Source organism: Talpa europaea, assembly GCF_964194135.1.
Source record: "Talpa europaea genome assembly, chromosome: 9".
Classification (NCBI taxonomy): Eukaryota; Metazoa; Chordata; class Mammalia; order Eulipotyphla; family Talpidae; genus Talpa; species Talpa europaea.
The window spans coordinates 109,940,321-110,012,409 of NC_140076.1; the positions used below are offsets into that span (position 1 = coordinate 109,940,321).

At 42.4% G+C, this 72,089-nt stretch overlaps 3 protein-coding genes across 6 annotated transcripts; all 3 read right to left on the bottom strand.

Annotated features, from left to right (window-relative positions):
• Positions 1-15,835: 15,835 nt before the first annotated feature.
• On the bottom strand, positions 15,836-16,172 carry LOC311178019 (small ribosomal subunit protein eS19-like; the record flags this gene model as incomplete). The annotated part of the gene is made up of 1 exon (XM_084244352.1): positions 15,836-16,172. One exon carries the CDS (start codon positions 16,170-16,172, stop codon positions 15,969-15,971), a length of 204 nt encoding a protein of 67 aa, XP_084100478.1. The 3' UTR covers positions 15,836-15,968.
• A 1,082-nt stretch (positions 16,173-17,254) lies between these two features.
• BCAS2 (BCAS2 pre-mRNA processing factor) lies at positions 17,255-27,050 on the bottom strand (the record flags this gene model as incomplete). Of its 2 annotated transcripts, XM_084243102.1 has the most annotated exons (7): positions 17,255-17,412; positions 18,993-19,073; positions 20,585-20,635; positions 22,070-22,231; positions 23,231-23,301; positions 26,743-26,835; positions 26,958-27,050. In XM_084243102.1, the coding sequence occupies 7 exons, from the start codon at positions 27,048-27,050 to the stop codon at positions 17,286-17,288; spliced, it is 678 nt and encodes a 225-aa protein (XP_084099228.1). In that variant the 3' UTR covers positions 17,255-17,285. The 2 variants fall into 2 exon arrangements, with proteins under 2 accessions (XP_084099228.1, XP_084099229.1); XM_084243103.1 differs by lacking the exon at positions 20,585-20,635.
• Positions 27,051-30,567: 3,517 nt separating this feature from the next.
• DENND2C (DENN domain containing 2C) lies at positions 30,568-58,733 on the bottom strand (the record flags this gene model as incomplete). Of its 3 annotated transcripts, XM_084241956.1 has the most annotated exons (18): positions 30,568-30,816; positions 31,877-31,963; positions 32,499-32,735; positions 33,799-33,904; positions 34,794-34,835; positions 36,045-36,222; positions 36,679-36,827; positions 37,598-37,738; positions 38,536-38,613; positions 39,122-39,191; positions 41,366-41,475; positions 43,859-44,046; positions 46,095-46,139; positions 51,696-51,792; positions 55,251-55,421; positions 56,015-56,127; positions 56,814-56,950; positions 57,797-58,733. In XM_084241956.1, the coding sequence occupies 18 exons, from the start codon at positions 58,609-58,611 to the stop codon at positions 30,785-30,787; spliced, it is 2,796 nt and encodes a 931-aa protein (XP_084098082.1). In that variant the 3' UTR covers positions 30,568-30,784. The 3 variants fall into 3 exon arrangements, with proteins under 3 accessions (XP_084098082.1, XP_084098083.1, XP_084098084.1); XM_084241957.1 differs by lacking the exon at positions 55,251-55,421; XM_084241958.1 differs by lacking the exons at positions 51,696-51,792; positions 55,251-55,421; positions 56,015-56,127; positions 56,814-56,950; positions 57,797-58,733 and having other exon boundaries at positions 46,091-46,115.
• Positions 58,734-72,089: the final 13,356 nt, after the last annotated feature.

A 72,089-nucleotide genomic window follows, 5' to 3' on the forward strand; every position in this document is an offset into this window, starting at 1 on the left:
ACATAAGGTGATCAGAGGACTCTCTGCAGAGTATTCACAAATGTTTTCATCTGATTTTGGTGGAGTTTGGGAGTAGAGGGGGCAGGGACCATTATAATTCTTTGTAAAAGAACTCTCAAATTTCCAGAGAGCATGTCTTACTGGCTGAGTTCAGGGGCCAACTGTTGTAGAGCAACCCCGATACAAAACGGGGTGCCTGACTGTGGGTCCTCACCCGCGCGCTTAAAAGGACTTATCAATGCTCTACTGCAGGCACACGTGAAAGGTTCATAAAAGGTTTATTCACAAGGGAAGGGGAAATGAGGAAATGTACAGCTCTGGGAGAAAAGTGGGAGACAAAGTTTTAAATGAGTCCTACCCGATCCGCCGATCAGGAATCCCAAAATGGCGCTCTCAGAGTTGGCCGCCAGCCAGGAGCGGTGAAGCCAGGAGGCGAGCGATTGCGAGCCAGAGAGAGCCCAAGGCCCACGTGTTTGGTTTTTATATCCAACCTGGCTACCCAACTCCACCCTCAGGTCCCAGCCACCCTCCCTTGGTGGTGATGGGATTTGTCTTTCCCAATGTCTTGATGGCTTTAGTCTGGAGTGGGGGTGGGGTCCACAAAGCCTGTATGGGATTAACTCAGGACATCATTTCCCCCTAACAAAGGGATCAAAATTTCACTTATTCCCTCCACTTTTAGCCCCAGGCAAAGCCGTGAGCTATGATGTGTCTAGTATTCTAGAACAACTTCATGTCATTTATCTGGAGTGATTGTTGCCTGGCAATGCCCAGGTGGAGAAGGGTTCTGATGGGTCTAGCCACTCTATATAAATTTTTAAACATTATTTATTTTCAGCCTATGTCCTTATTCTCACTTTTTAAAGTAACTAGTACCATTCACAAAAATTAACTCCAGAAGGGTTATGGACCTACTATGAAAGACAAAACTCTAGAGCTTTTCAGAGACAATATAGAAGAATATTTTCATGACCTCACGACAGAAAAGTTCTTAATCTAGTTATAAAAAGCATCAATTATAAAGGGGGAAAATATAAATTTGTCTGCATTAAAATATATGAAATGTTGGGCCTCCCTGGTGGCGCAGCGGGTTGAGCACTGCACTGTGAAGCTCTGTCCATAGCCTCTGTGGCGCCAGTTCGTTCCCAGGCCAGGGAGATCCCCATATGGCGCAGCAGACCTCTCCTGTCTCACCCGCTGCGCCCCTCAGCAGTGTATTTCAGTCAGTCTGCCTGTTCTGCTCCCCGCTTTGTCTCTGGTGAATCCTCTTACCCTCCGCAGCTCTGGCCTGTACCCCAGTTTTTGTATGCATAAAATAAATAAATCTTTAAAAATAAATAAATAAAATGAAATTTTGTTTACCCCAAACACCGTGAGATGAAGCACAGTTACAATACATGTAACAAAAGGTTCATAACCTAACTATATAAAGATATCTGAAAAATAATAAGAATAAAAATGCAACTCACTGGAAAAAATGGACAAAAAGCCCCAAAGAGGCAGTTCACAAGTGATGATACTTAATAAGCATATAAAGAACTGCTTAATATTGCTGGTATTTAGTGAGAAGCAAGTGAAAACCCAAATGAAGTACTGGAGAACATCACCCACTGGATACTGTGCAAACATCCATCAGCAGAAGCATGTGTAAGCAAATTGTCACTTCTAGAGAATAGGATGGTCTCCCTCGAAGAACTAAATGAACAAACTAAAGTACATGAAACATAATGGATAAATATGAAACACATTTTTAAATAACAAGCAAGATATATATATATATATCTAGACTATAACATACAATAGAATTATTCTATAAACAAATATAGCATGGTTCCATTTATATAAAGTCCAAAATTAGGCAAAACTAGGTATATAAATATGGATTATAAAACTACATATACATATATATGAAAGCTTCTAATTATGACAAAATCAGGATGATCTATCCTAGTTTTAGGGGAAAGATTGTGATCAGAAAGGAAGGATAGTAATGTTACATTTCCTGATTTGGATAGTGCTTAAGAAGCATGTGGTTTTTAGGGCCTCCTTGGTGGTGCAGGAGGTTAAGACACAAAATATGAAGCTATCTGCATCCACTGCAGCACAAGTTCGATCCCCCGCCAGGGAGCTACCCACATGGCGCAGCAGACCTCTCCTGACTCACCCGCTGCTCCCCTCAGCAGTGTATTTCAGTCAATCTGCCTGTTCTGTTCCCCACTCTGTCTCTGGTGAGTCCTCTCACCCCCTACACCTCTGGCCTGTACCCCAGTTCTTGTATGCATAAATAAATCTTAAAAAAAAAGCAGCATATAGTATATAATGATGAATATGTAATTTTATGTGATATTCTGAATGTATGTTATATTTAGTAATTAAGGTTTTTGGGGGGAGTCTTCTCTGTATTTTGTTGTTATTGCTACTATAGTTCCGTTATTTAAAATGTGCTATTTTTTATCTTTTACAATTATACCTTCATGTAATATCTTTTCCCTCTGTTTTTGCAATATGTATTAATTCCCCACCATGTGCATTATATCCTCTTTCTCCTATCTTACCAGCTTCTCTTCCTCCTTCCAATTTCATTCAGTAACATTATCAGACTCAGGACTTACTTTTTGGTCATTAAATTGCTTATCCTTTTTCTACTTGTTTTGTCACCTTTAAATGGTCCCATTTGATTCTGAGCTATTACAGGTGAGAAGTGTTCTGTCCCTTCTCCCATTTTTGGTAATTGTTCTCTTCTTACATTGTCAGAGCATGTAACATTCTGTCACCGTCTTTCTCACCTTTATTTTTTATCCCTACCTATTTTTTTTTTATTTTTTTAAAGATTTATTTATGCATATAAGAATTGGGGTATAGGCCAGAGGCTGCGGGTGGTGGTGAGAGGATTCACCAGAGAGAATGGGGAGCAGAACAGGCAGATCTACTGAAATATGCTGCTGAGGGGAGTAGCGGGTGAGACAGGAATCTGCTGTGCCCTATGTGGGTCAACTCCCTGGGGGGTATCGAACACAGGCTGTAACAGTGACAGCACTGAGACTTAACCCATAGGCTACCAGGGAGGCCCAGACCATGAGATTTTCACTCTGACTTGAGAACAAGGTTCAGGTAATGAGTTGGTAGATGAGACTTAAAAGATAACTTGTGCTAGATTTAGAAATAATAGCATAACTTGATAAGCAGATATTGTCTATATACTTTACATGTATTCATTCATGTATTTCTTACAACCTTATCAGATAGGTATGATTAGTGTGTACTTTTTTTCACATGTAAAAAAGACACAAAGAATAAATACACTTGCCTGAAGTCACTGTAAGTGAAAATCAAAACTTACTCTTCAACACTTACTGTCTGCTTCTCTCTAAAAAGCTTTGTACGCCATTGTAAGAAGTGTAGCTTTTTTTTTTTTTAAGATTTATTTATTTATTTATTTATTTATTTATTTATTTATTTATTTATACAAGCACTGGGTATAGTCAGAAGCGTGGGAGGGTGAGAGAATTCACCAGAGCCAGAGCGGAGAGCAGAACAGGCAGACTGACTGAAGTGCACTGCTGAGGGGAGCAGCGGGCGGCAGGAGAGGTCTGCTTGCCATGTGGGACCTCTAGGGATAGAGCTGGCGCTACAGAGGCTACGGGCAGCTTCGCAACCCAGTGCTCAACCACTGCGCCACCGGGGAGGCCCCAGAAGTGTAGCTTTTAATTATAGATAGCAAAGAGCCAATGAAGATGTTTTAAAGGAGTGACCTTGTTAGGGGAATTTCACAAGGGTGGCAGGGAGGTGGGGGAAGTTTACTTTGGTAGGTCTTTGACAGTAAACTAGTAGGAAATAGAGGAGTTAGAAGAAGAACAGGGAAGAGGCTAGTCCTATTCTTCAGAGATGAGTAGGACTTGAGTTCATGACAAATGGCAGTGGCTACAGAGGTCAGAATAAATGTGACATTTCCAGAGAAAATAAATAGGATTTGATGGTCAGTTGGATGTGAGGATTCAACTGATGTCAAGGCCAACAAGTAGAATCTGAATGTCTTGTAGAACATGCAAGTGGAGCTAGCTTTCTGGCGAGGGCTGGGTGGAGAACACAGCTCCCGATAGAGATCAGTGAGTCATCCAGGTTATTGGGGGTAACTGAAGCCTCCAGGCGATGGGTAGCCGAGGTCAAAGAAGGCAGCCAAGCATAGGGAACACCAGCATGTAACCAGAAGGCAGAAGAGGAGTCTATATAAATACAGATAAAGACAGTCAAACGGGTAGGAAGATAATGAGCAGAAAATGTAGAGAGCAATAAATACCATAAAGAGATACAAAGTAATGTGGGAATTCAGAGAAGAAGTATAACTTAATCTTTCTTAATCTCTGCTAAGTCATCTGTAAAATTAGGTTTGGACCATGGGGCCCCTGAAGTTTCCCTTGTCTCTAAAGCTCTGAATCGCTTGCATGTCTATTTTGGGTCCTCTAGCAAGGTAGATACAAGGGAAGATAACCAGGCACAGCCTGACTCTGGGGGAGCTTTTAATCTACTGGGAGCCTAGCCTACACACGTGCACACACCCCACTGAGGAAGATACTCATAATTAGGGATGAGTTTTGTGGCATAGCCTGTGGGCGGCAAATTTGGAGAAGTGCAGAGTATGATAATGTATCTAGAAGTTAAATGGAGGGAGGGAGTGTGGAAGGGCCGGGTTTAGATAAAGAAGAGGAAATGTGAGGGCAGAAACAAAGGTGTGTGTCCACTTATTTGGCTGAACCTGAGGCTCTCAGTTGTGAAATCTTGGGAACTGAGGTTTCAGGTAAGTAGGGGAAGGCCAGATCACGGTGGTTCTTATAAATCAGAAAATGGGGCTTAGAAAATGGGCCTTAGAATGGAAGTGTAACAGAGTGGTCCCCAGGGAAAGAGGAGGTTCCAGGTTCCCTGTCCCACCCAAGGAAGGGTAGGGCTGAGCAGAAAGAAGCAAGAGAAAGTAGAGAGGACACAAGGAGAGTGAAGGAAGATGAACAGCAAGAAGGAGCCTGGAGGAGGCACATGGAGGAGAGAGACGTGTTGAGAAGCTGTGCTTGCTTCTCGGCCGTGGGCCTGTACCAGGGGCTTGGAGGACCTGGAAGGAATCGCTTGAAACTTGTAATGAGACCTGTGGGGAGGCTGACAATGGCGGCCTTTATCTTGACCGAAGTTTTGATTTTGCTCTTTTCTTTCCAGACTTGCTGGCTCCTTCTGCTCCTTTCTTAAGGGTCCCCACCAGAAGGTGCCTTGGACTTGTGGCAGGCTTTTGGGCCTCAGCTGCCCTGCTTTGGGCCAACCCTGTTTAGCTGGGCATTTACCCATGAGGGCATGGGTAACTTTGGGTGTTTCGTGTGAAAACAATTATATCTATTGTTTCCTCTCTCTTGTCTTTGTTGCACACTAATTGTATTTAAAGTTCCTATCCAGGGCCTCCCCTGGTGGCACAGCGGTTAAGTGCTGGGTTGTGAGGCTGCCCTCAGCCTCTGCAGCAACAGTTCAATCCCTGGCCACTGGTGAGGGTCCCACAAAAAAAATAAATAAATAAAAAATAAAATAAAGTTCCTGTCCACTAAAGGTCTGATGCACTAGAGTCTGTTTTGCCTTGATGAGGTGGATGGCAGAACCCATTTAGAGCGGGCAGGTTTGGGGGTCACCCTACACTGTAACAGAAGCAGGAGGGTTGTGCTATATTTAAGGAACAGGGTGCAGGCAGTTGACTTGCAAGATAAACTTAAAATTTTTGCTACTTTTACTACACAAAATGTTTTATCATCATTATACTTCTTTCCACGGCCAATTTCACTCTGATGCACGCGCAGTGTGTGCTGCCTGGATCACCCCCGCCCCAGTTTAGAAAAGCTCAAAAGTGTGATCTCTGTTCCAGAGATCCCTGCAGGGGTTGACTGAGACTTTGCTGCAGCTGCATCACAGTTCAGCTTCCCTAGCCCAATTCTTCCTTCACTCCCCTGTGTTGATCCCAAGAATACTCCAGAGAAAACTTCCTGCATGCCCTTTTGGGTCAAACAAGAATGCTCCCAGATCACTGCTCTCCTTTGTACCATGAACAAAGCTCAGAAATGTGCTCTCCTTTGGTTTAAGAGCACCATGAACAAAGCTGGTGGTCTAGGGGTTAAGTCTCAGCACTACCACCACTTTGGCAAGCTATCACCGGCCAATGCCTCCTGAGTTCAATCCCTGGCCAGGGAGCTACCCACATGGCGCAGCAGACCGCTCCTGTCTCTGCGCTGCTCCCCTCAGCAGTGTATTTCAGTCAGTCTGCCTGTTCTGTTCCCCACTCTGTCACTGGTGAATCCTCTCACCCCCACCCCCACCTCTGGCCTACAACCCAGTTCTTCTATGCAAAAAAATCTTTAAGATTTTTTTAAAATCTTAAAAAAAAGAAATGAGAAGCTTGGAATAAAAACAGGCAATAAAATAATGTTACTTTAAAGTTGATGGTAAAGTGGTTAGCACTGTTGGCATTGTTGCATCATAGTGCCTGCAAAATACGTTGCTCTAAGGGAGAAATGGGTGGGAAATGTTGCTCCATTTTTTTTGTCCTTATGAAGTCTTATTTTTCCAAATGTCCTTTCCTCACAAGATTAGTAGTGTAGTTTAGAAACAAATGGCATTTAGTACTCACTGAAATTATCAAGTTTTAAACCCCGATGGGCTTGTGCCGCAGTCTTCATCAAACATATAGATTCTGTAAAGGGAGACATACACTGAAAATGCTGGGTCTGCAACTGGCATCTTGCTAAAGAATAAATTATATCCTGTGCTATAATTATGTATTCAGCAATAATGAATACTAGGAGAAAATAGCAAAGTAGTAATTATACCAATTATAATTGATTAGTTGGTATTAACATAAAATGATGTGCTCATCTTATTATATTCTCTTATGCTATAAGAAAGCTCTGATGTGTTAAGATATCTGATTCTTCCTTAAAATCTACTTTTATAAATGACTGAATTCAGTGAATTTGGAAGGAGACTGGGAATTTATGTTATCACTCATGATGAAATTGTATTCAATATGCTACCATTTCATTGTTTTGTGCTACTGTGAATTCTAATTTTCTGTTTTATTTTTTTCCATGCTATTGGAATGCATCTATGCATTTTAAAAAAATAGAACAAAATACTCCAAAAGAACTGTAATAATTGGAATACATCAATATCCACTATTATTTACTTTACATTAAAAATTAAGACTAAAGGGCCAAGGTAATTGCTATTCTATATAAAGTAGAGCTCTGTGTCTTAGCAGGTTTCCCCAGTGTGAATTTGACAGTTTAGCTGTCAGGCTGATAATTTTTTATTCTGGTTAGTTGGCTGCCTGTAGATTTTTAACATTGAAAGTGAAGGTTAAATTTATACTGGAAAAAAAATAACCAAAGAGGCTTCAATATGTAAAACATCAGAGTAAATGAACTATCTCCATTTTCACAACGCCAGGAAGGACAGTCAGGTATGAACTGCTGCTTGAGTGACAAATTTAACTTTTTAATGACCTCGTGCCCTCTATGGTCAGACAAGAGTACTGCAGGAATGAAGCAGTTCCTCTTTTAAAAGTTGGGGAGCATAGCACTGTTTACAATAGCTAAGCTTTGGAAACAACCCAAATGCCCAAAAATAGATGACTGGATCAAGAAGATGTGGTCCATATACACCATGGAATATTACTCAGCATTCAAAAAAGATACACACATGCCATTTGCAGCAACATGGATGGCGCTGGAAGGGATCATGCTCAGCGAAATGAGCCAGAAAGAAAAAGAAAAATACCGGATGGTCTCACTCATAGCAGGAATCTAGAAAACTTAAATAAGGGACCAGGAAAATGAATAACTATAAGAAAGAAAATATCAAAATCAACAAACAACTATGAACCAGAGACACTCTATGGGGGGTAGGGGGCAGGAGGGGAGGGATTGGGGTCAAAATAAGGGGGTTGCAATTGTATGGGGAATATAAAAATAAAATTTATTATTAAAAAAATAAGCAAAAAAAAAAGTTGGGGAGCATAACAGAATGTAGCTCTGGGCCTCCCCTGGTGGCGCAGCAGTTGAGCACTGGGTTGCGAGGCTGCCCACAGCCTCTGCAGCGCCAGTTTGATCCCTGGCCACTGGCGAGGGTCCCACAAAAAAAAAAAAAAAAAAAGAAGAAGAAAGAAAACAAAAAAAACCTTAGAGAAAAATACAAGACATAAAATAAGGCAAAAGATGTTTGTGGCTATGTAGATTTCCTGAAGGCCAGTTTTAGTGAGTGGCTAAGATTTACTTATAATTATAAAAACAAATACCTAATGTAAATCATCATCAACAGATTTCAACTATGAGAGCTATTTTCTAAGCTGTACATCTTTCTTTTGAAAGGAACTGATTGTGTAGGACAGAGGAGGAAGGCAACACTGAAGATGAAATTGAGCTTTTTGTTGTTCTGAACTATGTAAGCTTAAACACCACACCCAAATTATTTCACCAAAAAATCTTAAAATCTAGAGAAAAAGGGCCTCCCCTGGTGGTGCAGGCGGTTGAGCACCGTGCTGTGAAGCTGTTCGCAGCCTCTGCAGCGCCGGGTTCGATCCCGGTTGGCTGGTGAGAATCCCACATGGCATGGCAGAGCTCTCCTGTCTGGCCCGCTGCTCCCCTCAGCAGTGTATTCATCAGTCTGCCTGTTCTGTTCCCCACTCTGTCTCTGGTGAATCCTCTCACCCTCCCGCGAATCTGGCCTGTACCCTGGTTCTTGTATAAATAAATAAATTAATTTTTAAAAATCTAGAGAAAAAATTTATATTAGGGTATTAACATCTGTCCTTCTCTTGTATTAAAGCGTTTCTTTTTCACTTACTCAAATATAATGGGGAATTTGGAGTACCTTCCATTTCATTTCTAGGTTCTGAAGAGTGAGATTGTATATTCACATGAACAAACATCAATCATAACAAAATGTAGAATCCATTCTAAAGGCATTTCTATCTGTAGCAAATTATACAAAAATTGCTATTACTAGTACACTTTCAATACTGTTCAGTTGGTTTAATATCTTGTAACAAATTTTTTTATGATGGTGCAAAATTAACTTTGAGAAAAAAGTTTAACTGATAAGGACTAAAAACCTTGCAGTGGTTTTTATGATGCAGTAGAATCTCATTTTAATGAACATGAATTGCTATGTTGTATCCAAATCTCATTAAAATGGAAATTTACTGATAAGACTATTCAATCTTTTTTTCCCCCAAAAGGGCAAGTTTATTTTTATTTATTTATTTATTTATTTATTTATTTATTTATTTATTTATTTATTTAAGTTTTTAAGATTTGTTTTTATTTATTTATACAAGCACTGGGTACAGTCAGAAGCACGGGAGGGTGAGAGAATTCACCAGAGCCAGAGAGGGGAGCAGAGCAGGCAGAAGGACTGAAGTACACTGCTGAGGGGAGCAGTGGGCAGCAGGAGAGGTCTGCGCACGATGTGGGACCCTCCTCCAGTGGCTGGGGAGCAGCCGGGGATCGAACCAGCGCTGCAGAGGCTGCAGGCAGCTTCGCAACCCTGCACTCAACTGCTGCGCCACTGGGGAGGCCCTTATTTTTTATTTTAAATATTTATTTTTATTTATTTATGCATCCAAGAACTAGAGGTAGGCCAGAGGATTGGGGGTGTCCAGGGAGGGGAGTGAGAGGATTCACCAGAGACAGAGTGGGGAGCAGAACAGCAGACTGACTGAAATACACTGCTGAGGGGAGCAGCAGGTAAGTCAGGAGAGGTCTGCTGCGCCATGTGTGTCATCTCCCTGGCCAGGGATCGAACTCATGCCATAGTGGCTGGCAATAGCTTGAAAGCACTGAGACTTTAACTCCTTTGCCACCAGGGAGGCCCCAGGGCAGGTTTATTATAAAAAGATAGAGAATAGTAAAGGACACTTGCACAGACAGACGTGGATAGAAGAGCTGCCCCCCAAAGGGACAGGTTTGTTAAAAGAGATGCCTGCAGAGTCCCAGGCAGCAGCCTTGGAAGAGGAGCTGCCTCTGCTGCTTTGCAAAGGGAGAAGACTGGTGACGAGAAGCACCTGCATCGTCACAGGGACAGGAAAGCTGCTGCCACTGTTCAATCATTTAAGTAAGACAATTACCAAGCACATTGCTCACATCCTACCAGCATGGTATCCTTCCCTTGTCTCTATGTCTTCCTTCTAATGTTAGCTTGACAGTAATTTATGGTGTGGTGTTAGGTAAGTCGTCTCTGTCCAGGTGTGAGATCTCTGTGGAAATGAGGGCCTGACTTGCAAGTTGCCTATATCACTTGGGTTCCTATCTCACTGACCACAACCTAGTTCCAAACATAGGTGCATGATTGCATGGGAAACTGGAAACGTGGCTTTCCGTGGAACTCAGCTCAGTCTTCTGTGATCGCTGAAGGGGAGGACATCTCCTAGAGGGACAACCAGTAGTCCTGTTGCAGCAAGTCACCAAGACAGTAATCACTGCGCTCACCCTTCCCCTCTCAAAAGACTTTGGTAAGAATCTAATCAGGGTCTCCACTGGTGGCGCAGCGGTTGAGCGCTGGGCTGTGAGGCTGCCGGCAGCCTCTGCAGCGCTGGTTCGATCCCCGGCCACCTGCCAGCAAGGGTCCCACATGGCATGCAGGCCTCTCCTGCCGCCTGCTGCTCCCCTCAGCAGTGTATTTCGTCGGTCTGCCTGTTCTGTTCCCCTCTCTGGCTCTGGTGAATTCTCTCGCCCTCCCTCGCTTCTGAGTGTGCCCAGTGCTTGTATAAATAAATAAATAATAAATCTTTAAAAAAAAAATCTAACCAACTGAGACTGACATTATAGGGGTAAACTTGAATCTGTATATTTTAAATATGTACACCTAATATAATACATTTTAAAAGTAGTTTAAAACTTCAGATCATGACCTACTGTTAATAGTAAGAAATTACTTATTCCTCATCTCTCAATTTACTATAGAACGATTAGGAGCTATTGACTGCCTTGAGTATTTCTTAGCCCAAACTATAGTAGGAGACCAGTTAAAAAAAAAAAAATCTTAATTTTCCACTACTAAAATGATGTGATGGTCAATTTTTTCTCTAAAAAGAAAACATCCTGGGGAGTAGGCCAGTGAATTGCTTATCACATTGGGGCAGCTAAGTCAGAGGGGTTATCTCGACCTAAGGAAGTTCTAGAGCATAATAGATTATCTGCTCAGCTTCCTTCTCTCCTTCTGCTGGTAGCACCATTGTACTCTGGGCAACTATTGCTCAAGTCCACTCACCTGCCAGCTGCAGCACTTTACCACCATCAAGAGGTGCGTGATCCAGGCCTAGCCAATCAGCACCCCAAACCCTGGCCATACCTCTGAGTCCAAAGACGTACATGGAATCCAGACAGGTCAACTGGATCTCTTTTGTGCAATTCAATACATTGATGTTCTTGCTTTCCTCTGAGGTTGCTGAAGTGGGGTGATGCAAGTCTGGAGCTGCCGGTGGCTTTGGCTTCTATGATGCCAGGGAAGTTACCTGTAGGAGAGAATAAGGCCAAAAGGAGGAGCAGAAAGGAGTGATGAACAACAATTAGGAAGACATAGAATCCCTGGATTGAGTTCCCCCTGCAGTTGCACCTCTGTGCTTACCAGCTAAGTGAACCCAAGACTACCTTTGACTGCTGAAGATGGTTTAATTTTATTTTTTAAGATTTATTTTTATTTATTCATAGAAGAATTTGGGTGTAGGTCACAGTCTACCAGACCTCCTCCACCCCTAGTTCCTACCACACCCACACCACTCCCTCCCTGCCCCCTTAAGCCTTAGTTTTGCAGTCAGAATCCAAGGATCTGGGTTTTTTAAGATTTATTTATGCATATAAGAGCTGGGGTACAGGCCAGAGGTGCAGGGGGGTGAGAGGATTCACCAGAGAAAAAGTGGGGAGCAGAACAGGCAGAATCTCTGAAATACACTGCTGAGGGGAGCAGCGGGCGAGACAGGAGAGGTCTGCTGCGCCATGTGGGTAGCTCCCTGGCCGGCCCAGGGAAGGGAACTTGTGCTGCAGTGGCTGGTCATAGCTTGACAGCACTCTCTTTAACCACTGTGCCTCCAGGGAAGCCCCCATGGATCTTTTTTGTTGTAGTTTTGTCTGTTACTTTACAAAACCGGCTGTTTAGCGTCCTCTCTCCTCTCCGCCCCCCTCCACACCCCTGAGGACTTCTGTGATGACATCAAGCCACCCAGCGAATCCAGGCTAATGTCTCTCTCAAGCACCTGAATTTAACCCCATCTGCAAAGTTCCTTTTGCCAAGGAAAGTAATACATTCCCAGGGTCTGGAGATTAGGACCTGCTTGACGGGGAACATTCCACAGCTGCCCCCACCACCTACCTATGAGCGAATGTGATTAACATGAAGTTAACATAAAAGCGGAGAAGCAGCCTTACACTCTTGGTCTGTTTGGGCTGCTGTCGCGGCAGGAAGGGCTCCGAGCAGGTTCTCTGTGATTCTTTGCAAACGGGTGAAGGCGAAGTGAGTCCTGGAGCCCTCGGTGGCTTTTTGCAGAATTTGATTGGGATTTACCAGGTACACGGCAGGCAGGGGTGCCAGGGAAGGGGGGGGGCGGGGCGGGACCAGGAGGCTGGCAGGCCGCCCAGCCCCCGGCGAGTCCTCCCTTTCTGGGCTCCCCGGCCTGCCCTCCTGGCCTTAGATTCTCTGCTGGTTCTTTCGCTCTCCCGCCCCTTTCGCTCTGCTGTTCCTCTCTCGCGCTTCCTGTTCCGCTGGTGCCCCATGACGGCCTTATAAGCCCCCTCTCAGCCCAGGTGTACCCACCTTCGTATGCCCACAGCCCACTCCAGGTGCCCGCCACCGAGCCTGCATTCAGGACCGCAGGGATCCATCATCCATCCTGATGGCGGGAGAGCAGAGAGCCTGATACTTTTTTACCTTACCCTACAGCTCCTATAGTAAAACACCACCAGAGTGGGTGAATTAAACACAAACATTGATTTGTCACAGGCCTGGAGACGAGGACACTCAGAACCGAGGTGTCAGCAGATTAGCTGTGTGGAGAGAGCCCACTTCCAGGTTCACAGACAGCAAGTCTTCATGGTGTCCTCCCTGGGGCAGTGGGGAGGGCCTGTCTTTTATGGGACACTAGTCCTATTCGTCCTCATGACCTAATCACCTCCCCAAGGCCCCACCAAATATCACATTGGAGATTAGGTTTCAACATATGAATTTGCGGGAGAGAGGACCGCAAATATTCAGTCTATAGCCAAGGCAGTATTTTAATGCTTGAAAGCCCCTGGGAAAAAGTAATTTCTGGGTCATGGTTACAGCTTCCCTGACAGCTACAGGAGCCTATCCCAGAAGTCAGGGGACAAAGCTTAAGTGATTCCTGGGAGGTCAGGGATTAGCGTTGTGTTTCTGGTGAGACTGGGAGGCAGGGTCAGTGCTGCACGGTTGGCAGAAAGAAGTTCAGGGGAGGGCCTCCCTGGTGACACAACCTATGAAGCTGTCCGCAGCCTCTGCAGCAAGAGTTCAATCCCTGGCTGGCTAGGGAGCAACCCACATGGCGCAATAGACCTCTCCTGTCTCGCCCACTGCTTCCCTCAGCAGTGTGTTTCAGTCAGTCTGCCTGTTCTGCTCCCCACTCTGTCTCTGGTGAATCCTCTCACACCCCACCCCACACCTCTGGCTTGTACCCCAGTTCTTGTATGCATACATAAATAAATCTTTAAAAAAAATTACTTAGAAAATAATGTGTTTGAAGTTTCACATGCCTGAAAATGTCATTATTCTATCCTTCTACTTAACTGGTAATTTGACTTTGTATGCAATCCTAGGTTGGGAATTTTTGGTAAGAATTCTTATGCACTTCTCTGTTGTCTTTATTGTAGCTTCCAATGTTGATGTTGAGAAGCCTAAAGATATTTTAATTCTTGATTCTTTGTGTGTAACTGATCTCCTAGATCTTGCAGAATCTTCTTCTGTCCTTGGTGTTCTAAAGTTTCCCAAATAATATGCTTTGGAATATATCTATTTTCAGCCATTTTTGGGAACTTTGCATCTGGACATTCATATCCTTCAGTTCTAGAAAATTCTGAATTTTTATTTCTTTTCCTCTTTCTGTCTGTGGTTTTAGACCTCAAATCATTTGAACATTTACTTTCTAAATTAGTCATATTTTTTTCTCTATTTTTCCATTTTTGCCTTTAGCTCCATTTTCTGAGTTTATCAACTTTAATTCCTAACTCTTTTATTGAATTTTAATTTCTGTTACCATGCTTCTTAACTTCTAAGAGCTGTTTTTGTTCTCGAGATGCTTAATAAAATAGCATCCTGTTTTTTATTTTATGGTGACATCTAACTTCTCCAAGGATATAGTTCTTAAAAAACAATAATGGTTTTCTTCTTGTACCAGATGGTGTTTTCTCCACAGCTTTTTTCCCATTTGTTTTGTTCCTTGATTTTCATGATAAAGGCATCCCTCAGCTACCTATCTACAATCCTCAACTGTCTGCCTGCATTTAAGAAAGGGAAACTGGAGCATGGATTAGAAACTTCCTGTCAGTGGGGTGGGGGTGGCTGTGCCTCACTGAGTGATCTGACAGGATCATTTGCTGGGAAACAATTTCAGCTTTGGTCAGAACTGGTTTTACCATTCCTGGGCTCCCAGTGCTTCATGGCATCCAAAATATTTATATCCTCTCTCACCTTGCAAAAGACCACATGCTTTGCATCCAACCAGTCTTGGCAGCGTTGGTGAAAATCTGGGAAGAAAAGGTTATTTCAACAAAGATACGAAGCTGAGTCTAAATCTGGTTGGGGAGAAGGAACAGAGGATGATGGAAACTGTCACAATAGTTCTATCTACCAGACCCTTGAGGGTCCCACATGGGGCGGCAGACCTCTCCTGTCTCTCCTGCTGCTCCCCTCAGCAGTGTGTTTTGTCAATCTGTCTGTTCTGTTCCCTGCTCTGTCTCTGGTGAATCCTCTCACCCTCCCACAAACCTGGCCTGTACCCCGGTTCTTGTATAAATAAATTAAAAAACAAATCATCTGTGGAGAAAATATAATTCTCCTCTCCAGCCCCCATCATAAATATGTAGTAAGCATTATTCTCAAGTTCTAATGTACTGAGATTTTCTCCAGGATTTAGACTACTGTAATGCATTTTGGATGCAGATTCTAAATCTTTTTAATCTTTAGCACTATGAATTTTTTTTACAATGTGCCATGAGTATTTAATAGTTCTTTAATCTATTTCCTCTGTAATGTAGCAGTCAATAGCTAAAAACCAGTAAGCTTCCAATTGAGGCTTAAAATTTGCCAGTTTCAGAATCTCACATTCCATTTCCCATTTTTACTTAAAAAGAGACAGTAATTCTCTAATTCATATAAAAACACAATCCTGGCACCAGAATATTTGGTTCAAAACCTGAATTACATTTTCTAGCTATAAAACTTTGAGGTTACTTAATTAGCATTGTAACAGGGTGGTCCCCAGGAAAGGGGGAGGTTCCCTGCCCCACCCAAGGGAGGGTGGAGCTGAGCAGGGAGAGGAGAAGCTGCAGAGGAGACTGAGGGAGGAAGGAGCAGGATGGAGCCAGGAGATCTGGAGGAGGCGCGTGGAGCCTAGAGACACGTGAAGAAACTGCGCTTGTCTTTTGGTCGTGGACTGGGTGACACAGATGTGGGTGAGACCCGTGGGGAGGTGACAATGGCAGCTTTTTTTTTTTTTAAAGATTTATTTATTTATGCACACAAGAACTGGGGTACAGGCCAGAAGTGTGGGAGGTGAGAGGATTCACCAGAGACAGAATGGGGAACAGAACAGGCAGATTGACTGAAATACACTGTTGAGGGGAGCAGAAGGCGAGTCAGGAGAGGTCTGCTGCGCCATGTGAGTAGCTCCCTGCCCGGGGATCGAACTCATGCTGCAGTGGCTGCGGATAGCTTCAAAGGTTGTCTCAACCCCTGCGCCACCAGGGAGGCCCTCTGCCAGCTCTCGTGTAGAACCAGTTCTCATCGTAGGGTGCGAGCTCTTTATGCTTGGCCAGCTTGACAGTGTCCACCCATTCAGGGACTTTCAGCTTCCCAGACTTTTTGAGGAAGGCTGCCAGAGCTCTGACGAACTCCTGCTGGTTCACGTCTTTTACAGTAACTCCAGGCATCATGCGGCCTCCGCGCTGCCAGCCAGGGGAAAAAAAGACAATGGCAGCTTTTATCTTGATGTTGATTTTGCTCTTTTGCTTCCGGGCTTGTCTGGTTGTTTCTGACCCTTTTCTGTGGGTCCCCACTGGAAGATGCTTTAGACTTGTGGCAGGCTTTGGGGCCTTGCTCTGGGCCAATCCCATATGGATGGACTTTTACCTACGAGGGGACGGGTCACTTTGGGTGCTTCATTTAGAAACTAGACTCTTTGCCTTACCTGTATTGTTTCCTAGTTTTATTAAAGTTCCTTCCCATTAAAGTCTCCTATGTTTTGTGTTGATGCGGCGGATGGCAGAACCCATTTAGAATAGGCAGGTTTGGGGGGTTTGGGCTGCCCCTCTCCCTGTCCTAGAACAGCATCAGTTATAAGCCTGGGAATAGCAGTACCTGAAGTGCTTAAAACAGTGCTCAGCACAGGCTTTATGTAACTGTTACCTATGATGATATGAACCTATATTGAGCCACCATATTCTTTAAAATTTATTTATGCATACAAGAATTGGGGTATAAGCCAGAGGTGCCAGGGGCGAGGATTCACCAGAGGGTGGGGAGCAGAACAGGCAGATGCACTGAAATACATTGCTAAGGGGAGCAGCGGGCAAGACAGGAGAGGTCTGCTGCACCATATAGGCTAGTCCTGAGCCACTTTATTTCTGATGTCTTGTTTGGTGATCAAGAATTTGTTTCGAACTACTTCTCTTTATTTGAAAAAATATATAAATCAAAAATATCCAAGTTATTATACATGTTGAAAACTTTCAATAATGAGCTCTTGGATATAAAGTAAGGTTCCGGTGGCTGAACTTTGATTCTAAAATATTTTAAAGTCATACTTATTTGAAAGACTGAAGTTTTTTTAATAGTAAAAAAACAAAACAAAACAAAAAACACCATCAGGTTGAAATGTTTTTATTTGGTAAACATACACACAGAATTCATAACACAACAGTTCATATTCTACAGTGTCTAAACATTCAGTACTGATGATGTCCACAGATGATGTCTGTCCTAGCTCAAGCTCCTGACCGGTAGAGATCTAGCTTGCCTTCCTCTCTACCAAAAGAACCTGTCTCTCAGAAGTCCTGACGGATATTTTCTTTGTTTGCCTCTCCTTGTTGCTGCTTCATTTGAAAGACTTCATTTTCTAATTGCACAATCGTCCTTTCAATCTCATAATTCTTACTGACCAGGGATACCCAACTACAAAGGAAAGAAAAGAACGATTACTCAGGGTAAAATTTCTCACAGAACATTTTATTTATGTTGTGTTTTCACCTAGGATGTTTTCACACTAACCTCCACTAAACTTTACATTTAAAAAAAAAAAAATGAGGCACATTTTGGGGAAAGTGAATAAAGCACACACTGGATCTCTCTGATTCTTTCTTTTCTTTTATTTTTTTTAATAGAGGCATGCTTTATTTATTTAGTTTGTTTGTTTGTTTGTTTAAACATGCACTGGGTACAGTCAGAAGCGCGGGAGGGTGAGAGAATTCACCAGAGCCAGAGCAGGGAGCAGAGCAGGCAGAAGAACCGAAGTACACTGCTGAGGGGAGCAGCGGGCGGCAGGAGAGGTCTGCGCGCCATGTGGGACCCTCCTCTGGTGGCCAGGGAGCAGCCGGGGATCGAACCGGTGCCGCAGAGGCCGCGGGCAGCTTCGCAACCCAGCGCTCAACCACTGCGCCACCGGGGAGGCCCTCTGATTATTTCTTATAATTGCAGGTGAATTTACAATTCTTGCAAAATAAAAAACCTAGTAAAAAGATCAAACTATAAGAACTGAAGAGAAATGAAGATAGTATTTAACTGAATTAACAAAAAGGATAAAGGAAACAGTTAATGAAAAATGAAGAAATTTCTAATACTGATGAAAAAAATTCCAGATTCAAGAAGCTACTCCCTTTCCCCAGAAAATCTCTAGGACAAATGAGAAGAAACACACATGCATATTTAGAAGATCCTATTAGCCCAAGAAAAATATAAAAAGATGCCTAACCGATCAATAATATGGGATACATGGAGGAAGAGGGAAAGCCAAAAAAAAGGAAAAAATGATGCAAAATTCATGCTGATATTTAGGAACATGTACCAACTTAGTTTTGTAAATGAAGAACATTTTTAAAACAAAATACATAAACAGGTAGAATTAAGACAAAATTTTGAGAAAATATGGAAATCTTGCAAGTCAAAAATTTTTCTCCTTTTGTAAGAATATGTAATTCTATTCAGAGCAAAAAAATAAGACCAGTATCCTTTATCGGTGGTTTGTTTTTTTTTTTTTTGTTATAATTCTCATGGCATTCTTTTTTTTTTTTAATAGAGGCATGTTTTTATTTATTTATTTATTTGTTTGTTTTGTTTATACATGCACTGGGTACAGTCAGAAGCGCGGGAGGGGGAGAGAATTCACCAGAGCCAGAGCGGGGAGCAGAGCAGGCAGAAGGACCGAAGTACACTGCTGAGGGGAGCAGCGGGCGGCAGGAGAGGTCTGTGGCCATGCGGGACCCTCCTCCGGTGGCCAGGGAGCAGCCAGGGATTGAACTGGCGCCGCAGAGGCCGCGGGCGGCTTCGCAACCCAGCGCTCAACCGCTGCGCCACCAGGAAGGCCCTCTCATGGCATTCTAAGATGACACTTCAGACAGAGGCAGGGAGGTCAAGCGCAGGACGCAGAACACAGGACCTCTGTGCACTCTGTTTAAGTAGCTTTGAATCATATTCCTGAATTTTGACTTTAAAGTGTATTTAGCAATTTGAAAAATGATGGAATTGTAGAGACTCACTTTGACTCCATCTCTCTTAATTTAGATCCAGCTGTGAGTTGCATGTTCTTTCGCTGCCAGTTTAAATCTTGAATGTGTTTCCTGGGAAAATTAAAAATTATTAAATCACAGAAAAATGTATAAACAATACAGTATCTTTAATTCCTTGAGAAGAACAGATATATACAGACACTAATTCCAGGAACTTCCCCCTAATTATTTTTCAATTACAAATTAAAACATGCTCATTGTGAAAAATTAAACACAGACACATAAATACTCCCCCTGTGATAACCACTGTTCAGTTTTTGGTGGGTATCCTTCTAGAATACATGTATATGTACATGTAGAAAATGTATTTTTTTAAATTTTCAACATAAATCATATTATAAATGTCATTCTGCAACTTCTCCTCCTGAAGGGGTCTTTTCAATCTATAGCCTTGCAAATTATAAATAAAATCATCAACTCAAAATATTCTATGTTTTACATTGTTTACTACGGTATTATTTACAATAGCCATGACATGGAAAAAAATCTTTTTTTTTTTTTTAAGATTTTATTTATTTATACAAGCACTGGGTACAGGGTACAGTCAGAAGCGCGGGAGGGTGAGAGAATTCACCAGAGCCAGAGTGGGAAACAGAACAGGCAGACGGACGAAATACACTGCTGAGGGGAGCAGTGGGCGCAGCAGGAGAGGTGTGCACGCCATGTGGAACCCTCGCCGGTAGCCGGGGATTGAACTGGCACTGCAGAGGCTGCGGGCAGCTTCACAACCCAGCGCTCAACCGCTGCGCCACCAGGGGAGGCCCGACATGGAAAAAATCTTAATGTCCACTAATGGCTGACTGGATTAAAAAGGTGTGGCATACCCATGCCATGGGATTCTATTCAGCCAGAGAAAGATGAAATGTTGCTATTTACAGCAATATGAAAGGAGTTCAAGGGAATAATGTGCACTAAAGCAAATGAGAATGACAAATACTGGACACTTACATAGCAGATGACCTGACACAGCAAAATACTTATAAAAATTAGTGGATGCAGAAAGGATCAAAAGTGTTAAGGACAGTGGCAGGAAGAAAACCAAATTAAATAACAAAAAATTCTTTTTTTTTTAAAAGATTTATTTATTTATTTATACAAGCACTGGGTACAGTCAGAAGCATGGGAGGGTGAGAGAATTCACCAGAGCCAGAGCAGGGAGCAGAACAGGCAGAAGGACCGAAGTACACTGCTGAGGGGAGCAGCGGGCACGGCAGGTGAGGTCTGCACACCATGTGGAACACTCACTGGCAGCCGAGGATCGAACCGGAGCTGCAGAGGCTGCAGGCAGATTCACAGCCCAGTGCTCAACCGCTGTGCCACCGGGGAGGCCCTAAAAAATTCTTAATGCTGGGGAAAAAACAAAAGACCTGGTAGAGAGGTTTTCAGTCCCCAGGTCTACCGCTGCACTCAGGCAGGGTAAACATCAGTCAGATGCTGGGCAGAATGGACCATCGATTTTTCACTATTTGTCACTATAGTCCATTTGTTTCTTTTTCTTCTTACCTCAGTTATTAATGATTTGTTTAAACTTTATTCTAAAATAGGAGGGAAAAAGAACTTACCTTAACTTCTGGAGCTCTTTCTGTGCATGTTCAATCATATGAACTAGATTTCTAAGGAAGGAAATGAGGAAAATCAGATTAATGTACATTAAAATTTAATAGTACCAACTAAAATGATCTGGTCTATACAAGGGTCAAGATTTTCTGCTAAAAATATTTAATATTTACTGAGTTTTCTGTGGCAAACACTGACACTCTATAAATATTGGCTAATTCACAAGAATTCCCTGAGGTAGGTATCATCCCCATTAACATGAGAAAACAAAGTCTAGAAAGCTTAAGTCACTTGGTTAAGGAACATGAGTAAGTATCAGAGCTGAATTCTATTTCAGGTCTTTTAAATTCTCAAGTCCAAGCAGTTTACTGACATTCTGATTTTATATACTTATGTCACTTCATAAACTATCATTTAAAAAAAAGATGCGGGCCTCCCTTGGTGGCGCAGGTGGTTGAACACAGCTCTGTGAAGCTGTACGCAGCCTCTGAAGCACTGGTTTGATCCCGGCTGGCAGGCGAGAATCCCACATGGCACAGTAGACCTCTCCTGACTCGCCCACTGCGCCCCTCAGCAGTGTATTTCGTCAGTCTGCCTGTTCTGTTCCTCACTCTGTCTCTGGTGAATCCTCTGACCCTCCCACGAATCTGGCCTGTACCCCGGTTCTTATATAAATAAATGAATAAATCTTTGAAAAAAAAAAAAGATGTATTTATTTATGCATACAAAGCTGGGGTGTAGGTCAGAGGTGCAGGGAGATGAGAGGATTCACCAGAAACAGAGTGGGGAGCAGAACAGGCAGATCCACCAAAATACACTGCTGAAGGAAGCAGTGGGCAATACAGTAGAGTTCTGCTTCACCATGTCAGTCAGCTCCTTTGCTGGGGGTCAAATTCATGCTGTAGTAGCTGCAGATTGCTATATAGTACTGACGCTTAACCCCTTGTGCCACCAGGTAGGCCCATAAACTATCACTCCTTTTCATAGAGAAGATGGAAGATATCTGATATGAGTATACCCATTCAAATTTCTTTTTACCCCTGTTTCTGTATCTACATTTACTGTATTCTCCCCTTCTGTCTATTGCTAAGTGGAGAGAAAGAGAAAAAACAGAAACTTTTGTGGAACACTTGAGAGATTCAGTCTAGTACAATTTGGCTCTAAGACTAATCACATAAAGTTACAAGTGATAATTACCATTAGAGAAATGATTCAAGGGTAGATTTCAGTCCCTGTATTTTACTTTTTTTTTTTTTTTAAGTATTATATAATTAATGTGATAGTTTTAGGTCCCCTTAATACTCTTTAAATTTTGAGTTCAGTTTCAAAGTAGCAGCTTTTCATACAGGCTGTAGTTCTAGCACATGATCTCAAGTCAAAGTGTAGTAATACTATTTTTATTCCACTTTCTGGGTCCTAAATCTCACATTTTAAAAAAATACCAAAGGTGTAAAGGAATGGGTTTAAAAAAAAGAAAAACGGCTTCTTACTCATTATATACTTTCCAGGCATTGCATCCATGCTGTGACATCAGTTCCAGATTCTCAATTCGAACTGCTTGATGTTCTAACTGGGCCATAGAATTGTTTACACATTCCTGCCAAGCAGTAATATCATTTTTCTGTCCCGAGGAAGGGGCTGGAAGTTCATACCTGTAATTAAATAACAATAAATTAAAACGGCATATTCTCAAAACCTCCCTCCTCCCAACAGAATGCCTGAGAGGTCTATGCACACTGTATAAACTACAGAAGACTGAAGAAGCAGATCTTGCAATAGAAAACTATTTATTCTATGAACAATAAACTCACATGAGCATCAACATATACAGGAACAAAAAAATGATTACAACAGATTCATGTAAAGGACTGTTTTGTGAGCCCATTAAGATGCTTGTAATTTATTAAGGGAAAAAACTGAATACAAGACACTATCATTTTTGTTAACACACACCTACATCCATCACCCATCAGTGCTTCCAGGCATCTACCCACACAGCCACACTCCTCTAGAGAAAAAAAGGGAAATAATAATTCTTTGCATTTGGGGGGCCTCCCTGGTAGTGCAAGGGGTTAAGACACAACCTATGAAGCTATCTGCAGCCTCTGCAGCCCAAGTTCGATCCCTGGCCTGCCAGGGAGCAACCCACATGGTGCATTAGACCTCTCCGGACTCGCCTGCTGCTCCCCTCAGCAGTGTATTTCAGTCAATCTGCCTGTTCTGTTCCCTGCTGTCTCTGGTGAATCCTCTCACCTCCCACACCTCTGGCCTGTACCCCAGTTCTTATATGCATAAATAAATCTTTAAAAAAAATTATTTGCATTTGGACCACTCTAATTCCTTTTTTCACATTACAGAGTCCGTCAGCACTGCCAATATAGCCACAAACACACTCATCATAAATCTCAGCTCATTATCAGTGAGCTACAACAAACTACTTCTAATTTCCACTTTAGTATTTTACTAGCTACTGTTAAAACTCCAGGCTATACCTATGAACAAAAGAAGGATATACAATTAGGATCAGGAAATTGATCAAACTTCAGTAAAAATCTTTCCCCACTATGATCCTGTATACAGATACACACAGCTAAACAAAAGTGTCACAAAGCAGTGATTTGGGCCCAGCTGAATCCAGAAATAGGACTTACCGTTTCATACTGAGCAATTCAATTGGTTGTCGAGCAGCCAGTCTTTCAAATTCATTTCTCATTATGTCAGTCTGATGTATAAATGAGAAAGAATTACTTCCAATCTCTTATCAACAAACTAAAATTAACTGTCACCAAACAGAGAAGAAATATAACCTACTTACATATCCAAATTTTATACTACCCATCATAATGGGTTATATTCTTATCTCTGAGTCTTTTCCGGGTTAAAAGCTCTCTGCGATCTGGAGAAGAGGCTTGCATACACCCTGTCTTCATTTGTAAAGGGGCCCATAGAGGAAAGGATTAATCCCAGACCAGTGGTTCTCAGTCCCAGCAGCACATTACAATCAGGGGAAAATAACTCCAATCCCAGTGACATCTCATCCCTCTCCCTCACTCCATTCTCAGGTGGAGAATGACAGGATTATGACTTTTAACTCACTTCATAAAGTGAAGCTTAGTGTTGAGAACCACAGATCTAAATATTCATGGGCAGGGGGTGAGGAGAGGAAAGGACTTGGACATAAAGTAATGTGCTTTAGGGCTATGAGCATAAACCTATACATTCTTTTTGGTTCTTGCTACATTTTCACAATTTGCTTTTTGCAAAGACTGGAGAAAAAAGGGACAAAAAGAACTGGTTCTATCTGCTCTAACAATTTTACTAATTAAAAAAACCCTAAGACCTCCCCTGGTGGCACAGGCAGTTGAGCGTAGCGCTGGGAAGCTGCCCGCAGCCTCTGCAGTGCTGTTCAATCCTGGCTGGTCAGCGAGGGTTCCACATGGCGCGGCAGACCTCTCCTGTCGCGCCAGCTGCTCCCCTCAGCAGTGTGATTCGTCAGTCTGCCTGTTCTGTTCGCTGCTCTGTTTCTGGTGAATCCTCTCATCCTCCCGCGAATCTGGCCTGTACCCTGGTTCTTATATAAATAAATAAATTCTAATAAATAAATAAATAAAAATTAAAAAAAACCCTAACTTTCTTTAAGTCCAATATTTTGGTCAATAGCCTATTCTATTTATCTTCTCCACCTTTTCTATCCTGCGTATAAAAAACTGCTAAGAGAAATATTCATTAAAATATCTCAGCTATTCCATATAATTTCTGGGAGGACTATGACTATCTTATTAGACTAGATGAGAAACCATAAATACGCATGTAGTCTTCTTGAGCCATGTAACATTAGAGCCCTTATAATTTACATGGCCAATAACTGAGAGTTCTGAAATTTTAACTCAACTCTTACCAAGGCTCACAAAGCTAAATTAAGACCATGGAGCAGGTCTCAGCTTAGCTTAGGTAGTCCTTCTTCAATTGGCTATCTAAAGTAATCACCCACTCTAGGTCACATGGTTACTTTCTCTGTATAGTTTTGTCATTAATCCGCTATTCTCTCATTTATTTGTCCCCACACTTTAGAATGTTAACTCCACAAGTGGGGTCTTGCCTATCCTGTTCCCCAGTAACTGGCATAGAATAGACCATCATAATAGCTGTTAAAATAAGATTGTTTGGGCCTCGGTGGTGGCACAGCCAGTTAAGCGCAGCGCTATGAAGCTGTCCGCAGCCTTCGTCATGCTGGTGTGATTCCCACTTGGCTGGCGAGATTCCCACCCGGCATGACAGACCTCCCCTGTCTCGCCCACTGCTCCCCTCAGCAGTGTATTTCGGTCTTTCTGCCTGTTCTGCTCCCTGCTCCGTCTCTGGTGGATTGTCTCACCCTCCCACCTCTGGCCTGTACCCCAGTGCTTGTATAAATAAATAAATCTTTAAAATAAAATAAGACAGTTTGAGGTGAGGTGAAAGACTTGGGCAATTAGCCTCTAAACGCCAGTTTTCCCATCAAAAAATAAGGATAATAAATATATAGTAGTAGAGTTCAGTGTTCTTTTTGAGACTGAAATGTGAGCCCAGTACACTGTTAGCTCCCATTATTACAAAAAGTTAAAACATCTTTATACTAATTAAAAGGAAAACAAGCATATGTTGTATTCAAGAGCATTAAAAAGAAAACTGGTTAAAATATTTGAAAGTCTGTGATTGAATGCTATCATCTAAAGTTTTCAGAAATCTCAACAATAAACATCACTGTACTTAGTTCTAAATCTGATGCATTTGGGTAATGAATCGGGGTTTTAATGGGAGCAGGCCTAGAGTCTGAGGACGCCAGGCAGGCTCTTTCTCAGTTGTCTTCTGCAAGCAAAAAATTCAATATTCAGACCAAAGGTAAAGATAAAGCAAGAGGTTTATTAATAGGTAGGTAGGAAGAACAGGAAAGCTCTCCAGGTGGAGAAGGGTCTCCAGTGGGTAGCCACTAAGGTGGTGGGAAGTAGGTGCTTATATAGGTGCAGGGGACAAGAAATGGGGGTATGGCCATTAGGTGTCTCCATTCTGTCTCTAGCCCATTGGTTGGGCCTGCTGGAGTCTCCTAGGCAACCAAGGCCCACTGAGTTTTCCCACATTACTCAGCTTTAGTCCACTGCTATTGTGTTATTAGGTTGCTGTTCTGAACATTCCATTTTTAGTTAAATTGGGGAGGGGTGCATGTGGCACCATCCCCATCTTGGTCTGCGACTGTTTCTCAGACTTGGGGCTCAGGGCACTCTTTTCCTACTGACTGCCTCTATACATATCCATTTCCTAACTTCCTCCTTCATTAACCTTTAGAAAAAACATCAGAAAACAGTATTTCATCTCTCTGAAAACGCAATCAGTATTTTTTTTCATGTTACTTCAATATAATACTGTATTTCTTTTTTGTTTTTGTTTTTTTAGAGACGGGGTCTCGCTATGTTGCCCAGGCTGGAGTGCAGTGGCTATTCACAGGCGCGATCCCACTACTGATCAGCACGGGAGTTTTGACCTGTAATACTGTATTTCAATAACAGAAGTCTTTTATAAATATATGGGTATCCTTTGGGCAAACACATATATGTAGCAAATTGCTAAACAGAACCCACTAATTCAGAAATGATATTTTACATTTTAGTTAACCGATGAGACCCTAAATCCGAGTACTTCTAGGCCAAATATTTAATGTAAGATGTACACCTAGATATGGTTCGCAGTCATTCATTCACATTCATTACGTAAATATTTAGGCTTTGCTACAGGACGCCCTCCAGTGGTTTTCAAGAGCTTAGGCGATACATAAAAGAAATCCTACGTCAGTTGTTTTATAACGTACCTTAAAGTAGCATCTCCTTGAGAATTTACACAAGAATCTAACTCAGAAAAACGTACGGGCCAATTTTTTTGCATCAAAACAGCTAGTTCGTGGAGCCCCAAAGGTCCTTCTGTGCGTTTCAGAATTAGAACCTCGGATAAGGCTTATCTATCCAGCTGTTTTCAATGGACTGCTCCTATCTACACCACAGGGTGAGGAGCAGCTAAGCGAGCAACTGTCAAAGCTGGAATTTAAATTTCACGTCTCCATCACTGAGGCTCCCCATTCAAAATAATGATGCACAGGAATCCCGCTGCATGCGCTGGCTCGCGACACCACACTTACTTCAAAAGCAGAATAGTCCGGGGCCGTCAGGTAGCTCAGGTAGTTCTTAGTAGGTCGGTATCTGCGGGTTTCCTCCTCCACCAACGCCGCAGCCTGAAAGCAAGAACAGGGTCGGGGGGCGGGGGGGAGGGAGTTGGGGGGGCGGCAGGTGTCAGGGCGCGGCCTCCAGCACTCACGGCCAGCAGCGCCGAGCCACTGGAGACCCCCGCACTCACCGCTTCCCGCACACCGGGCGCTTCATAGCCTTGGTCAAAATAGGGGAGCGCATCCACCACCACCTCCCCAGCCACGAGCCCCGTGCCCGCCATCCTCAGGTTAGCCGGAGAGTCCTGGGCTGCGCAGGTTCCAGCCCATTGAATTTACGCATGCGCCCACCACTGACGTCACCCGCGTCGCCGAAGAACGGCTTCGGCGCATGCTCAGTTGATTCCGCAGGCGGGCGCGCCCGGCCCCTGGGAAGGGCCCGGCCATTTTGTTTTGTTCTGCCGTGACGTCACTTCCTGGTTTCCCCGCTGCAGGGACGCCGTGAATTTCCCGGCCCACGCTCGCGCCTTCATTTGCCTCCGACTGGGCCGCGGTGTGGCGCGTTGAGACTTTGGTTTCCTCCTCCTCTGCAGGAGGAGCCGTCACAGCGGCTGCAGGCGGCCGGCCGCATGATGTGGCGGGGAGCGCGAATGTTTCCACCTCTTCCCCCGAAGCTTCTAGCCCTTGGGTCGCCCCCTCACCCTTGAGTCTCCTTGCTGGAGCGCCCCTGTTCTTTGTTCTCGCGCCCCAAGAAATTGTGGGTAAATGCAGAGTGGGCGTCGGCGTCCAGTGAAATGATGTAGCTTTGGGGTCTACCTAGCAGAAGGAACCCGATCGCTCTCCATAGCGTATCTGTAACTAGCCATTCACCCCACCATTCAGTCCTGGTATTTCGCCATCAGGGTGTTACAGGGCGACCCCGACATCCTTTCCCCCTCACAAGGGCATATATATGACCCAGTTAGTTTGCTTTTAGAACTTTAAAACAACGCTCCCCTTTCCGCGCAACCTCTCACGCTGCTGCCCATGCACGGTCGGTCTCTGCTCCGAGTCGCCCAACGCCCTTGGACTAATTCAGGCCAAGACTAAATAAGGCAGCGTGTTGATAAGCTGCCCGGTGTGCAATCTAAACTCAGATTTTGTCTTCCAAGAGCCTGGAAACGTCATCCACTGTTAATAAGCTTGATTGTTAGGAGCCGTTCTGATCATCTTTCAACCTATCATTAGATAAAAGGTCTTTACATCTGAAGCAATTTTATTTAAAATTCTCCAAAAGAGAAAAAGGAACTCTTCTGCACTGTTGGTGGGAGTGCAAACTGGTCCAACCACTGTGGAAAGCTGTGTGGAGATTTCTGGACCTACTAAACATAGAGCTTCCATATGATCCAGCAATTCCACTCCTAGGTATTTACCCAAAGGACACAGAAACATCAATTCCAAAGAACACCTGCACCCCTATGTTTATAGCAGCACTGTTTACAATAGCTAAGCTTTGGAAACAACCCAAATGCCCAAAAATAGATGACTGGATCAAGAAGATGTGGTACATATATACCATGGAATATTACTCAGCATTCAAAAAAGATAAACACATGCAATTTGCAGCAACATGGATGGCGCTGGAAGGGATCATGCTCAGCGAAATAAGCCAAAAAGAAAAAGAAAAATACCGGATGGTCTCACTCATAGCAGGAATCTGGAAAACTTAAATAAGGGACCAGGAAAATGAATAACTATAAGAAAGTGAAAATCAAAATCAACAAAAAACTATGAACCAGAGACACTTTTAGGGGGGCGGGGGCGGGAGGGGAGGGATTGGGGTCAGAATGGGGGGGTTGCAATTGTATGGGGAATATAACAATAAAATTTATAAAAAAAAAAAAATAAAATAAAATAAAATTCTCCAAAAGGCCCGTGAATTTTTGTTTATTCATTAAAAGATCTGTAAACAACATTTTATACAAATCTTCAACAATTCCTTTACAAACATGTCCAGAATTAATAATACTGTACAAAAAAAACCCCCCATAAAACAGACCTAGGAACACGAAGCAGCTTCAGATAGAGGGGGATAAAATAAGACACCCCCAATTCCTGAAGAAAGGTCTCCTCACAGAGGGATCGCCAAGATCCACCACAGTAAGTCCTTATACATACACCCCATTTGAAAAACAATCAATTCCAGATTACTAATTGTTCCCTCAACATTGGAGTGTCTCAAGTGACCAGTCGGGGAGATTAGGTGGTAAGAGCCATACTGTGGTAAGCTGCTTATTAATAAACACTTTTAAAAAGACATAGGCTCAGTTCATTTTTCTGGACCCACATCTACGAGAATTACACAGCATCTGTCTGCTTCAAATTCATTCAGGCACACCTGAATGGGTTGTAATGACAATACTGTACAAGTCAATAAACTATCATAATACAAGTTGTAAGGTTTTGTTAAATCCAAATATTTTTATGCCAGTTAAAAGCATCAGCAGGGGTTTAAAAAAACAAAATGACATTTGCTATGCCTATGTCAATGAAAACTGCCCAATCATTGACAAATTCTTTGCAATCACTATCATTTAGATATTAAGATGGGTCGATAGTAAGTGGTATGTGCCCAGGAAATGTTCACATTCTGCATCTTAATTTTCTTAGAGCAGAGTGTCCAACAATCCTAAGGGCACTAAAATGATAATCATTTATAGTTTGAAGTCCCTTATCCTCAGAACTGGCTTTGGTACAATTCACCTTAAAAGAAATAGCTGTCATCCTACAGAGCTCCAATTTCCATTGGTGGGACTAACCAACTTTCTGTGTTCATACAATTATAGTCTGGCTTCAGTTCTGGCTCTGTTGTATAACTCTGCACAAGTTATTTAACCTGTTTGAATTCCAGTTTCTTCATTACAAAAATGGAGATGCAAGATGTATCTTATAAAGTTGATTTCATGACTCAATAAGATAACATAATTGTACCATAATGCATGGCACATGGTGGGCACTTTTTTTAAAAAAAGGTAGTTCTCAGCAGCATTCCCTCTGCCCACCTGGGACTATACAGGTGCTTCCTTTCACCAACTCTCTCCCTCTGCAGGGCAGCAGCTTTCTGGATGCCCATGACCTGTATCATGCCAGGGCTTCTCTTCACTGACCTCCCTCAACAGGGCATCGCTCCCCAAGGCTGCCTGCCTGCAACCATGCAGGCCTCTCTCAGCAAACCTGTCCTTTTTGGGGCAGCTCTTCCTGCCCTCTTGTGTCTATGCAAGTTTCCTTTATTCTCCTGTCCCTTTCCCTAATAAACCTGCTCTTTAAATATAAAAAAAAAAAAAAGAAAAAGAAAAGAAAAAAAAAAAGGTAGTTCTCATTCCCTTGAAAGGACATTTTCCTATTTAAGCTGTAATTACAGAGTTTAATGTTGATGCATGAGGGGCAAGCCACTGAAGTACCATACAATGTGGAGGAGCTGCAAGATGTCTACCTTTGTAAGATACTCAATAGCAGAGCTAATAGGACTTCCACAAAGGTGAGATTCTTGAGACAAAACATCAGATCAACAAAAAGGAGATGTAAGTATATTCCTTAGGTCAAACCGCCCACTGGTTTAAAGCTGCCATGATATTTCGGGTATGAGAATTGTGCGTGCAGGGGCAGGAGGCTCCATTTCTGTCACGCTCCCCTAGTTCCTTAACTCATGTTCATCTTTGAACAATTAAAATGCAACATCAGGTCTTTCCCTTGTAAAAGACAAGTGCATTCATAGACTAAGCACAAAACACAAAGAATAAACCCAAAAATGAAACAGAAAAGGCACTTAAAAAATACGGAGGCCGAACAAAAAGCATTAGTTCCAGACTCTTCCAGTGAATACTACAGCAGCAACAGGAGAATGCTCCTCTGAGAATCTGGCCTGCTCTGTAATCTTCATCTTTCAAGGATCTTGTGGAATACTTTGGGGCATCTTGACTCTTGGAAAAAATATTTTCTTTGGCACTTTCTGTTCTATTTAGAATGCAGACAACCAGATTTATTTCTTCTGCAGAAATTTCATTTTACTTCCTAAAGGGAGAACAAACAGTGAAATCTCGTTAGTTCATTTGTATTAATTGTACATTATTCGAAGTAAGGAATTAACAACCTAGCCATTTAGAACCACCCAGAAGTAAGCTCCCATCTGAAACTTTCAACTGCTGTGTTTCACCACCTCCCAAGTGTCTTTAACTGTAGAAGTAGAAAAGAACTCAGAGATCAGCTAATCCTGAGTGTAGTTAAAATCACTTGGCCTGCTCACCAGAGATTTCTTGTAGCCTGGGGTAGGGAAAAGGGGTCAGGGGAGATGATTTTTATTTAAGCTCCCCACAGATTATAACACTGTAGTCAGCTAAGATCCACACATCTACTCTAACCCCATGTTATAAAGATGAACTAGCAGACAAAGATATAATTCGTCCTATAAAGATGAACTAGTAGACAAAGGCATAATTCGTCCATGGTCTCTCAGCTAGTTAAGCTTAGGGTTTAATTTTAATTAGGGACAGGCCTACATAAATACCACAGAACAAGGATTCTTCATTATTTTGGGCTACCACACCACTGTTCTCTCTAGCATTTTAAATAATTAAAAGTTAAATAGAATTGAAAAGTCATAAACAACCATATTTCATTACGAAGTGTAAAATTAGAGACTTGATCAAATTCTCTTTTGCCTCATGCCCTCCAAATCAGATGTTTTAAATCTGGAATCCATGGCTGGGTTTCAGGGGGCTCCACAAACCACCCTAAAATTAAAGACAAAATTTGCATTCTCAAGTATTTTTCTGTGAAAAGAAGCCATTGTTGGTATAAAAGTTCTCCAAGGGACTTTTACCTAGGAAAGATTAATAATCATGATATGCGAATTCTTTTAAGAGGGAGCTACATTTGAAGAACAACTGTGGACAACTCTGGCGGCGAATCCCAGTGTCTGAAGACTTCTCTTTCTCCACATTTGACATAGGGTCCTGGCTTCTGGTCAGGATGCTTGAGGGTCTATTGCTGATCTGGTTTCACAGCTTTGTGATAAGGCAAGCTGTTTCAGAACTTTCAACCACATTTATCTAACAGGAAAACAGCAACTTACCAAGACTCCGCAAAATTCTATTCACCCCACTGGGCTCAGACTCAGGAATTGTTTCCAAATACTGGAGGGCCCGGACCTCAAACAAACCTAGGCGGAAAAGTCACATTGGTCAGACTGTCCAACACTTCAGGTCTGCAAATCAAGTAAAACTCTGTTTACTCCCAATGTATTTCTGTAACTAAACAGTATTACAAAAATAAACATTTCTGGTAATAAATGACTCCAATGTTGAGCCCTTGTAGCTTTAACCTATTTTCTTTTCTTTTTTTTTTAAAGATTTATTTTTATTTATTTATACAAGCACTAGGTACAGTCAGAAGCGCGGGAGGGTGAGAGAATTCACCAGAGCCAGAGCGGGGAGCAGAGCAGGCAGAAGGACCGAAGTACACTGCTGAGGGGAGCAGCGGGCGGCAGGAGAGGTCTGTGTGCCATGTGGGACCCTCCTCAGGGCCAGGGAGCAGCCGGGGATCGAACCGGCGCTGCAGAGGCTGCAGGCAGCTTTGCAACCCAGCGCTCGACCACTGCGCCACTGGGGAGGCCCTAACCTATTTTCTATTTTGATTATTTTCAAACCTTCAAATGCTCACTCAATACAAAGGGAGAACTTTGTGATGAGACTGACCTTTCACCCCACTTTTCCGAAGCTCTCGGTCCTGAATGAACCCGGCGAACATCTGCGTTTCCATGAAGAGGTCCAGGAAGTGGCGGACGCTCCGGGAGGTGTGGGACTTGCGGAATGGCTCCCTCTGGAAGACGCGTTCCCCACGCTCTGTGACAGTCATGTTCAAAGAATAATGTCCCACCAGCTCCACAAAAAACCTGACAAATGCTTCGGACACCAGAGAGTTGAGTGTCACGTCTGCTGCAACATAAAAGAAAAAAGGTCTCCTAAAACTGTGTTTATGGGGACACCGGCTCTGGTTACAGAAGGGATGCCAAGGCAAGCACCGATGAAAGGACTGAGTGTAAATGCAGGATCCTCCTTCCTAGCGTCCTTGCAAGAAGCAAATGGCTTCTATCCTGACCTCCAGCCCCACCTCCTCTCCACTCCCCCACTTTATTACATCTCTTAGCCTGGAATATGCATCCGTGATTTCCCTGTAACTGCTCTTTCCAAGTCCACCAGTGAGACCAAATTGAACCTGTTTTCCTATTTTTACCTGCTTTACACTATGTGCAGCACTTGTGCTGACCACCTCCTCCTTCCTTGTCTCCCACAACTTCTTGCTCTTCTGACTTCTCGATCCCTCTCCTGCCTGATGACCAAGCGTTTGTTTCTCTCTTGCCTCTTCTTGAGCATTGGACTCAGCCCACCCCTCCTCAGAGATAGTGGCTTCCCGAATTAATAATGTCCAACCTCAGGTCTCCAGCCAGATATTGCACCAAATCTCACCATTATCTTTCAGGCTATCTATGGGTCATCATCTGGCTGCCTCAATAGCACTTACATTCTATTTATCTAAAAGTTACCAAATCAGGTCCTGTTTTGCAAGGCCTAAATCATTGTATTTCCTCAAGCAGGTTAGTTTCTCATCTGTCCCATTCCACATGCATCTTGAACAAAATGAGTACCTAAGATATGTCAAACACTGTATTAGGCGCTTTACAGATGTAATGATCCAATTTAGATTTCTTGCGTCTGGCCTCACTGAGAAAGTGACACTGAACACGAGCCAGAGGGAGGAAAGCAGGAATCAGGTGGCTATCTGGGGAAACAGCATCCTGTAAAGAGCACTAAGTTTGTGCAAAGGTCCTGAAATGGAAGAGGCTTGCCCATCTGAGGATCAGCAAGGAAGCCAGCTGTAAGTTTCCCAAGACCCAGGCAAACTCATTCTACTATTTTCTATCCCTCAGCAGGGTGCTGGGCATTCAGAAAATATTTGCCACCTTGACCGTAAGTCCTCAGCCGATTTGTTGCATACCTTGTGAAAAATTCGGCTCCTGAGTCAAGATTTCATTTCGTTCTTCCAAAATCTGCATTAGGGCAGCTTGGAGTTTAGGTGGTAGAATTTCATCCTCATCAGACACCTTAAGAGAAGAAATGGAGATTTTTTTTTCATGTGCTTTGAGAGAGAAAGTCTCAAACATGCACTAGTTTGGGTCCCCAAAATTCAACAGACGACTTTGTATGTATTTGGGTTAAAGAGTCAGTCTGAAACTTCCTTCCGTGCACTGAGAAGAACCCTTATTATCTTAACTATATTTTTAAAAAATGCATATACTTCATTAAACAACCTGGCATTTTCCTACCAATGATCTCATCTATAGATCATATGCTATATTACAAAAATCATCCCCAAATAATTGTGTTTCAAGTGTGATCAGCTAATTGATTTTTAAAAAGACAAAGTCTTGGGAAACATTTTTTTTTAATCACCATGTGCTCACTGCTGACAAATCTATGTACAGGTTACATACAGAAGGCTGATCTAAGATGATTTCACTAACTCCCCCTTCCAGTTCAATACCCAGAATAAATGACCACATCTTTTATGCTCCACCTATACACTATACAAATTTCCATTCTATCATTCCTAAAATTTCATGGATGTATCTATTCCCTAATCCATTCGACTATAAGGTCTGAGGGCTCAGACTGTCTCTTGCTGTCTTTTGATTCTGCCAGCCTAGAAATAACTGATGCTTAATACATGCTTTGTTATATTTCATTAAATTACAGGCTTATATGTCAACCCATCTTTTGAGACTGGCACTTAATCTGTTTCCTTCTTCCTTCTTTGAGATAAACAGCTCTAAACCCAAGCCAGATTTTTCAGGTCAATCTCTTATGATTGTGTGTCAAGTAAGAATGTATAAGAACTAAGAACCTTGTCTGAGTCACCTTCTCTAGGCACTTTCATAGATGTTCTGTTCAATTATCACCAAACATTATATAATCACCTCTTTTGTCACTCACCTCCTGTAAGAACTTGTCGGCACAGAGATCAACTATCAGCACCTATGGGACGAAGAAGCCAGACAAGTTAAACCAGAGAGACATTCACAGAGAAATGTACCAGCCAGTGCTGGATCAGGATTATGTCTTGATACTTTCAAGAGGTGGGACTAGTTTTAAACAAAATTAACTCAAAGTCATAGCCCATTTAAAAGTTAACCCATCGGGCCTCCCCGGTGGCGCAGCGGTTGAGCGCTGGGTTGCGAGGCTGCCCGCGGCCGGAGGAGGGTCCCACATGGCGTGCAGACCTCTCCTGCCGCCCGCTGCTCCCCTCAGCAGTGTACTTCGGTCCTTCTGCCTGCTCTGCTCCCCGCTCTGGCTCTGGTGAATTCTCTCACCCTCCCGCGCTTCTGACTGTACCCAGTGCATGTATAAACAAAACAAACAAACAAACCAGCAAACAAATAAATAAAGCATGCCTCTATATAAAAAAAATAAAATAAAATAAAAGTTAACCCATCAACATTTCCACAATCTTTGCAGTTTTGGGATTAATTGTTCTAGAAGTTTCCAAATCTGAAATGCACATGGAGCTGCAAATACAAGAGCCACAATCCGCAGTTCTGCAGCAATGACACTTCCTGCCGGTCAACAGTCCATGTCCATGTTGCAGGCTAGGGAGGAGCCAGTGTGTGGCATCGTGCAGCCCCTCAGCGTTGGGGGCAGCAGCACTGGCCACCATGGCAGTTTGGCCCAGAGAAACGCCATGCTACATGGCTACACCATTTTTTTTCCACTGTCATGAGAACTTTTAAGATCTACTTTCTTATAAACTCTCAAATATAGAATATAATATTGTCAATTATGGTTACCATGATGTACATTATACTCCAGAACTTATTTACCTTGTAACTGGAAGTTTCACTTTAAAAAAAAAAAAAGAAGGAAGGCCTGTGGGCCTCCCTGGTGGTGCAAGGGGTTAAGATGCAGCACTGTGAAGCTCCCTCGCCAGGGAGCTGACCCACATGGCACAGCAGACCTCTCCTGTCTCGCCTGCTGCTCCCCTCAGCAGTGTATTTCAGTACATCTGTCCGTTCTGCTCCCCACTCTGTCTCTGCTGAATCCTCTCTCACACACACCCACCACCTGCACCTCTGGCCTACACCCCAATTCTTGTATGCAAAAAAAAAAAAAAAAAAAAAAAGCCAGATGGGACTTTGGATGCAGCTATCTATCTTATATATATGCCAGGTGCTACGTCTCCCATCTCACCTCTTCGACGGGCAGGTCCTGGAGCTGCGGTAAGGAGCAGGACAGGATCCCGATGAGGAATGGAGTGGGCGAGCACACTATGTCGATCATGGACACGGGCAGGACGGGGATGTAGGTGTGCTGCCAGGTGAACGGGTACAGAGTGGCGACCGCAGCGTGGCCACATTTCGACAGGGTGCTGGCGAGGGAAAGCGAACGGTGTCACACACAGAGCAACGCAAGGATGGAGCCGCACGTGTGATGTTACAGAACCACAGACTGATGCCGGTCAGTGCGTGTTCCATGATAACCACACAGTGATCCGGAGTGACTATTTGTTTTTAACATTTTATTTTAATTTTTAACATGACTTACTAAAAATCTTTCAGCTCAATTCAGCTCGTCCCACAACTTACATTGTTAAAAATTTGTGTCTGCTTAGAAAGTATTACCAATTTTTAACACCAGTTTAAGCAAAAAGCGATTAGAAAGGTACATTTAGTACACCTTCCTCCCCAAAAGTCATGGTTATTTGTCATTTGAAATTATTCACATCACTATGGCATTAGGTAACTGACATTCAACAGTATTTTAATATGTCCCCAAATTTACAACAGCAACAACAGTATGAAGTGACATTTTACTCATTTCTCACCTTAGGCTGTTGGCGACAAAGATGACCCTCCGCTCCAATAGGAGAGAGGCGCAGACCCGGATGAGGTGGCCCACACTCAGGCACCTGAAGAGGCACTCAAAGTCCACGTGTTCCAGTCGGGAATCCAGCGGCCGGCAGAGTTCGATGGACTGAAATGCAAGAATTTCATCAGGGGAGCTAAGGAAGGGAGACATCCCTAACGACAACACTGGGGGATCCTGTCATTCTTTCATGGGTTATATTCAAAGAAGAGGGTCTGATACACAAAGTGTGTGAAGCTGGGCCTCCCTAGTGGTGCAAGGGGTCAAGTCTTAGCACTATGAAGCTATAGGCAGCTGCTACAGCATGAGTTTGATTTCTGGCCTGGAAGCTGACTCACATGGCGCAGCAGACCTCTCCTGTCTTGCCCACTGCTGCCCTCATCAGTGGATTTCAGTCAGTCTGCCTCTTCTGCTCCCATTCTGTTTCTGGTGAATCCTCTCACCCCCATACCTCTGGCCTGTACCCCAGTTCTTGTATGCATAAATAAATCTTTTTTTGAAAAAAATAAAAGAGTATGTGAAGCTGCCCACTGACCCCAAGGCCTAGTAAGGTTATTTCTGTGCTGTAAATCTGGTAAAATCCATTATTTTACCTGACTAGTATGCTACTCTCCATGTATCACATTGAAATTGTCATTATGTAGGATCCACCTACGAATGGTAGAAAATCTCTGTCTCCAGTGGGTCTAGGATCGACTAACTCACAAATCAGTTGGTTATTTCTCCCTACTTTGGGGGACTAACACATATTATTCTTTACAGTTTCTGGAAAGGGCAAACCGTGCCCTAAGACTTTTGACTATTTAGTGTAAAAGGCCCTACCTCAGAGAGAGAAAGGTCTGCTCTCTGGGCTGTTTTCAAAGTGTCGTGAGACTTACCCCATCTCCAGCCCCGGGGAGGTAGCTCTTCACTGTGATGGTGCGCCCAGGAGCAGGGAAAGGCGCCTCCATGACGCTGCGCATGAAGGGGTGGACCAGAGCCGGAGACATTTCTCGCCTCTTCTCTACTTCATCCAGAATCTACATACAGAGTGGTGTTTTATTACAAATTCAGTTCAAAACCATCGAGGATCCTATTAAAGGGACTGCCAAATTGAGTGCACAAATTTGAAAATAACCAACAGATTTTAAGACAGATAAGCTGCTGCAACCAAAAAAGTTTATCAGGGCCTTCCTGGTGGCGCAGGGGTTAAAATCTCAGTACTTTCAAGCTATCACCAGCCACTGCAGCATGAGTTCGATCCCCGGGAGCTGACCCACATAGCACAGCAGACCACTCCTGTCTCGCCCGCTGCTCCCCTCAGCAGAATACTTCGGTTGATCTGCCTGTGAATCCTCTCACCCCCTGCACCTCTGGCCTCCATCCCAGTTCTTATACGCATAAATAAATAAAAATAAATCTTAGGGGGAAAAACGTTCATCAGTGGCCTCGTATTTCTTGGGGCTATCTTTTACACCCCCCAAGTAAAGTTATTAAAATAAATCAATTTATTTTTAGAAGAGAGGGTCCTTTCCATTTCACTAAAGTAGGGGAAAAGAAAGTGACACTCACAATGATACCTGATAATTTGGGGTCTGGGAAAGATGAGAAAGAAGATAAGCTTCAGGTCATGGTCATGTTCTTTAAAATGGGAGGTTTAGCAAATAGAAATGAGGATGAACAACCTCTAGATTAGAGATCTGAATTCAAACCTTCTAACCTGTGGCTCTCAAGGGGAGCACTTTCTTAAGCGGTATGTGACAGTCCATGCCACTTGCCACTGCTTAGTGAGCTCATCAGAGACGACAACCCCCGTCACAGGGCCCGCCCCACTCACCTTGGAAAAAAGGTTGAAGCAGCCAAGGCGACTGACCATGCAGTAAACCTCGGGCAGGCGCTTTCCTCTGCCTTCCGGCTAAAAGACAAAGTTAAGCAGCATAAGTTTTTACTGATCTGGACACTTTAATACTCTCTTACCACTTTTCAGTACAGAGAAGAAACCAAAGCTCTTACCCTAAATGGGCACTGAAAGAAGGGAAAATGCTAAAAATGCTAGCATGATTTATTCCAAATTTGGTGAAGGCATCTAAGTGAGAATCCTGAGCTCCTTCAAATGGGTTACTGTGCTCCATTCCTCAAATACAACACACACACACACACACACACACACACACACACACACACACATATCTCCTGGACTGATATATAATAAATATAATAAAATAAATTCATACCATTTCTATTCTGGAACAATCCATGGCTAACCCCCCAATTTGTTCTTACGGTTTAAAGTTAATATCATTTCTTTCACACACACATCGTGGCGTAGCCCTCAAATGCATCTAGAGACTGTTCCTGAAGTTCCTAGTTGGGTTCTACGGTTCCTTAACCACCTCTGCCTGTGGCCCAAGTCTGGCACTTACCAAGAGCTTCTTGCAGTAGCCAAACCACCGGCTGCCATCTTCACCAGTCAAGACAAAGGAGAATGTTTCACTGAAAAATAGTTAATAATTTGAGATCCAAACAACTGCTACTGGCATTCTTCATGGCACAATTAAAAATTAAGGACCAACAGCAATCATTTTGTGGCCTAAGGGGGGCATCAATATTACATTTATTGCAAGTCATATTCCTCCCGAGGGAGAATGTCCCGTTCTCGGGAGTGTCTTGCTTTGCAGTGGTGAGAACAGCATAGGTGAGGACAGGCTGGAGGGGCCGCTGCCTCTTTCTACATTCTTATTTACCCAGTCATGCTATGATTCGAGTCCGTTTTCCTTTTGTTGAATGTCCAATTTAGCCGGGGTTGGGGTTGGGGTAGAGGTAGGAGTAGGGGTAGGGGTAGGGGTAGGGGTAGGGTTGGTAAGACATTTTCCATTTCAAATTCTATTAAGTTTTGAGAGGTGACATGGACAAGTGATAGGCAAAGGATTATATCCTCAATATATAAAAATCAAAAGCAAAAAATCAGCTCCTCTTTAGAAACATAAACAAAAGAGAAGCATATGTAATTTACAAAAAAGAACACTTCAAGATGCCCAAAGACCTCCCCGGTGGCACAAAAGTTGAACGATGGGCTGCAAAGCTGCTCGCAGCCTCTGCAGCACCGGTTTTATCCCTGGCCACCGGCGAGGGTCCCATATGGTGCGCAGACCTCTCCTGCCGTGCCTGCTGTTCTCCTCAGCAGTGTACTTCGTCAGTCTGCCTGTTCTATTCCCTGCTCTGGCTCTGGTGAATTCTCTCACTCTCCTGCGCTTCTGACTGTACCTAGTGCTTGTTTAAATAAATAAATAAATAAATCTTAAAAAAAAAAAAAAAAAAAAAAAGATGCCCAAAGAAATTTTAATCAAAGAAATCCAAATTTGAACAATGAATACATTCCTATCTATGGATTAAAATTAAAAATTGAACAGAATATGTCAAAATATTTACAGTGGTCATCACTGAATGCCAATGATTTCTAATTTCTGCTTTTTATTTACTGCTCTGCATTTTCCGAACATTCTAGAATAAACATACATGACTTGTCAGAGGTCAGGAAACCGACCAGGGAGCCAAGTCCATATGAAAGAAGCTGCTGGACCTCCCCGGTGGCCTAGGGGTCAAGGCTCAAGGCATTATCACCACTAGGATCTAGGTTCGATCCCCAGCCAGGGAGCTGACCCACATATGTTGCAGCAGACCTCCCCCACCTCACCGGCTGCTCTCCCTAGCAGTGCATTTTAGTAGATCTACCTGTTCTGCTCCCCACTCCATCTCTGGTGAATCTCTTCATCAACCCCCCCCTCCCCACACCTCTGGCCTACACCCCAGTTCTTGTATGCATGCATGCATAAATAAATCTAAAAAAAAAAAAAGAAAGAAGCTGCTGACATGGTTAGCAGTGCCGCTGACAAGACAAAGCATTAGGATTGCTGGCTGAAGAGAAGCATGGATCAGGCTCAACTGGTTATGAGACACAGCAGCTCAGTCTGGAGGCAATATGAGGTGGGAGAACAGAGCTACTTAGGCAACAGAGGCGGCTGTCCTCCAGCAGGCCATCAGCATGTGACATGTTCACATAATCAAGCTTTGCAGTCTAAACCACATCATCAGTAATTACAGTTCTGAACAAAGCAGTTATGCCTCTATGAGCAGGATTCAGAGATGACAAGCCTTATTCATTAATGTGGTCATTTCCTCTCGATTCCGGGAAGAAAGTCCTTACTTCCCACTAGACTCACACCTCCCAAAGAGGAGCCTTCCCCTGTGCATGTCCCACGGGGGAACACAGAGTCTGGGCTGTGGTTGCCGTCAAGCTGGAGGAAAACTAAGAGGCAGCAAACACTCTGTTGTACCTGTGCTTCCCAGCAGAGCCCCTAAGCTCAAGTATTTTTTTCCTTTTCTGTCCACTTGGTGGCATTTCCGATTGTACGTCAAGTGGAACTTTTTTCCCCAGCAGGACTGGCAAACTGAAGAGCCTCTAAACTTGTTTTCCCTTTGACACTGAAATTACAATGTCTTTCCTTTTTGTATCACACATAGGAAATGTTTTAAATTGTTTCTTCCTTTCCTTTCACTGCATCCTTGATCTGCCAGTGTCGTTTCACAGCTGGTCTACCCATTTCTCAAACACTGATTCTACTTTTGCAACTCCAGGCAAGAGAAATCAGATCAAGCAGCCCACTTACCTCTTGAGTTCTGAGGTTGGCACCCAGTCCTTGGAATCGGGAAAACAAAACTTGGGGATAACTTTGAGTCTCTCTTCAGTGTCCTTGGACTGCTTAAAGCCATGATCACCCTGGAAAAGATAACGCTGCAAGTGACTAATATTCTAAATAGGTGCAGAACAGAAATAAAAACAGCTTGGTCTCAGGAAATGAGGTCTCTGAGAAGCTTACGCATTTAAATTAGCAAGGCTTTGTGTTACTTAACAAGTTTGGAAGGCCAAGACTGGTAATCGCTGCAGGTGCGCTGAGAACAAGTATTATTAAGAACAAAGAATCCTATTTTTTTAACCTAGAAATGGTACTCAAGGAGATCCATAATCTGATGAGATGACTGAAAATAGTTTCTTACCTGGAGGTAGAAACTTAATTCAGAATTCACATATTAGTGGGAACCAAATATTTTTATGAATCATGCAGCATGATTCACAATGTACTGGTAGCACAAACCCTGTCAGCTTAAGAGATTCTGATCAATAACCAAAGATGTTTTGAAAAGGCAGACTCATGCTATTTAGAAATGATACTATTTTTAGAATTCACCCCACATATAATCATTTCCTTCAGCATATAATCTTTGCTGCCTAATTACTGGTTTGCAACTTCCTATAAAATTTTAGCAGAGAAGAAAGACCCCTTGTGAAAGTCTGGTATTGTACTTTCAGAGACATTCAACATTTAGTTAAAAGACATTCAGAAATTTGCATAAAAGCAAGCAGATAATAAATCTAATTACTATACTGCCTACATGTAACTAACAAAAACAATCTAATTTCTAATACAAAACATGCAGCTATTTTGGGTGACCTGGATATTCAGCTCACAAGTGGACAAGTGTTCTAACAAAATTTTAGTTGTATTCGTAATCATAAATGTTTGTGTACATTCATACAGTATTAAGATCTTTGTTTATGTAATTTTTTGTCCCATCTTAATTTTAAGATAAAAGAAAGCTCACTTTACTGACTTCCTCTAAAATGATAATTTCCTACTATTTTAGAATCATTAAATAAAGACAATCCATTTGAAAAAAAAAATTTTAGTTGTATTATATTCTACTATATTCTTTCAAGGTTTTCTACAACAGAATTAAGAGGAGCTCAGGCAGCTCTTTTCCTTGCTCATTTCTGGGAGCCTGACATGCAAAGATGGCTTAGAGGCATCCCCGAAGCACCACTGCACTCTAATGGGTCTGCATTTGGTTCTGAGCCCAGGCTGTGTTGAAAACAGGCTCAATCTCAAGATTTCTCTCACCAGATATAAAAGTGATTAAAAAACAGTGGAAAAATTAAGCTTTTCTTTATGGAAAATCAGACTTCTCAAAACTACCTCACTGACATTATTTTTCAACTCTCTGGTACAAACCAGGCGGTTGATAAGAGTGCTCTCAGGCCATACTGAGGAATTTTATAAAAAATGAAACTGACTGACTTATTTATTATAGGGATGCTGCTTAAGACTTTCAAAAAAAATGTCTCGGATTCTAGTACAGTTGTCTTTCACTAGCTTTTTCATAAATACATACTTATGTGAAATCTGATTTTTTAACAGATGACAAGATTGTATTGTTTTTGTAAAAACACTGCAAACCAAAAAGCATGTTTGTGGACTCAACATGCTCAGAGATTACCAGTTTGTTTCACTCCTTGTATCCGCTGCTACCAAACTCCGAGCCACATTTGGGGCCTGTCATGTAAGCTCCATGACAGCAGAGGCCAAGATCTCATCCCTCTGCATTCCCAGCACTAACCTCCACCAACAGTAAGTATTTAAGAAATATTTGATTAAATAAATCTGTTTTGAAAAAGGTAAAGTAAACCAAACAATACTGTTAATAAAAATAGCTACCATTTATTGAAGTGCTTACTGTGTGCCAGAAACTGCATTAAGCACTTTATAAATATTGTATCACTAAGTCCTCGCTAATAACAGCATTATATAGGGCTTATGACATGCCGGGTACTGTTCTAAGTGCCTTATAAAAATTAGCTCATTTAATTCTCACGACAGCCCAATGGGGTGGACACTATTTGGATTACCACTTTGAAATGAAGAAATCAAGGCACACAGCAGTTACGTAAAAGTCAAAGTCAGAGAGTTAATAAATGGCAAATGCAGTTATTTGGCTCAGACTCCATGCTCTAAACTGTCATGTTTATTATTCCCCTCATTAAGGATGAGAAAATTGAGGCTTTGTAACTGCTAAAGGTCATTTGGTAAACAGCAGAGCAACAAATTAAAAAAAAAAAAAAAACAGAATAATTTGGAGAATGAGCCTTATATTCCCTGCAGCTCACACTGACGTCACCGGTGTCACTTTACCAGATCCCACAAGCGGCACAGTCTTAGTAAGAGCTAATGGAGATGACAGTCAACAAGAAGAGCGGAAGTAAGTGCACACAGACACACAGACCCAAAAGAACGCTCCAGAGTGCCTCTTGGCCTCCTTGCACCTACCTTACCAGGGAACTGTTGAATGACCTGGGGAACATAGCTTATATCTGATGGCTTCTTCTGTAGCGACACCACCACAAAAAGTTCAAACAGCTGCTGCTCCTGTAGCTCGATAAGGTCCCGCTCTAAGGTCTGGTAGTGTGGGTTCCTCTTGGCCGAGTGCTGCAGCTGGGCCAGGCGCTTGTGGCGGTCTGGAAGAAGAGCACAGAGCTCAGTTGCCTGTCTGCCCAGTAGTGCCCATGCACTCGAGCCTACAGGCCTAAGGACTCTTCACTCAGTTGCTAAATGAAGGTTAATGAGCCAGTGTCTGCCACGCAGACACACCTGTCGGGTCTAGGACATAGGATGTACGCGGGGGACAGGTAGAGACCGGCAGCGGTGGCTGTCGATAATCTGTAGGCATGACATGCCCTTTGCTACTCCATCTTTCATGGCCTAACAGCAAAGCAGAAGGAAAATGTTACATAAAAGCACTGGCCTGACAACAGATCCCATTGTTAGGACCATGACATCATAGGCGGGAATGAAAGAAGTGATGAAAGAAACGAGTCCTACAAGGGATAAGCGCATAAAGGGATGAGTCTGATAAAATAAAAAATTTAAAAAAAACTATCCTCTCATTAAAGAAATGGTCCTTTTCCCTTGACTCTTCTGACACTGGTTACTAGTTACAGGCACAAGCTTCTATCAGCAATGGTGCTACACTCGAGGGTGCAAATGAAGCATAAGAAGACACCTATTAGCAGACTATTTCCAAAAGAACGAAATTATGGAAGCATACTATGTAGACAGTACCAGCAATACCACCAAACAGAATCGCATTTCATCATTGTCTCATTATCTTTACATTCTGAACAATTAAGGGTCACTTCCTCTAGGGGAAGTACTTGGAGAAGGAAGAGTCGAAAATCCCCAGACATTTGCTTCTGTGTCATTTTGAGCAAGTGACTGAAAGACTCATCCTCTAATTGCTTTGCTTTGCTTTTGAGATATGACTCACTCTGCCCCCAAAGAAATTACACTGTGGACCAAAACTTAAAAAAACACATCCAAGAGAAGCTCCCTAGAATCAGCAGAATGTTGAGAGTCCCAGGCAAAGTCTTACTCATGCCAGAGGACCAGATCAAGTCAAGACAAATGTTTAAGTTCTGTTTCTCAGTAGCAACAGAACCAAATTGATTATGTTCACCCAGCCAGGCCGAACCTGGTGATGAGCTAAGTTTCACCCTCAGTCAGGCTACAAAATCAAACACCTAATTCAGGCAGGAGGAGGCAACACATGACTATTAATCATAAGCGCAGAACACCAGACCGGAAACTGCCCTGAGCTCAGCCTGTTAATTCACGCCTCCTGCTTTTCCCATCCCTCAGGATGTCAAGCAGTGAAACAGGAACTGCCTAACTTGCTCTGAAAATCTCTTTGATGACAGTTGCAGAGAACCACGAAGCACTTGAATACAGGGGGAATAAAAAGTGCTTTGCATGGCTATATTCTAACAGAAAAGAAAGGCACAATCATCTGGAATATAAATGTCTGAATAAGAAATACATTGAAGGGCCTCCCTGGCGGTGCAAGGGGTTAAGCACAGCACCATGAAGCAATCCACAGCCTCAGCATGAGTTTGATCCCTGGCTGGCCAGGGAGCTACTCACATGGCGCAGCAGACCTCTCCTGACTCACCCGCTGCTCTCCTCAGCAGTATGCTTCGGTTAATCTGCCTGTTCTGTTCCCCACTCTCTTTCTCTGGTGAATCCTCTCACCCCACCCCTCCCCCCGCATCTCTGGCCTATACCCCAGCTCTTGTATGCATAAATTAATAAATCTTTTGGGGAAAAAAAAGAAATACACTGAAATGTTTCCCATCTCAGTGTCAGAGAGCGCAAAGTCACTTAAACAATCGTGCTTGAGTGATGATTCACATACTCTGGCTGCCGGGGAACCTGGGCATATAGGTCTGAACATGCAGCTCGACACCACCCCTACAAATATTCCATCTTGAGAATCACACTGGCTTGGCGGACTCCGCCATGGATTTTTAATGCTGTTAAAAATGTGACTGTGCACTGTTTAGCTCCCAACTCTCAACAGGTTCTCATAATGAAGAAATCACCCACAAAATGAAAGAGAGTGTGGAAAAAGCCTGCTTAGTCACACCAGTAGGTTCCACTCCACCTATACCCTCGATCACCCCGACAGGGACCAACCCGAGAGAGGGAGCAGCCCCGGTGACTCACTCACTCTTTGGCAGATACTCGGCATCACTTTCGTTCCCACTGGTTTCACCTGAAAAGAGAGATTCCATTTGCATTGTCCAACAGCAGGAGGCACATGGGGGGAGAAAACAATGTCAAATGTGCCTGGATCTGGGGCTTGCAGGAAGGCGTGAGGAGGCTGAGCCTTTCTCCAAGCCACTTAGCTCTGTCAGGTTAGGACAGTGACAGCAGAGAATAAAAGGTCTGGTGAGGAAGCTGCTCCATGGCATGGTCTTCCCACACCCTCCCACCTCTGCGGCTAATTCTAGAAATAAATACGACAGCAGTTCAGACTAGTTTTAAAACAAAAGTCTAGCTCAGAGTGGATTGTATTTCTACATTCATATTCTTCTCTTTGTATGTGAGGCATCAAAGGTACAGCACCAGCCTGGCTAAGCAAAAATCTGAACACAGAACAAATTATAAACTTAGGAAAATGTATGGCCGAGAGAGAGGACCAAAAATTCATGAAGTTACATCCAAGCCTTTAAGCTTCCTCTAGGCCAAATGGGACTTTCTTTTACTCTAAATCCTTATAATGCCCAGACTGCTTTGACTTGCTCTTATTTTCCCCAGATTTTAGTATCCTGAGGATAAGAGGCTATGCTGTTGCAACGGAGCATTTTTAACCATAATGTTAGGCACACAGAAATTGATCAAAAAGAAAAATCTTGAATAAATGCATGAAAAGTCTCTAGATTAAGTCTGAAAAGTTAAAAAAGCAAAAATAAAAGATGCTAGAAAAAGCAAAATCTTTAAATGTAACAGGAAAAACAAGCTCTAGGAGTGATAAATGAAGAAAGAATATATCTGATTACATAAAAATACAAGATTTCTGTCTAATAAAAAACCATTAGTAAATTTGAAATGTAAACAATAAACTGGGAAAAATATCTGTAATACACATTGCAGACACAAGGTTGAGTTTCTTTTTTTTTTTTTAAATAAATTTATTTATGCATACAAGAGCTGGGTGTAAGCCAGAGGTATGGGAATAAAGGATGAGAGGATTCACCAGAGACAGAGTGGGGAACAGAACAAGCAGACTGACTGAAATACACTGCTGAGGGGAGCAGCGGGAGAGACAGGAGAGGTCTGCTGCGCCATGTGGGTCAGCTCCCTGGCCAGGGATAGAACTCGTGCTGCAGTGGCTGGCGACAGCTCAGTGCTAAGACTTGACCCCTTGTACCATCAGGGAGGTCCAAGGTTAAGTATCCTAATATTCAAATAGCCAGTATAAGGAAAGCCACAAAACAGACACAGGAATAAAGGACAGGCAGAGGTAATCCATAGAAAAAATATATAAATGCGAATAAATTTGAAAATTGCTCAAATTCATAATTAAAGAAGAGTGAAATAAAAATAATAAATTGACACAATTTTCAATCATGATACTGCAAAAAAAATAAAAAGCTTGAGTAAAATACTACATTATTCAAGATTATGGGAAAAAAGTAACGTTCACATGCTGTTCATGGAAACGTAAGCTGTCACAATATTGGGGACAATTTGGCAACAGGTGTAAAATTTCAAATGCCTATTTTTATTAAATGTAATGCTAGAACTTATTCTAAAGCTGCATACTTAAACAAAAATATAAGCAAAGCAGAGGAATTTATATTACAGCAGTCTTTGAAGGTAATATATACACAGCCCTTCAAATATACACACATGTGTATAGAACTCAAATATCCACACGTCAAGTAAGATGTTAAAACACCCAATAACTACCAGCTAAATACAATTCTTTCAGATATATACAATGACACACAGGAGAGCTATGTGTTTGTCTCCGTGTTAATACTGAAAAAGCTCCAAAATACACTAATTATGCTTTTTTTTTTTTTTAATACCAAGTCTGAATGGTATAAAAGGCTATTTGGGCAGGAGAAAAATATTCACATGTGCATCAAATTTTTCTAGGAGTACTAGGAGGAGGTTTGGAAAACTGGCTTTCCATCTTACTTTCTATTTTATAATTTCTTGCTATGTTCATTTAATTTTATATTAAGGAATAAGAACTTTTTTAAAGACTGCCTCTTCATAAGAGAGGTGGGAAAAGTATATGATGAGGTGCTACCAAAAAAAAAGTAGCTTTTATAACACTGTGTACTATACATGATTTTATAACTTCAAATCAACTACCCTGACAAGAAGTATAATGGGCTTGTAAAGTGCTGTTCAGCATGTGAAGGAACAAACTCTGGGGTCCTAAGTCCTATGTGTGTTGTTAGCTCTCAGGAACTCACAAAGAGTTTGGAAAGAAAGAAAAGAAAGGGAAGGAGAGGAAAGATAAAGTAACTAGAAAAGATCTTAGAAAAAAAACATAAGTAGCTTTAATATATTCACATCTGCAACTTTTGATGCTCTGTATTCCAAGACAATGAATCTGAAGGTTAAGAGGTTTATAGCCCAACAGGGAAGTCTATTAAGAATCTGCAGGGATCAAAAAGTATTGGGGCCTCCCTGGTGGCACAATGGGTTAAGACACAACCTATGAAGCTGTCCACAGCCACTGAGGCTCAGAGTTTGGGGTCCCCAGCCAGGGAAGATACCCACATGGTGCAGCAGACCAGACCTCTCCTGACTCACCGCTGCTCCCCTCAGCAGTGTATTTTGGTCAATTCGCCTGTTTTGTTCCCTACTCTGTCTCTGGTGAATCCTCTCACCCCCCACACCTTTGGCCTGTACCCCAGCTCTTGTATGCATAAATAAAAATAAATTTTTTTTTAAAAGTGTTAGGTTGCCCCTTTTTTATATGTGACTTCAACACACAAAATTATAAGGACACAATTGAAGATGAGCAGCAAGTTATTTTGTAATACTTGATAGCCGAGAGTTAAGAAATGTTTAGGTTGGAATATATTCAGTAAACGAGCATGTACTGACAGAGTAGGTAAATATAATTATCTGGTTCTACCAGGCATTGTTGTTACACAGACAAAAGCTTAAAGAGGAAATCAAAAATCTGAGAACTGTGACTATGAAGCCAGGAGATTCTCAGGCATCAGAGAAATTCCTCTGGTCCACTGGCAGTAGTTGGTAAGAGGCTGGGAAAATTTCCTATGAGTCATGCAAAAGATAGACAAACTCGTAAGAAGGGTCTCAACTAAGCCGTGTATGTGCACGTGTGTGTGTCACACAAACCAGAAATCACAATGCTGGATTTTTTTTCCTTTTCAATAATGAGGTGTGTGTGGGGGGGAGATTTGGCTCTTCAAACTCTTGTCCTAGGGTCAAATTCACCAAAATAGTTCTAATCCATAAGGCACAGAGCATACAATAAAATAAAGATTACTAATAACCTACTTAGAGTGGAACACCCGAAGAGCAATTATCAACAGGCTACTGTTAATCCGGGAAATGACAATGTTTGGTAAGAATTAGTCCTGGCCCCAGGGTTTTCATATTTTACGTAATTTTCAGCTTGTAATTTATTTCCTTAGCTATGAGACAGTGTGAATAATATCTGCCATAGAGCGTTATTTAGAAAATTAATAACGTAGCCTGAAAGGATCCAGCAAAAGATCAGACACCGGCTTTCATTTTGTGTATCTAGTTCTGAATTACAAAAGTAAAAAGTCTTTGACTGTATCCTTGTTGAGAATAAGAAGACACACAGGGAGGAGATAGTTAAACTGCTAAAAATCAGGTCTATGAGAAAAATTGAGAGGAACTAGTGATGATAGAAAAAAATAAGAGTTTGTGGTGCCATGCGTCTTGATTCAAATCTATGCTGCTTGCTTTTGGCTCTGTCTCTTCCTCTGAAATCAGGATTGTCCCTGGCTCCCAGGATAGGCATATGATATTATGATATAATGAGATAAAGTATGTAAAGAAACTGTTACTTCATTCAATAAATGGTAGCTACTAATAATAAGAATAACCAACAGTATTCCTTCTGCAGAAAACTGAACTATATTTTCTTTTTTTTTAATTTTATATATTTTTATGTCATTTTTCATTTTTTGCACAATGTATGCATTTTCATCTTGGTTATAGTCCAAACTATATTTTCTTAATTGCTGTTGAAAATATGAAAACTCACATTTAAAATAGTGACCAGTGGTTTTAATTATCATAGTGCCTTATGGATTAGAACTATTTTGGTGAAATTGACCCTAAAACAAGTTTTTGAAGAGTCAAATTATAAACAGAAGGGTCTAAAATTGTAGCATGGGGGATTTCATTTTTTGATAGTAATTGTTAGAATCTGTTAGAACAGTTTTTCTTCTGTTTAAAAAATATATTACTAGAAAAGAATGTTTATTATGTTATATTAGAATATGGATATAAGGAAGACAAAGGGAAAATTACAGAAATAATGGTTATGAATAATCAGGAAAATCAAAACATGGTATAATAGTAAGACTAAGGGCCTCCCTGGGGGCCTAGGGGTTGAATCTTAGCACTATTACCACTATAGCCTGGGTTGGATCCCCTGTGCAGCAGACCTCTTCTGTCTCCCCTGCTGCTCCCCTCAGCAGTGTATTTCAGGGAATCTGCCTGTTCTGTACCCCAATCTGTCTCTGGTGAATCCTCTCACCACCACCCCACACCTCTAGCCTACACCCCAGTTCTTCAACAAACAAACAAATAAATGAATCTTTAAAAAAGAAAGTAAGACAAATGTGACTACCTGGATGTACACAGACTGGAAGTCAGAATATTGTGATACATTCACTGCAGAAATGTAGAACAGACTTTCATGGAAAGTTAAGAAATTTTTATCTTTTTAAGTCTGCAAAAATATGAAACATTCTCTGATTTGACTTGGCTGTACTTTCTAAATTATAAAAATTGCTAAATTCCACATGTCTGTGCCAGACAACCAAGTCAAGAATCTTGCTTGAGTTTTTAAGAAAATTCTAGCAATTCCCTATGGAAGTTGAAAGTTTCTTAATAAAGACAGTATCTGTTTTATCTAAGTATCTGAAAGATAAAATTACTGAACATAATGGATGAGTACCATACACTTTCAGATGATATATAACCTGTAATTTATTAAAAAAAAAGTTTTATTTTTATTTATTTTTGCATAGAACTGGGGTGTAGGCCAGAGGTACAGAGGGTGAGAGGATTCACCGGAGACAGAGTAGGCAGACTGACTGAAATACACTGCTGAGGGAGCAGCGGGCGAGACAGAAATCTACACCATGTGGGTTAGCTCCCTGGCTGGGGACTGAACTCAGGCCGTAGGGGTGATAGTTCTGAGACTTAACCCCTAGGCCACCAGGAAGGCCCTACCTAATATTTTCATTTCTCCACTTAAAGACTCTACACTGATAAGTTGACTTATTGAACAAAGTAGGACTACAAATAAAGATATAATCTGAATATGAACATTAATCTCACTGGTTTGTAAGGTTCTTTAAAATTTATTTATCTAGTAGTCACTACTTGTCACAGAACAAAATAAAAGGGATTTGAGGAAGAGAAAGAAATATCCCTTATTCCACAGTTTATATTTAATTGGGATAGAAAGCTGCTAAGAAAACCAAAACCTGCCACAGACATCGAACATCAAATTATACAACGAATCGCCCTTTGTATGCTGATGGTGATAAACAGCTGCGACAGACCTTACCTTTTGTGGGAGGTGCGTCTTTTCCAGTGTAAGGGTGTAATTTTACTCTCTTCTTCCCTCTCTTAGATTCAAATATGTCATCAATTTTCAATACAAACTGAAAAAAAGACCAGAAAAGCTTAAGTTAAAACTAATACCAGTTAAGTTTCACAGCCTGGTGGACGGAACTTTATTAGTGATTCTCATTCAGAGAAAAGATCCATTGTATAAATAAAAACCTGTACAGTTTTCAACTTTCAATCTAAAATGACCTTGAATAAGATGATTATGTTGTTCTGATGCAGAGTTCACACAACATGGGTAAAAGAAGTGGGGAAGGGTATCTTCTTTCCAGAAGAACCCAGCACGGGCCCTGGGTTGCTCTACTTGTCACTCATGTCCCAACAAGCAGCCTGCTGTGCTGTATGCAGTGACCAGCCTTCACAACTGGACTCAAGTTTTCGCTTGCTCAGAGCAGGAAGTGGAATGCTCATTCAACTCAGAGGGTAGGGCGAGGCTCAGTTATTTCTGCTCCCAGGAAATCTTTGCAAGGAGAGGATAATTAGGCTTAGAAAGTTTTTTCAAAGGGAGTACTCTATATTGGTATTTTTGCTTTGTTTTGTTTTTAAGAAATATGTCATAAAATAGGAAACTCAAATGTGTTCAAGCACAACGCCAAGCTCTAGTTAAGAAGCACTGTTCATCAGAGTTCTTTCTGTGAGGGGAGCTGTGTGTGAGAGAGACTGACACGCATAGGCTGGGATTAAAAAAAGAGGGAAGGGCCTCTCTGGTGGCGCCAAGGGGTTAAGGCCCAACTTATGAAACTATCCACAGCCACTGCAGCACAAGTTCGATCACCGGCCTTGCCAGGGAGCAAACCACATGGCGTAGCAGACCTTTCCTGACTCGCCCGCTGCTCCCCTCAGCAGTGTACTTTGGTCAATCTGCCTGTTCTGTTCCCCACTCTGTCTCTGGTGAATCTCTCAACCCTCACATCTCTGGCCTATACCCAAGTTCTTGTATGCATAAATAAATAAATCTTTTTAAAAAAATATTGCTAAGAACATTATGTATGATGATTAACAAAGTTGCTTGGAGAAAACGTTCTTGTTTTCTCTTTTGTCCTTGTTTCTCCAGCACTTGGCAATCCATAGGTAGTGAGTCAATCCAAGAGCAAGAAAAATAACATGTGAGAAACATGTGCTTCCAATATGTAAATTAGTCCCACATTTTTGGATTGGTTTATTCTTTTAAAGATTCTTGTGGTTGCTTTCCAGGTGAAAAAATTATCAATGTCCTTAAGTGCCACCATTATAAAAAAACAAACAAGAGAATCCACAATGAAATGGTAATGCTGGAGGACAGAGAGAGATGTATGTAAACATGTATTCTGAGTAAACAATGACCAAAAACAGCATACTTATTAATGTGTACTTCAAAAGTATAATCATATCATAAAGGGAAGGGAACTATCTGTTCTAGGAATATGAGTTAAATTAATAAAAATTTAAATTCTGGTTCCAAACTAGGAAGAGAAGCTATTTTTACCTTCTAGAATTATTTTCCTAAGAAATGATAGAAACCATATTGCTGCACACACTTGAAACAATATATAAAACACTAGGAAATCTATTTCAGCAAACAATCCGACACAGGCTTCCAGGGCAGCGAGAGAAAGGAAGGGCGGGGAAGAGGCGTATGGACTAGATCAGTGAGTTTCAAACTCTGAAGGCAGTTTCCCTCCAGGGCTAGCTCCAGTCATCACTAAGGAAGCAAATAAAAACTGCTTTCTCATGGAATGTTGTTTCTGATGACACTCCAAAGCCAGGACCAGAGTTATAAAGGGGACATCCTGAAAGACGTCATCCGGCAGGCCACAGGGAGACGTGCTAACAGCCTGCACCGTCCTGGCAATCGAGTTCATTGTCACATTTCCCCCTCCACACTTCTCAAAAAAATTCCTTTGAGAAAATATTAGAAAAAGAAAAGTTGGATTCGTTATCACCTATCATCAGAGAGAGAACAAGCTTTGGGTACTCAGGATCCACAGAACATAAAATACTGAGACATGAAGTCAAAAGCACCATCAATCTCCTCAGGTCTCATTAAATTCCTAATTCCTAGATATTTGTTAATGTCAGTCCCAAAACCGCAACTCAAATGTAATTCCTTATGTGCGTGTGTTCCGAGTTTGTTTCATTTTTGCGCATAGAACCGGGGTCTAGGCCAGAGGTGCAGGAGGTGAAAGGATTCACCAGAGACAGAGTGGGGAGCAGAACAGGCAGACTGACCGAAATACACTGCTGAGGGGAGCAGCGGGTGAGACAGGAGAGGTCTGCTGCGCCATGTGGGTTGCTCCCTGGCTGGGGATCAAACTTGTGCTGCAGTGGTAGCGCTGAGACTTAAGCTCTAGGCCACCAGCTAGGTACTGTCTGTGTTCTTCACAGCAAGGGACCTGTAGTTTCTGGGGAAGGTGGCAGCCTGCTTTGGGTGACCCCAAGATCTCTGAGCACAGAGAAGTAGTGCAGGATGCCCAGAAATTCTATAATCCTCTGATTTTTAAGTATTCTTCACCAAACACAGGAGTGACTAAAGCAAGAAACAGCTGTCATTTTGGTGCCAAAATCGTGTGCCAAATGAATATATGTGACTAATTCAAATGGCATTAAGGAAAAGAATATTATTTAAATGATCTAATTTCTTATTTTTACATAGCAACGTTGAAAACATTCTGAATTACAGCACAAAGTCACAAAACGTTTAGAAATATTTTCATGCAATTTCTCAAATGTCTCTCCTAGAAGAAAATATTTCTGTCTACAAATAATTCCAGTTTCTTCATTTTGGTTCCAGCATCTAGTTGAGATAATTTACAACTGACTGACTTTTCTCTCTTGATAGAGAAGTAACTTATTGAGTGTAATTGCTGATACTACTCGTAAGTAACAGTCATGCATTTTTTTTTCTTTCCCTATTAGAAAATTTTGCCCTAAATGAATGGCATATACTTTGTCATTACTGAAAATTTATAAACTCGGACAAAACCCTGAATTCATTGTGACAATTACACAGAAGCTTCCTTGATAAACAAAGTTAGAATATTCTTATTAGTTATGATTTGATAGGTAATTTATGGGGTCTGGGAATGCTCATAACTTTTTCCACATAAACTAATGGTAATAATATTCCCAGACCCAAAAGATAACCTACCAAATCATACCAAACAGGAATATTCTATTTTGGGATAGTGGAGGAAACCTGCAAATGCAGCCAGCTCAGCACAACATCATTTATATGAAATTCTTATGCTTCCTTGAAACAGGATGCGGATTTTAAGGTAACAGAAGCAAAGTCCTCCATCTAAAATCAATTTTCCAAATCCATAAAGAAACCTTAGCAAAAGCCATCCACGCAGTTTTCTCGCATGAGCAAACATTTAAAACACAAGGTTCCTTTCCAAATTTTCTAATTCCAATGAGTCGGCTCTAACCTGTTATTCATTTCAGTCTGAAGTTTATTTTCTTTTATAGAAATGATGAAGTAAGAGTCAAAGAATAAAAACACTGGAGTCCTTACCCTTGGAAGATTTTTCCTTTTCCTGTTTGCAACTTCTCCAGCTCGGAAAAGCTTCCATTCAGTTAAAGTGACAGGCAGAGTGGTGTCCTTTGTGAACTTTGACCGTAAAAATGCCTGAGTGTTCTTCAGTTCCATAGTCTTCCGGTGAAGGAACTGGGGCTTGGGTGGGAACTGAAACCAGAGAGGACACAGTGGTCAGGGGCAGGTAACCTAGTTTATGCCCGAGTTCTAAAACAAAATCGAAGTTACCCAGGAGAAACAATGACCCTTCCTTTATGATGATCTCAAGTGCGGTTACCATAATTCCTTTTCCACCCTTTGTAAAGTATCTCAGGCTTCTAACCTAAAATTCTTTTACTATTTTGAAATTATATTTCTAGAAAACAAAGGCTCATAGTCTTCATTAACTAAAGGCAGCCTGGGCTTCTGGGGATGGTGTTTTCAGGGACCAGCCAGGTGTAGGCCACAGGGAGATGGGAGGGTACAGTGAGCTGTGCAAACAATAGGAACTGACAGGTCACGGCCTGTTGAGTGTTCACATCGAAACTGTATTTGATGTGCTAAAAACTAACAATAAAAACTCCCCCATCCAAAGCATAAAATGTTATGTGCTGCCCCCAAAACAAAACAACAACCCACCACCACGACCACCGACACAACCCACTGTTCTGTGCCTCGTACTTTTGGCTCTAGGTAAACCACTTTAACCTTTTCATAGAGCTCATAAGCAAGACTCTAGCATTCTAGTAATTCTCTGGCTGTACCTTGGGTGCTCTGAAAGGACTTTTAGGGGGCGGTAGTCTCCAGGCTGATGGAGATCTCCACATGGGTAAAGGTTGTACTGAAATATCTTCATATGGATTTTCCTTGGCGGGATCTTGAGAAATAATGAAAAAAAATTAAAAGGAACATAATTACATGGAAACGAAGCTACTACAGCTAGGAAAAGAAAGAAAAAAAGGGCCAAGTATGTTCATCATTCTAATCTATACTGCATGTGGGACTCACAATTAATGGCACTTTGCAGTTATAAACCACTCGGTACAACCAAGCCGAAAGAATTCTCAAAATACTATAAACGTCTAAGGCCTCCCTGGTGGCCTAGGGGTTAAGTCTCAGTGCTATTACGGCCACAGACAGTTCAATACCCAGCCAGAGAGCTGACCCACATATGGTCGGCAGACCTCTCCTGTCTCGCCCGCTGCTCCCCTCAGCAGCGTATTTCAGTCACTGCACCTGTTCTGCTCCCCACTCTGTCTCTGGTGAATCCTCTCGCACACACCCCACCCTCTTGCACCTCTGGCCAACATCCCATTTCTTCTATGCAAAATAAGTATTTTTTTAAAATACTATAAACACCTACTTCTGAACTGAGCAGTCCACTAAACTGGTGTAAAATCTACGAAACAAAAGAAGAACTTATACAACAAAGATTTCCATACTAAAAAGAAAAATTCTTGAGTAAAATATACTTGATTATAAAAGAAAAATGCTATCCAATAGTTAAGGGCGCCACCAAACACATACTCTTTAAACTTAGTTGCAGAGTTTCTGGACACCTACATAAGATATCCTCATAGATATTGTCCTCAGACTGTGTGTGATAAAGTGCTGAGCTAGAATTTCTTCCAAGTTCTTCATGAATCTTCTGTGAGTTCCGACTTCGAAAGTGCTGAATATCCTCAAATTCAAAGGATTTCCTTAAGAAAGGAGATACATATTTTAAAGTTGTATCACTTAAAACACTAGTCTTTTTTTAAAACTGGTAGATAGGAATTGGTAAGGACTTGTGTATAAAGTTATAAATGTGCTTTATCAGATTCCTAATTAATAAACTAAGAAGGAAAAAAAATGAACTAGGCAGGACCCCCAATATGCACCGTGAGAAAATGAGAAGGTTGAAGCCATTTATCTTCATGTTCTTCACTGGACACCACTAGTCAACTCGATCTCTAGTGTAAGTGAGCTGAGGTCAGCGTGCCCGAATGAAGAAGGATGAACTTGTTTCTCTGTACATTCATAGATTGTAAAATCAAAGCTTTTGGGGACTCCCTGGTGGCGCAAGGGGTTAAGCATCGCACTATGAAGCAATCCGCAGCCTCTGCAGCATGAGTTCGATCCCTGGTCGGTCAGGGAGAAACCACGTGGCGCAGCAGACCTCTCCTGTCTTGCCTGCTGCTCCCCTCAGCAGTGTGTTTCCATCAGTCTGCCTGTTCTGTTCCCCGCTCTGTCTCTGGTGGTTCCTCTCACCCCCCTACCTTATCTCTGGCCTATACCCCCCACTCTTATAGGCATAAATAAATAAATATTTACAAAATAAAATAAAAGCTTTCTGAAGCGCTCGTGTCAGTAGACTGTTTCAGGTATCACCTCCATGCCACACTGTCTGTCTGGTTTTTCCCCTTGGGTTACTCAACATGTGTATAATCAAGTTAGAGCTGTACCCAGACCAGGAAATGGAAAGTGGTTTCAAAAGGAAAAAAAGGAATTCAGTAATTTTGCATGGAAAGTACTCCCAAATCATTACCTATGAAATAAAAACATACCTTTTAGATCTCCCTCTGATTTTCCCGCCATATTTCTTTGGTTCCGGTTCCCGAGAAGAGGCCAAAGACGACTCTGCACAAGAATTATTTTCACAGTATTTTTGGTCACAGTTTCTTTCATCACATGGCACAACACCAGACTCAGATAAGTATCTGAATGTCCGACGAGGTTTTGGCAAAGGATTTATAGAAGGTCCACATTCTTGCCCCTCTGGTTCAGAGTAAATATTTTCTAAGCTCTTGGTTATTCCATATGAACTATCCAGAACTCTGAAATTCAGTTCTTTCTCTGAAGAGTCACAATGTTCTAAAGCCAAATTGAAGACTTTATCTGGGGGAAGTGCCTCTATTTTCTTCCACAATATTTGTGAGGTATAGAAGTTTCCTGGCGGGAATGACGTTTCTGGATCCAAAACAACCTCTTTCCAGGTTTCAACTTGTTTAACCTGAGAACATACCCAGTTGGATTCTGATCCATTTTTAAAGAGGTGTGTATCATGGTCCTTTTGCTCACTTCCATCCTCAGTTTGAATGTGGCTTTTGGCATCTTCCTTCCTCTCTAGACCAACACTGTGACAGTTAACATCTACTGTCTTGCTCTTTTCTTCAACAACAGGACTTTTTTTAAGAATCTCTTGATGGCAGTTATACCTCACTCCAAAGTCCTTGGGATGCCACTTATTTGCATTAGATAAGCCATTAGTTCTTCCTTCCCACTGAGAAATTTTTTGTTTGATGTTTTTGCAGTGGCTTCTTGACAGTGTCTGAACAGCAGAACGTGAAAAACCAACATCCATGTTCCCAGGTGGATGCATAGAGGGGATGAATTTTAATAAGCTTCCATGACAAGTATGAAATCTTGTGTTCTTTATCCTGTCAGTAAGAACCCAAATGATTCCAGTCTTTTCCTTTCATCTTTAACTTGTCAATTTCTTTGTAAAAGGAAAAATTTTGGTTCTTGATCCTTGTTGAAGATGACTACAACTCTGTCTTGAATAATCCTATGAAAGCGAGACAAGAACACGTTAGCAGTTTTGTAATTCCCAATTTTAAACTCCACTAAAACACTACCCTACCCACCAATCCCTAAATAACCTGTTTACACTGAAAATATAAAAATGTACCTGTTGACCACTAACTACTTCAACTCCATAAAGACATTCCTAAATGATGATATAACACCACCAGGATACACAGACCCTTGTGCTAGCCCTCAAATTATTATCTTGAATGTTCTACCATATTTAATGTTGGGTAGGATGGCTTTTATAAGAGATTACACCTACTGGTGTGTAGTATTTTGTTTTTCAAAAAACACTTACGAAACTTCTTAATGAAACAAGGACCAACAGAGTAGTATAAAAAGCATACATATACAGAAATGCATCTCAAATAACCAAAGGCTTATGTATACATTCAGAGGAAGAGCCAGTTAGTCTGGAAACACATCAATAGCTCATTTCCTCCTCCTGTCCTATGTTGAGAGAGAATATTAACCCACTGCATGCCCTTACTTCAGCTTCACGTTAGCAGCACAGGATTCCACACACAGAGAACTAAGGACCATCCAAGGTGCAACCATTTAACAATCAGTTGCTTTAAAATGCAGTATTTTTTTTTTTTTGTCACTGACTGAACTTTCCACATTTCTGTCACCACACCCTTGACCCAAATCAGCAAAAATACATAAGAGTCACTGTCACATTTCTTCCTTTCACATAGCAGCTTTACTCTGTGAGGCCATAAACTGTTTCCTCAGATGTAAAAAAAAAAAAAAACAAAACAAAAAAACCTGTCAGAAATTTTTTCCTAACTAGTGAGTGAAGACCTGACCTCCAGTTCTACTGTACGCTGGTTAAAAATAGCAACTGAGTCAAACTTCCTGAGGTAGGGGTCATCCTTCCTTGAGCTTTGTCTGTGTGGCCTTGATTAACAGGCAGGAAAAATGCCTTGGCTGAGCTCTGTTCTTACAGCTGACCAACGGGGATACACGCACCAGACACATACAGCTGATTCCAGCCAGGCCACTGCTGGTCAGGGCTGCCGTCAACTTTCACTTACATGATTCTGCAAGTCTAATGCATAGAATCTGAGGATCCAATCTGCTCAAGCTCATTATCAAAAGCCTCAAAGTCCTTTTCTTGCTTCTGATGTTTACAGAGGAGTCCCAAGAATGTTAAGGTGTCCTTGAGACTCTGGTTTTCTTCACTATAGACAAGACAATAGTATTTCTCTCTCTCCTGGAAGCCTACATGAAGTCTCTGGCAGTCCCTGTTACCCTATCCTTGCCTTTCCCTTGTTAACGTACAAATGGATCAAACTGAGAAGATGAAAAATGCTGGGGCTGAATTTTTTTTAAAAGATTTATTTATTTTTATACAAGAGCTGGGGTACAGGCCAGAGGTGAGGCGGGTGAGAGGATTCACCAGAGACAGAGTGGGGAACAGAACAGGCAAACGACCAAAATACACTGCTGAGGGGAGCAGCAGATGTGACAGGAGAGGTCTGCCTCGCCATGTGGGAATCTCCCTGGCCGGCCAGGAATCGAACCTGCTCTACAGAGGCTGCGGACAGATTCACAGCACTGTGCTCAACCCGTGGCGCCACTGGGGGGAGGCCCTGAGGCTGAAATTTTTAATTTGAAAATTACTGGCAACAAGTGGCTTCATCTATGGACTTCACACAAATAATCCACCGTGTGTACTGATGCTATTTCAGCTGCAGCGCGCATGTTAAGACACTACCAACACAGGTAAATGGGAGTGTCCCCCAAAGTCACAGCTCTCAAAAAATGGTCAAATTATTTCAAAAACAAAAAAAAAAACTTTAACACAAACTAACATCCAGATACCTACATTGATAGTATTTGGTTTATAAGAGAATAATATAAGAGATAGTATTTGGATAAAAAGAGAATGTTTCTTTCTGATTTCACATCTCTAATTTCCGTCAAATTAATTTCAACCCTTTATAATGTGGCTTGCCTATCCTTACATACCAGCTATGATTTAATCTCATCCAAAAAAATAAGACTCATTTGCCAAGCCAAGAGTTGCTTCACTTTTTTACAGGCATCTCCTGTCTGACTATCCCTTTAACTTAATTAAATTCTGAGCCACCTTGCCACTCAGGATCACCCCTCTGTGGCTCACCTAGCCTGTAAAATCCTTTATAGCCCTCACCCCACCTCCCTACTTTCTTGCCTTGACTTCCACTACAGGTGGACATTCTCACCCCCAAGTGCCGGCTCAGCATTCAAGTTCTAGATCTCTCCCAAGCTTCATCTTTTGAAAACTCCCTAACGCCCAAGTTATTCACATATTTGTCCCTAAAGATTGCTTTCCCAAGCTTGCTTCAACAGTTCTAACTGAAACACAGGCTGAGAAAACATAGCCATTCAGCAGTTTTATAAGTGGTTTTTCTTTTTCTCTTAATACTACAAAAGGAGTCAAGGACTTCTCCAACTGTTAAAAGACTATGAAAATCAGGCAGAACTTGCAGGGGGAAAAAACACACACTTTTTTTTTTCCCCATCAAAAAATAACCACAATGAGTAATCTCAATAGAAGCGACAGTGGTGAGCTTTCTGTTCCTCAGGGAAGGAGCAGTATAGCTATGAAAAACCAAACATGATTTTTAAAGAATAATAAAATAGAATGCTTCGAGTAAAGGTATTAGTCAACTTTTTTCTATTCTGTGTTCCCACAGGTGATGTCTAATCATGTCCATTTATTTTTATCTGCTGTTGCTTTTCTGAGTATTTGCTTTCATCTAAGAAACACATCAATTAGTTTATCAGCTTAAAATGGACTGCATAATAACCTATCATAGAGCGAACTCTGTGCTTCTAGCATATTAAAAGAAACCCATCTGAATCCATCCAGGTGAGTGAAATTCTCTTTGGGAAAGAGAATACTGATGCTTTATTTCACTAACTGAAATCTTATACAGGGTAAGTTCTTCACTCCAAATCCTTCAAATTATTTTATTTGATTAAATTTAAGTATCTGGCAATATAGGAAGAATCGAGAAACATTTCAAAACCTGACTTAAAAACCAGTAAGAGAATCACACTTTAAAAATGGTTAATTTTTTTGGTGAATCCTCTCACCCTCTGCGTCTCTGGCCTACACCCCAGTTCTTCTATGCAAAAAAAAAAAAAAGTGGACTAATATATAAAATTACTGCTCTCAGATATTTAAATAATAGACAGCACAGACCTCAATGTCTGAAAGAAAAAAACAAATGCAGTAGACCCTAAAATGGTCCAGCTTCACCCTGGAGGTTCTTTACAGAAAACAGCATCAAAAGAGGAAACCAAACAATAAATACAAACCTCACAGAGCTAAGAACAAAAAGGACAGACCTTGGCGAGGCTGAGCCAAATGCATTTGTCAAGGCAGAGTAGCAGAAAGGAGGGTTCAACACAGAAAAAGCTTCAGAAATCTCCACAGCATCCACTTGAGTTTGGAGCTAAAATATTCAACTACTAATGTACAGGGTAACTATGCAAGTAGGTAGAAAACAAATTCCAGGGAAAGAACAATTATGAGAGTTGTAAGTGGACTAACACCGAGAGCTCACAAAGGGCTAAGTAACACCCAATCATGCCGATCCATGGAGGAGCAGCCTGGTCATACCCTCGGGAACTATCAGGGCCATCAGGAGATGCTGGCTTACCAGCAGGACTAAACTAGTAAAGGCTACTTAGAGGCACCCTCACAAAGCTTTACAAAAGTCTTAAAAGGACCACGTTGAGGGCCTCCCCTGGTGGCAAAGTGGCTGAGCACTGGGCTGCGAAGCTGCCTGCAGCCCCTGCAGTGCAGGTTTGATCCCCAGCCCCCGGCGGGGGTCCCACATGGTGCGACAGACCTCTCCTGCTGCGCCTGCTGCTCCCCTCAGCAGTGTATTTTGTCAAGTCTGCCTGTTCTGTTCCCCACTCTGGCTCTGGTGAATTCTCTCACCCTCCTGCACTTCTGACTGTACCCAGTGCTTGTATAAATAAATAAATAAATCTTAAAAAAAAAAAAAAAGACCAATTTGATTCTTAAGTAATGTAAGTACCTACATAAACAGAAGCCAATTTTTACATGAAAACAATAAAATCTAGACACTCAGCCATGTAAGGCTGACAATGTCCAGCATCAGATCAAAATTACTAAATATGGACGGGGGCAAGGGAGAGGCTGAGAATGAGACCTATTGGGAGAAAAATGAGTTAATAGAAACAGAATGAAAATGATGGCACTGGCAGACAGGAGCCTCAAGCCAGTTCTTTTAAATATATCCACAAACTTAAAGGAAATCTGGACCACAGTAAGTACAGAATTGGAAGATTATAAAATATAATGGAACTGCTACAGCTTAAAAATAACCTATTTGAAGGGCTTCCCTGATAGCACAAGGGGTTAAGCCACAACCTATGAAGCTATCCGTAGCCGCTGCAGTATGAGTTCGATTCCTGGCCAGGAAGCTACCCACATGGTGCAGCAGGCCTCTCCTGACTCACCCGCTGCTCCCCTCAGCAGTGTATTTCAATCAATCCACCTGTTCTGCTCCCCATTCTGTCTCTGGTGAATCCCCCACACCTCTGGCCTGTACCCCAGTTCTTGTATGCATAATAAAATAAATCTTTAAAAAAAAATACCCTATCTGAAATTAGAACTTCACTAGATGAATTGAACAGCAGATTTAGATATTGCAGAAGAAATGAAACTGGGTAAGTAATAACAGTAACTGGATAAATAAAACAAAAACTGAAGCATGGAGAAGCTGCTAGAACATAGCCTCCTGGGAACCAATCAAGCAGTTTACTTTACATGAAACAAGAATCCCAGAAATGAATGGGTAGAGAACAAATATCTCAAGAAATAATGACTGAAAATTTTCTAAATTCGATTAAAACTACAAACCCACAGATCTAAGAGGATGAACAAACCCCAAACAGGAAAAAACATCAGGAAAGTCTCAACAAAGCAAATCATAATGAAAATGCTAAAACCAGTGGTAAAGTGAAAAATTTCAAAAAGGACACACACACATACACACACAGGGATAACAAGGTTAGCTAGAAAGCAATGGAAAATTTTAAGGAGGGGAGAGAAGAGAGACTTTGAATCTAGAATTCTAGATATATCCTTCAAAGTGTAAGTGAAGGCCCTCCCTGGTGGCGCAACCTATGAAGCTCTCCACAGCCACTGCAGCACGAGTTCGATCCCCAGGCAGGGAGCCACCCACATGGTGCAGCAGACCTCTCCTGACTCGCCCACTGCTCCCCTCAGCATTGTACTTCGGTCACTCTGCCTGTTCTGTTCCCCACTCTGTCTCTGGTGAATCCTCTCACCCCCCACACCTCTGGCTGGTACCCCAGCTCTTGTATGCATAAATAAATAAATCTTTAAAAAAAATTAAAAAGAAGTGTAAGTGAAGTAAAGACATTTTCAGTCAAACAACATCTCTGAGAATGTCAATAGCTAATCTCCACTCAGGGCAAAGGACATAGCTTGTGGGTCCCAGTGCAAATTGAAAATATGGGGCATTTTTTAAAAGCAATATAAAGCATACGAGTGTTTTCCTTCTCCTTGGAATGGGAAAGGAAGAGTCTTCTTGGCTTAGAGTCCTCCCGGGTAGGGAGTGTAAGCCCCGGAGGTGGAGAAGGGCTTGCCTGAGCATGAGTAGAAAAGGAGCAGGGGATCCTGGGGCTCAGCACTCACTTAGGATGGGCTCCCCGAGACCACAGCTGCCAACGAGAAAGGAGCTGTCTGGCTAAGGCCCCAGGGAGGAAGACTGATGCACGCAGCTGTGGTTTCGCAGACTCCCACACCAGCCACTGGTTCAACTCATGTGTTTCTCTGGAGGAAGAGCAGGAGGTCATGTCCATAGAAAGAGAAACAGGCCCAGGCGCAGGCCCAGTTGGACAAAGCAAAGACAAAGACTGTTGCATTTGTAGTTGGGACAAATATCAGCCAGAGAGCAGGCCATGAAGGTGACGTTCTGGTGCCAGGCAAGGTCATTTCATTTGAAGCAAAAGATTACCTGGACATTAAGGAAAAACTTAACAATGACTGGCAGATAGGGCAATTGGTTTAAGAAAGGCTGTAAAATCAGATTTAGTCCAAGCCCAGTGGACGCCATGCTGAGGCGATAGCATGAACAGAGTGCATGCAAGGCAAGGGAAATGCTATTCGAGTAAATCAGGAGGAAATTCTTGATCCAGTTTGGGTGACACAGAACCTAGCTGTAGCAGATCTACCTCTCCATCACCTGCTAAGGAGAAGCAGAAATCTACAGTACACACACCTCCGAATGACATGGGAACTTCCACATGACTGGGGTCCTGGTGCACCCTTTTCTGGGTGTGTGGTCACATGTATGTTGCAGAAAGCATTGCTTGATTTTTTTAATATTTATTTTGCAGAAGAACTGCGATGTAGGCCACAGGCTTTGGCAGGGGTGAAAGGATTCACCAGAGACAGAGTGGGGAGCAGAACAGGCAGACTGACTGAAAGACACTGCTGAGGGGAGCAGTGGGCAAGTCAGCAGAGGTCTGCTGCGCCATGTGGGTCAGCTCCCAGGCCAGGGTTTGAAACTCAGGATGTGGCAGTGGTAGCGCTGAGACTTAACCCCTAGGACACCAGGGAGGCCCATTTGTTTGATTTTTTAAAACAGATTTGAAGAGCAAATACCCATCAGAAGGGTCACTGCTGAGATCTCACTTGCCGTATGCTGGGTGTTATGCAATCTCAGCCGGCATGCAGTCACAGAAAGATCCAACACAAGGCCAAGCTAAGCTGAAGTTCCGAGTGTTGAATTTGAAAAAACACTGCAATTGGTTGTCCTTAACACTATTAATCAGGCAGTTCAATTTAGTAAAATCCCTTTGGCCCCAATGGTAGCATATGTAAGGATCGTTTCTCCCGAGGTTTACAAAGGATAATACAATCTGGAGGGAAATCTCAAGCTAAATACCTCACTGTCCAGATGGTAGCGGCTGATAAACTGGCTCAGTGTCCTCCAGAGTTGTTGGATGTGATCTTGGATGAGAACCAGCTGGAGGAGGCCTGTGAACAGCTTGCCAACCCTCTGGAGGCCCCTGGAAGGCCACCCAGCAGCAATCCTCCAAACCCTCTTTTCAGCCTTATTTCAGCTCTGCGTGTAGCCCTATGCCGGCCTCTAACTCTCAGGGTTCTCATGTGGTCAGAGGACAATCACTCTGTTCCAGCCCACTCTGTTCCCCAAGCTGAAGACCCCTACCTAGGACCAGTCAAGAAACCGCATCGGCTCCCCCTCCTCTGCCCAGCACCACGGCCATCGCAGAGGTACAAGCGAGGTCTCTCCAGACAACAGCTGTTTGATCTGGAAACCCAGGAGAGTCACGACTCTGCCAGGTGGAGCCCAAGGAAGTCTCTCAGAGGAACACAAGAGCCACTATGCTCCCCACTGTGACCGCAGCCACAGCACAGGGGGGCGGAGGGAGCAGAAGCAGACATGGGGAGTCTTGGCACCATCCCAGGGACCTGGATGGGAGGGACCCAATGACTTTACCCTTTTGTGTGCCTTTTTTTTTTTTTTGGTCTTTTATAACAGCAGCATCAAACTAATTCTTTGGGGTTCTACATTGCAATCATATGTGACCTGCCTTGTATATTTTCTATTGCTGTTGCTTGATAGCAATAGCGTGAAATAGAGAAACATTTTTTTTTTCTTTTGTAAACATTCTATAAATTTGCCTGATACAGCTGGAGTCCTCCGGTTATACTTTAGACTTTCCATAAACGGGACTAGCTGCCACTTGAACAAAATCTGTTGCCATCCAGGTGGTATTAGTATTTTATGAGCTGTAGCTGATATTTTCAGAAATTAGTTGATACATTCTAGCAAGCCAGAATCAGCCCAGATATAATGGAATTTCTTGCTTCTATAGATTTTTATAATATGTAGGCACCTGATTTGCATACTAGTTCATCCACAGGCCACCGCTGCTTATACCTCTGGTGACTAAACTTGGAGACAGATTCACTCTTGGCTTACACAAAGGGGATCAAAGTTAGACTCTACTTCCATGTGAAAAAAAGACAATGTGTGGTCCCTTGTTCAAAATGCAGCAAGAGTAACTTTGTAAAGGTACATTTGAAGCATTTTCCTTTTTTATGCAGTCTCTTTCAAATTTATCATGTTTTATTTACTACTAATGTTTTAAGTAAGAAAATTTAAGGGTCTCCCTGGTGGCACAAGGGGTTAAGACACAACCTATGAAGCTATCTACAACTACTGCAGCACAAGTTCGATCCCCAGCCAGGGAGCTACCCACATGGCGCAACAGACCTCTCCTGACTCACCTGCTACTCTCCTCAGCAGTGTATTTCAGTGATTCCTCCTGTTCTGCTCCCCGCTCTGTCTCTGGTGAATTCTCTCACCCCCTGCACCTCTGGCCTGTACCCCAGTTCTTGTATGCATAAATAAATAAATCTTAAAAAAATTAAAATGAAAATAATTAGCGTGAGTTTTACCATTCTTCTAAATATTATCTAATGCTCTTTTATTTTTTTTTTAATAGAGGCATGTTTTTATTTATTTATTTATTTGTTTGTTTGTTTGTCTGCTTCATTTATACATGCACTGGGTACAGTCAGAAGCACGGGAGGGTGAGAGGATTCACCAGAGCCAGAGCGGGGAGCAGAGCAGGCAGAAGGACCGAAGTACACTGCTGAGGGGAGCAGCGGGCGGCAGGAGAGGTCTGCGTGCCATGTGGGACCCTCCTCCGGTGGCCGGGGAGCAGCCGGGGATCGAACCGGCGCCTCAGAGGCCACAGGCAGCTTCGCAACCCAGCGCTCAACCACTGCGCCACCGGGGAGGCCCTCTAATGCTCTTTTAAACGCAAATACCAGAGCATTTAATTTATACGCAGAATCACAAAGTAAACAATTCCTATTTGGTGGCTTGTCTTTAAGGGTGTCCAGCTGAGCAGGAGAGACCAAGGCCAGACTGGTGGGAGGGAAGGAGAGGGGCCCCCTGGGAAGAACCGACCAAGAGAATGCTGTGGAGTCGAGGGATAATGTGTAGGGTGGGTAAAAACCTTCAAAGGAACCTGGGAGCCCAGCCCCAAGATGGACAAGCTCACTGCTGATCCGCCCCCTGCCAGCCTCCAGGGCGACACGCCAGGCTCTGGCTGAGGCAGGGTGTGAGAAAAGCCAGGCAGGTGTTGCCCATCCCACAGGTGTGACTCACCAACATGACAGACAGGTAACCTCCAAGAATCTTTACACCTCTCCCCAGGACACACACAGTATCTGGAGAGGGTGGCTGACAGGCCTGCTCCTGCAAAGCCCAGGACTCCGCTTGCTGCTCCCCGCTACGCCACCTGGAGAAAGCACTGTCACGCTCCACCCCAGGCGCCAGGAGTGTACGTGACCAGCATCAGTCCCCACACACCCAGGCTTCTGCTGAGCGCAGAGGGTGGCCCTGGTTGCAAAGAGTGGGTGGGGAGGGAAATCCAGGTAGGGCCAGGTGTGTTAGGGACCTAGAGAAAAGCCAGCTAAGAACTCAACCAGGGGAGACAGCAGGAGAAGGAGCTGTGAATGAAGGCCCCAAGGCCCTGCCGTACACACACCACGGTCAGATTTCACTTACAAAATACAAATTTATGGGCCTCCCCGGTGGCGCAGCGGTTGAGCGCTGGGTTGCGAAGCTGCCCGCGGCCTCTGCGGCGCCGGTTCGATCCCCGGCTGCTCCCCGGCCACAGGAGGAGGGTCCCGCATGGCGCGCAGACCTCTCCTGCCGCCCGCTGCTCCCCTCAGCAGTGTACTTCGGTCCTTCTGCCTGCTCTGCTCCCCGCTCTGGCTCTGGTGAATTCTCTCACCCTCCCGTGCTTCTGGCTGTACCCAGTGCATGTGTAAACAAAACAAACACAAACAAATAAACAAATAAATAAACATGTCTCTACAAAATACAAATTTATTTATTTATTTATTTAATTTTTAGAAGATTTATTTATTTATTTATACACGCAGTGGGTACAGTCAGAAGCATGGGAGGGTGGGAGAATTCACCAGAGCCAGAGCAGAGAGCAGAACAGGCAGAAGGACGAAGTACACTGCTGAGGGGAGCAGCGGGAGGCAGGAGAGGTCTGCGCGCCATGTGGGACCCTCGCCTTGCAGCCAGGGATGGAACCGGCGCTGCAGAGGCTGCGGGCAGCTTCGCAGCCCAGCGTTCAACCGCTGCGCCACCGGGGAGGCCCCAAAATACAAATTTAAAATAAAATTACTACGAATTTCAAGATGGCTACTGCAGAGCCTAAGGCCCCTCAGAGTCGAGTCCTTCCGAGTATGGGTCTGATGCAGCTACAGTGAGCATATGCCGTGGAGCCAGGCAGGGCCCAGACACTATAAAAAATATTAAAAAGTTCTTCAAGTTGAAGTAAAATGATACCAGAGGGAAATATGGATCTAAACAAAGAATGACGAGAACCAAAAATGGCACACTTGGGTATATAAAAGACACTTTGTTCATTATTAATCTCTAAAAGATTGACTGTTCAAAGAAAACATAACAATGTATTGTGGAATTTATAACATGTGGAAGTAAAATGTAAAAAAACCACAAAAGAAGCAAAGAAAAATGGCAGTATAATATGTAAGCTTCTTGCTCTATATTTGAAGTGGGATGTTATTTGAAGGAGACAGGCTCAAGTTTTTTGTTGTGAATGCTAAAGCAACATTTGAAAGGAAAAAAGGAATAGTTAAGAAGTTAATAACAAAAATTAAATGGAGCTGTAAAAAAATAATGCATGAAAAGAAAGAGGTAGGAGGAAAAACCACAAGGACAACAAAAATACCCCACATTGGCCTCCCTGGTGGCGCAAGGAATTAAGCACCGCACTATGGAGCAATCCACAGCCTCTGCAGCACAAGTTCGATCCCCGGCCAGCCAGGGAGCTACCCGCATGGCGCGGCAGACCTCTCCTGACTCGCTTGCTGCTCCCCTCAGCAATGTATTTCAGTCAGTCTGCCTGTTCTGTTCCCCACTCTGTCTTTGGTGAATCCTCTCACCCTCCACATCTCTGGCCTGTACCCCAGCTCTTGTATGCATAAATAAATGAATCTTTAAAAAAAAAAATACCCCACATGACACAAACAGAAAATTCAAGATGACAGACTGAAATCTGACCATATCAATAATGACGTTATCAAATAAGCTAAGTTCTAAACAAAAAAAAAAGAAAATGGAAAATTCACTGCTTGAAAAGCTAGACTAACTCTATGCTGTCTATTATGTACTTCGAACATCAAGACACAGATGTGTTAAAGAGAGACAAACACTAAGGTAATAAACACCAGCACGATAGCTATATTATTATCAGATAAAAACAGACTCCTGGGCAAGAAATATTAAGCGATAAAAAAGGACATTTCAAATAGATAATAGAACCAATTCATGGAGAGTATCTAACAATCCCAAATACCATGCACCAATTAGCAGTTTCAAAATGCAAGAAACAAAATGTCAGAATTAAAAGGACCAATGGATAAAATCTACAATCTTAGTGAAAATTTCATCACTCTTCACAAGTAACTGATTGGAAAAATAGAAAACCCATAAATACGTAAAAGTCTTGACTATTACTAGCAATCCGCTTGACCTAAGTGACACTGGAACACTACACTGAACAACAATAGACTACATTCTTTATTAGTATACCGGGAACACTTACCAGTAGACCATATGCTGGCTCATAAAATAAATGGTAAATTTAAAAGGACTGAAATAATTCTAATGTTCTCTAACCCACAAGGGAACTGAATTAGCAGTAACAAAAGATATATGGAAGACTTTTGGAATAAATGACTTTTTTTTTTAAAGATTGATCTATTTATTTAATACAAGAACCGGGGTACAGGCCAGATGCGCGGGAGGGTGACAGGATTCACCAGAGTCAGAGTGGGGAACAGAAGAGGCAGACTGACGAAATGCACTGCTGAGGAAGCAGCGGGTGTGACAGGAGAGGTCTGCTGCGCCATGTGGGACCCTCACCAGCTGGCATCGAACCGGTGCTGCAGAGGCTGCGGACAGCTTCACAGCGTGGTGATCAACCACCTGCACCACCAGGGGAGGCCCGGAATAAATGCTTTTATTAAAAAATGGTTTAGGGCCTGTGGCCTAGGGGTGAAGTCTCAGCAGTATCACCTGTACAGCCTGAGTTCGATCCCCAACCAAGGAGCCAACCCATATATGGCACAGCAGACTTCTGTCTCACCGATGCTCCCTTTAGCAGTGTATTTCAGTAAATCCATCTGTTCTGCACATGAAAAGAAAATATGTTCACACAAGCACCTTTACATGAATGTTCACAGCAGTTTTACTCCTAACAGTCCCACACTGGAGTCAACAAAAAACCATCAACAAGAGAGCGCCTAAACAAACTGATATATTCAGACAATAGGATGTTACTCAACACAAGAGGAACAAACTAATGCTATGCATAATAACTAAGATGTCTCTCAAAGGCATTATGCAGAAATAAAAGTACACACACACACACACGAGTCCATTCATAGGAAAATCCAGAACAGGTAAAATGAATCGCTAATGAAAATTCAGAACAGGGCCTCCCTGATGCTATCCCCAGTCACTGCAGCAAGAGTTTGATCCCTGACCCGGGAGCTAACCCACATGGCACAGCAGACCTCTCCTATCTCCCCGCTGCTCCCCTCAGCAGTGAATTTCAGTAGATCCATCTGTTCTGCTCCCCACTCTGTCTGTGGTGAATCCTCTCACCGCCCCCAGCTGCACCCCAGCACTTGTATGCATACATAAATAAATAAATCTAAAAAAAAAAATCCAGAACAGGTAAAACTAATCTCTAATGACTCCAGTGGATTCCTGGGGTCAGAAAGGTGAGAACTAACAAAGGAAATATAAAGCTCTTTTTGGGTAGATAAAAATATTATATACCTGATTGGCATGATAGTTACAGGGGTGTATACACTTGTCAAAACTAATTGACCATACAATTCAAACAGAAGCCTTTCATGTTTGAAAGCCTTTCATAATTTCAGGGATGAAATTATACCTCAATAAAGTCAACTTTAAAGTTTTTACAAATGAGAAAAGGCCAAATAATTTAAGGATGCTTGAAAAATTCTATGTGTTGTTGTTCTTAATATGATTCAGAAACTCATTGTGATTTTTAAAAAGAATTTAAAATATTCCATTTACTTCACCATTGATTTGCAAAGAATTCAGAGTTACAAAGCAGTTTCAGTTCATCTACCTCCTCTTCTTATTACAACCTCAA